This window comes from Lactuca sativa, chromosome 8 (assembly GCF_002870075.4).
Source record: "Lactuca sativa cultivar Salinas chromosome 8, Lsat_Salinas_v11, whole genome shotgun sequence".
Taxonomy (NCBI): domain Eukaryota; kingdom Viridiplantae; phylum Streptophyta; class Magnoliopsida; order Asterales; family Asteraceae; genus Lactuca; species Lactuca sativa.
The window spans coordinates 235,594,836-235,666,924 of NC_056630.2; positions in this window are offsets into that span (position 1 = coordinate 235,594,836).

Sequence of the window (72,089 nt, forward strand, 5' to 3'; positions counted from 1 at the left end):
CTAGTTTGTGAAATGCAGGACCGATTCTGGTAAGAATCTCGGAGGTCCTAACTATTATTGGATTTTAGCTTTCCATGCTTTACGAAGCGTATTAAGCCGTTCCTAGAGTGAGGTTTCCTAAAGAATTTGGTCTCTCACTTGGAATTCCAAATGTTCTTCCTCTCTCTTACTTCCCAGTCAAGGGCCATCCCTTGTTGGGTCAAAGTCGAAAGGGTTCCTGAAGTTTACGGGGAGTTCTGAATGGACTATGATTGTAGGTCTGTAAGACCTAGAATTTGCCGAATTTTCTGTCGGTGACTATGGTGCCGACAAATTCCCAACGGTTTTGGATAATTTGCCAGAGCACTCAAGAATTCCCACAACACTAACATTGTGCATCAGGAATTTTGACTCTAAATTCCAAAACTCTTGTTCAGAGAACTTTGCGGAAAGTATCTCCGAGGGTAACGTTTCTATGGGTTCCTTCCTACTACGAGGGTGGGTAAGTAGTCATTATATGGAGAAATGACGAACTTATCCCAGTAAGAAAGGCGTACTCTACTTATTCAGCTCATGAATACTATGGGCGTATTGGTCCTATCTGAGGGGTATCACTACGGACTTGAAGTGTCCGCATCGAGTTTGGAGGGTATTCTTTTGGACATCCTTCCCTAACACTCGAACTGGTGATATTCGGATCTCAGGTCCATTTCTGAAGTAATTCTTTCCCTGTGCTTGCTCATTCAATTCGTCTATGCGAGGCAGAGACAACAATTTCTAAAGGAAATCTAAATGAAGTCTTCGGTCGTCGAGGTACATAAAATGCACTCCGTCGACTTCTGGTAAGAATAAGACCGGGGCTCTCAAGGGTGAGAAGCCTGGTCTTCTAATTCTATTGTTGAGTAGTTCGCAGTGTTGTCCGGGTTGTTCTTGTATCTTCCGTAGGTGTTGAGACTATAAGGCAATCTGATTATAAGAGTCATATTGGGTTATATGTTTGTTCATATGCCACATGCAATTACTCGTACTCCTGGACAGTCTCCGTCCTGAAGTTCATATTAGAATTCATATGTGAATTCAGGGATCACAATTTCGTGACCTGGTTCCATAATCATTAAGATGATCATAAAATATGATACTAAATTACTCTCCTTTATTTGAGATTGGAGAATTCTTTATCTCTTTGCTTAATGGATTCTTCATCTTCATTCTATTACACTTTGAAAACTTTTGAAAGTGTTAGAATTCGACTTAATCTTATAAACACATTCATGTTCACTGAAATATCGGCAAACCATGACGAATAAAGTTATTGTTCTTTGTGGTGGATCTAAATAATCCACATAAATGTGTACTAGATCCTTTAGCCCTTCACTTGACTCACATAAATATGTGATCAATGAATTAGTGATGATATTCCAATGTTGAAGATTCTCACACATTACACAATACGAATTGTATGACTCCAAGTTTCTATCCAATTGAAACTTGGGTGATGAGAATTCCTTTTCACTTGGTCGATGATGACAATTCCATAAATGACATACTTAAGAATCAAATCCATATTTAACATTGCTAATAGTAGATATATAACCACCAATTCTCATAAATGCCATTGCAAGGAAATAAAAAGTAAATAAATGAAAAATTCACTTTATTGATAATATGTGGAAAAATTTGTACTTACAATGCAAAAATATGAAAACTATGTTTCTAGATATTTCTAAGCAATATATTAATCTATCATAACTCCTATGCAGTAGCTTCCAAAATCTGATCATCAAACCATACGATTGAAATCCATCTCCCACGATCAGATTCAACTTACTCTTCTCAAGCTTCCTTCTTTCTCTTAGATCTTGCAAAAACATCAAAATACGATTATCACATCATGTATTAAGAGTCTATGAATAGGAAATTAATAAAGTAGAGTTAGATAGTGGATGTACCTTAGGTAGAGTCATACGACTTCACTTTACAATCTCTGAGATCTTTCAGCTATTATGGGAAGCTTCGTATCTAATGCCCCTTCAATTGGTAGTAAAAACATATGGACCTTTTATGATTACACATGTGACTATCTCTGGATTAGCCTTTCTCTTTACCATATCGTCAAATGGTTTAACCTAGGCCGATCCCTTTCCATTTTGGTAGAGAAACCTTTTCTGGACTAACAATGTTGCCATTTTCAATGTCCATGGAAACATGGGAGACAGATCCTTCAAACACATTCGCTTGAATTGTGCTCTTAAGCATTTCTACTTTAGCAACAATCAACATATATGGCAGATTGATTAGGGTCGCATCATGGTCCCTCTTATAGAAGTTTTTAATGAATTGACTATATGAGTCAGGAAGAAAAAGTAGAACCAAGTCAATGGCTAGCTCCCTTGGGAAAACGACACCCAACATTCCTAATCTGTGAATTAGTGATTTCATTTTCAGAACATGCGCACACAGATACTTTCCATTTTGATGTTTACAACCCAATAGCGCTTGAGTGACTTTGTATTTTTCAGCTTTAAGAAAATGTGGCTCAGGGAGAATTATTGGAGGAGGTGGATGAAGAATTGGAGAAGCATGATTTCCAGTTCCACCAATGATTGAAGAAGGGAACATTCTTTCACCTTGATCAACGTGTGGAAGATCATCTTCAGATAAGGAAAAAGATTTCCAGAAGAATTAGGAGAACTGTTGTTGTCTTGACTCGACATCTATAAAGGGAGAAAAAGAGAATTCATGTTAGTTTATTTTAATCCTAAATTAGTAACCCAAAAATTTTAATTAAGGATAGGATCCATATTTTCGATTCGAATTCTGAAGAGGGACGTTGTAATCAAATTCGAATCTATTTTAGGTAGGTAAGGAATTTACCAATTTCAATCTAATGAAACTCCTCGATCTTTTGAGATTAATTGAACTATTCAATGACATGTTTAATCTCGATTATGCTCTCACTTTTTGAATGGGATGCCGAGGATCACAAATGAGATGTGAATAACCATGCAAATTATCTTAGTAATCTCGATGTCATTTATAATTTGAAATTAACATGTCAGTTAACCACACATGCTCCATTAATTCAATGCTAATTTACGAGATACCCATCGCCAACAATGTTACTCCCATATTAGTGTGCCGGCTAAACACACACGCTCCATTAACAACCAATAAGGTGCAATGTGCAATTTCATGGGTTAGAATCAAATTCACATTTTTCCTGAAGTGACTAAGAGTGGGATTTTTAGAAAATTGATTTAGTTACTTTATAATTCATTATACTTATTAGTGATAATTATTTTTTCCTATCAAATATGTTCGGCTAACGACCCTCCACTAGTCAAGGAAGCGGTGGGTCAGAGTGGACACCCACACTACTAGAAAAACAGCCTTTTACGACGCTCATTGCGCGTCGTAAATGGCTCAGACGACGCGCAAATGCGCGTCAAGGAAGGCCCTGTCATAAAGAGAGACGACGCGCATTTACGACGCTCATTTACGACGTGCAGTTACGACGCGCCTTTACGACACGCAATGCATATCAAGGAAGGCCCTGTCATAAAGGAAGACAACACGCATTCGCGTGTCGTAACCTTACGACGCGCGTGTTAATGACACGCAATGTGTATCAAGAAAGCCCCTGTCAAGAAAGGCCATGTCATAAATGAAGATGACACACAATTTTGCGTATCATAATTTTAAATGTTTAAAAAAATATATTTTTTTATAGATTTACTAATTTTCAAATTAAATTTGCATTTAATGCATCATAATAGAAAATAAAATATAATATACAAAATATATAATCCATTTCATAAAATTTAATGTCATACAAAAATAGAATCCATTGCATAATATTTTATTACAAATTTAACATTTTTTTGTTTCCGTACTTTGACAATTTGTGCTGCTGCTGATTCCGGAGCCAATCCACGACTGCATTCCAGAGCTGATTCAGTGGAAAGAGCATCTCAGACTCCATCGCTTGAAATTACAAGCCGCCCACAAGCAGAAGATAGCTGAAGATCATGAATAAATAAAAGTTGTTAATAAAAAGAGGAATAAATTGAGTTTAATTACTAAACACCAACATTCAAACCAATTAATGAAAGTTAAAGCATCTAAATAATATAGCATGGGATGCAAATATATCATGCATCTAAATAATATAGCATGGGATGCAAAGTTGTTTATTTATTCTTTTATAAATAAACATAAACAAAAAATATTTACCGAAATTCTTCTATCATCCATTCTACTATCAAGATTTTCCCAAATTTCATCTGTGATTTGGAGATTTATATTCTCTTCTGAATTTTTTAGATACCTACACTCTTCTTTCACAAACCTACAAAAACATTATATGCATATGTAAAGTGATAAATATGTAATTTTGATAGAGGAGATTGTGTAGTTTACCTTGAAGGGTAGTAGACTATAACATCTTGCGTACTGAAAACAAAAAAATTACATCAAATGTTTCAGATTATAAAATATATAAAAAAAAATAAATGGAAAAATTTACCAGTCATCTAATATTTTTGTAACAGACTCTTCATAAGTTGAATGCTAATAAAGGTGAAATGAGAAGAATATATAAATATATAATGTTAGTTTTATATAAAAGGATTAATAAGTTATAAGTGGTTTAATAATTCAGCATGTTGGCTATCTATCAACTGTGTGTGCATAAACAGGGGTAGAAAGTTCATTTAATCATGAAAAGAGAATGGGAATGACTTACATCATTAGGTCTTGATTTTCTTGAAGGTGGGCTGTGAGTGTGAGGAGCACGTGACCAATCAAAGAAAGATAAATCTTATACCACCACCATTTATAAGCTTAACATTATCAACTTCTCTCATTTCTTAAAGAAAGCTTAACATTATGGCAAAAGGATGATTACTAGTTCGAGACCAACATATGTTACATAAAAGACTTCACTTGCATTCAATAAAGTTATTTCAAGCCTTCAAACATCAAGTGGACAAATCAAATATATAGATGATTGTTCACCATATCCCACTATTATCACAATATATATCTTCTCCCAACAGATGGAAAACTTACCTACAAAATGCTTGCCCATAGCTTGCAACTCTCGGTAGTGTCTGCTGTAGTGAAGGATCAAACTCATGTCTTGCAGCATCTACACAGACTTCAACAACCTCAGGCTTACTTTTTTCTATTTAAGATAATTGTACTTTAACAAACAAATCAATAAAATAACCTTATACTTTTTTCCTCTCATTTCACCAAATTTTTCATGATCTTCTCAAATACCTTTTTAAACATCATTTAACATAAACACCACAAAATTATTTACCTGATGAACTGGAAAATGTGAAATGACAGTATGAGGTGAAGAACTTTTTAGGGTTTCTGACAAATTAATACATGCAGCTAAGCACTGAAAATGGTCCTCAGCTGTTAACCGCCATCTATTTCCACCAAGTGGATTATCTGCTGAATCAATAATATCATTCAGATGATTTTCCACAAATTGTAATCTACAATCATATGAACGCTTTTCAACTCCAGCTCCATAAAGAATTGCTAAATGTATCCTCAACCATCTTAACCCTGATTTCCCTAATGCTCTCCCTTCAGCAAACTCAAGAATTACTAGTTTTAGAAGGAAAGAAAGAAATGTAATAAATTGATATTGGAAGTTAGAAGGAAAGAAAGAAATGTAAAATCTAATTCAAAGATCAAAGTGACGCCCTACCTTTGCATTCCTCCTGTCAAAATGATCCAAAGCATCATACAATAAAGTTGTTGGTTCTATGCTCCCAATCTTGAAGATAGATTCAGTAGAAGTTGGGACCCTTTGAAGAAACTCAATGTTTGAGTTAGACAATATTCTAGCTCCATCACATTCTGGGATAAGGATAACGGGTTCATCATAAAGATAGCAAACTAGATCTCCACAAGGGCCCACCATCAGAAGCATATAATCCCAATACAGCAATACATTGTCCATTCCACACCAAACAAGTTGCTTTGGAGCTAGGGTAGACTGTACATAAAAAGATGTTAATGGCATCACATACATAATACAAGAAAAATATGTTTTTTTGTATCAATAAGAGTGTCATAAAACCAATCTCACAACTGTACAGTTCCATTCCTCCCTCAATTTCATTATACAAAAAATACAAAGTTTAAACATTATACAAGCTCACTAAATTCAAATAAGATTTATGATAAAAAAAAGTCTTGTTACTTTTAGATAAAAATATATAACTTTATTAAAATTATGAAAAAATTGGAAGGAATCACATTTCTTAAGAATGGTCTATTCCATTCCATCGGCAATGGAACAAACCATTCCATCCCTTCACACAAACACAACCGAAAAAAAATTATTTCAAGAAAAGAATAGGAAGTAAGAAGAAGCATATACGATTTCAACTATCTTTGTTAGTCTGAAAACTTGTGGAGTAGAAGTAGACTGTAGCTCCCCCATATAAACCTTACAAAGTGCTTTGACAAAGTCACCAATCTTCTCATTGCTGCAGCTGCTGCCTGATGGAGGATTCTTCCAGCCCCTATTTTTGTAAGAATTAGAAGGACGTTTGACTTTTTTTGTTTTGACTTTGTTCCTGATTCGTGTGAAAAGAAAGCGGAATCTAGTGGGGCCCCTTCTCTTAGTAGATGTAAGTGTCTTGAGGGCGAGGTTATCTTTATTTGGATAATTAGTATTCTTGCAACTTACCACTCATCTGCAAATGCTCTTAGTGTTGTCATATATGCTTCAACATGTTGTCACATAAACCATTGGACAAAACATCAGAGATCAGACTTTATAATAAGGTTAATAAATAAGTTACTAATTGATATTTTGTAATTGTTTCATTAAACTATTAAAATAAGTATGATTTAAAATACTCACAAGTACAAGAAAAATATTCACATTATTGTTTTATTGGAATTTGGAAAGCATACAAAAAATTACCTTCCCTTCCAAAGCTTCAACAACTACATTAGCCTTCACAGATAGAGGTCCCTCAAATTTCTTTGCCTATGATCACACAAGCCAAAAAAATTCTATTAATGTAATAAAAAATAAAATAACAAGATTAAAAAAACACACACAATATAAAAATATCTAACACCTGAGCAATTAGATCCCCAGAGCTAAGTGAAACAGATTCTGTGTTGTCAAAATCTTGAACATCAATTCCATTTTTCAATTTATTAAGCAGATCCTAATGTGAGAGCCATAATCATAAGATATTTAATTCCTTCCACAGTTGGATTTGCAACACCACAGTTGGATTTGCAACACCATAAACTGTGAAGTTCTTGCTTTTTGAAACCCCACATGATTTCAACAAAGGTTCCTCATCATACTTATTGAGTGATAGTGCCTGAAAAATACACAAAGCAAAAATATAAATAATCCCAATTCTATAATCAATGAAAAAAATCACTTGGATGTTTAAGAATTGTACATCGGTTAAAACCCTCATTCTTTCTTGAGGTTTTTGTTGGGATTTCTCCACCAAAGACGATCTTTGCATCGTGTTAAGTGCTTTTGTATAGCGTTGCAGAGAGACCAATGAGCACAGCTACAACAAATCACCACACAATAAGAAGTAAGAACGACATGTGTATAGAAAAACCATTACAAAATGACAAGTGTGGGCCCACATAGAGATAGGGAAAAACTGAAACATAATAACAATGACAGAGGACTGGAATGAAGCATTACATTCCAAGATCATGATGGAATCGAATGCATTTTCATATGATTCTCTTTATTGTAAAACTTAAAACATAATAATAGCTCACTAAAAGTTAAATAAGTTGTAGTAAAAACAACTTTTTCTTCTTTTTTAGAAAACAACATTTTTTTTAAAAACAATGTCAATAAAACTACATAAATAAAAAGAGTTGTATTGCAAATTTTCATACCAACCCCTTATGGAATGAATAGAAAATGGAAAGAATCACATCCGTTCAGGAATGGTCCATTCCGTTCCATTCCTTCTATGATTCCATAACATAAAAAGAAGACATACAGCTGCTCGTTGCAGGGCTTCTCACTCAAACCCATGATCTTGTACTCAGTATTGGTAGGCCTGGTTTTCACCCTCGGATTCTTCAGTGTGCGCTTTGCCTGGTTTTCACCACACAAACTTTTAGTAACAATTTACAAATTATACCCTCGGGAAATGACAACATGACGGTTTGTTACCTTTTCCCAATCAACAGAATAGGGATCTTTCATGTTTTGGTTTGCAATCAGAAAATCAACCACCGACCCAGGCTGGATGATCATGGTTGTAGACACATCTGATAATCATAAACCATGGTTACTCTAATTTCATAACCTTCACTTCAGGGGTAAAAGTGGAAATGAGTAATGAGATATTTACTGATGTTGAGGGATAGACCACCCTGAGGTGTGCGGAAACTGGAATGGAATCCCTTGCATCCGAGAATGCCTCCTCAACTTGCTTCCCACTAAGAAGCTGCACTGGTAGCTCTTGATTCCACTAGACCTCCCAATGAATAAACCCTAGCATCAAACAGTTCTAATCAGGAATATATTATATATACATATCAATGAAATTAGAATTTGGGGACTAGGGTTAGGGTTAGGGCTAGCAGCCATGAAATATAGCACACTGATTGTTGCTCAGAACATGGTCATAGTTCTGAACTCTGTAATGGAACTATAAATGGTGAAATGAGATCGAGAGGTGCTTGTTCGGCTCAAGGATATCAGTTGCATCTCTAGGAAGTTCGTCGAGAGCCACTCGTAGCTCCTCCTGCAAGTTTTGTACCGGAATATACACACAGGCCATTGACTCGAAATTATGTTTTGCTCCCGTCGACGGTCACAGAGCGCCAGAATACGATTGTCGCCGGAATGTTATATAATGATTTTTCAAGGTTTAAGAGTGAGGATGGGGTGAGAAAGCTACAAACGATGATGGTGGATGAAGTGTTGGTCGATAAGGCCTATATATCATTGTCGTGCAAGGCTAAAGATTTGGTGTGAGTTGGAGGTAGTGGAGGTGGGTATCAGGCGGGGTTTTAGGGATTCGTTTTGCTCGAAGAGAATTTTAAGAGCTTTAAAAATATGAAAATATTGATTAAAGTCAAAAATATACTTCACAACTAAAAGCACATATGAGGAACCCACACAATGCTTTTAGGGTTTCTTTTGATTGAAGAAGATTTCACAACATACGAAGAAGAAGGAGAAGAGGATCAGGGGGGTTTTCAATTTTTTTGGTATGTCATTCCCCCCTTGGCAATTAAAAAATTGAAGAACGCGCGTTGATGAAAAAAATTATAAAACAACAGTTCTAAACGACGCACTTTTTTATAAAGGTGCCCTCCGTGTTTTTAATTTTTTTTTGTTCGACATTAATTTTAGGGCGCGCATAAATGTGTGTCTTCTATGCTTCATATTTTGGAAAACTAACATCAATTTTTAGGTCATGCACAAATACGTGTCGTCTATCAGCGCGTGTCATTGATTGCGCGTCGTAAAAGGCTATTTTTCTAGTAGTGCCATTCAATCGTCATTTTCTATGCAATTTCCTTATACCCCCCCTCATAGACCTGCTTCGTAAATGAGGCCTACTAACAGTAAGACTGGCTTTTCTTATACATATATAATATTGGACTTTTAATTTTAATATATATATATATATATATATATATATATATATATATATATTAAAATTAAAAGTCCAATATTATATATGTATAAGGTGCATTTTAAAACATTTTAAAATAGCAAGGGCTTAATCCTGTAATAAATTAAACTTTTTAATTTAATTAAATTTAAACCAATTATGGATTTATTAATTATCCTTTAAATAATCAATTAATTAAATTAATAATAAGATCCATAAGGATGTAATTTAGGGTTTACATTTTAAATTAAACTCTTAATTAAAATGTCAAATAACACTAAAATTAACATTAATTATTAAGTCCAATAAATAATAAAATTAATTATTTAGTAACCATTTATGGATATATTAGTTATTATTTAATTAAAAAATTAATTAACTTATGAATCATATCCATAAGGATAATTATAATTAAATAAAATCAACATTATCATATTCATAATTATCTCCTAACATTTAGGTCTTATTTAATTATCTAATATTACAAAAAATCGAATTATGGTAGATTTAATAAAAGCTAATTACCAAATATTAACCAAATAAATCAAGATCGGCATGAAAATCTGAAATCAGGAGCTGACAGGCAAACACGCTGAGTTGGAGGACCAACACGCCATGTTGCAGTCCAACACGCCGAGTTCAAAGAACAACTCGACGAGTTCGAAGTATAGAATGAAGATTGTGTTTTCTGCTCCTTGTTCAAGTACATATTAGTATCAATTCAGTAGAAAACTAAACATAGGCTCTACTACCACTGATGGGTTTTCAGCTTAATGGACAATCCTATGTGTGCATGCAACCCTAATTGAAGATCTACGATTTCTCTAACTGAACATAAAATAATGAACAACAAATTATAAACCCTATATCTATAGATAACAATCAAAAATCACATAAGAAGGGCTATGGTACATTCCTTTTAGATTTTTTATTGTAAACAATCTTGATCCTTGCTTGAAAGACCTTTGGTGGCAAACGCCACAAGTATCGCGCCTCTACTGGTTCACAAATAAACTTAAGCAACCAAGGAAAACTATATATACAGAGAGTAATGGAAGATAAATTTCAGCCCTTAGGCTCTTAGAGGAGTCATAACCGAGATTTAACCTAGGGAGGGTTTATATAGTTGTTAGGAAGGTATTGGATAAGGCATGTGTATCTAAGATAACCCTAATCCATTAACTTCCTCCATAAGGCATCCATGGTACCCTTAGAGCTCAAGAAAACCTTAGAGATGCTCTAGATTTCGTTCCCCCCTCATTTGGGAGGTTCTATAATTGCCCAATGCTCAACTATTCAACATTGTCTCCTTTAGTCCCTACAATTTTAATTGTATCCTTTAACCCCAAAATTAATTCAAAATTAATTTCTGATTAAATATTAATTAAAAAATATGATTTCCAATTAATATGTTTTTCAATAATATATTAATAAATCATTTGTTTTGATTTCTAATTTATTTATTAACCAAGTAATAAATTAATAGATCACTCTTCTCTCTCTAACAATCATCCTATTCAAATGACCCAAAAAGACTATGCTACTATCAATTCAAATATATACCAATTTTAGTTATGGGCTTAGACACCTAATCCAACAAATGGCTAGTCATTTATTGGTGTTCTTTTGTATCCTTAGTAAGTAAGGCGGATCTCTGTTAAAGTGTATGTTGGATTAGAAGTCTAAGTCGATAACTATAATATGTAATTACTTAACCTGATAGTAGCATGGTCCTTTTGGGTCTCCTTCGCTAGAACAATCTGATAGGATGGATATTTGAGAAAGAGGTAAGTTATGATTTATTACTATATTATAATTATAATATATTAATTGAGGAATCATATTATTTAATTAGTATTGATCAAGAATTAATTTGGAATTGTTTTAGTGATCAAAAGAGACTAATTAAATTAACGGGGACTAATTGTGAAAATTAGTGATACATATGGTTTGGGCTATTGATCCATGATGGGCTAGGTTTACGTGAGATTCCATGAAGAGTTAGTCCACATGAGTTATGCATCATAAGCCTAAGTGTAAGAATTAGGGTTTCATATGACTCTTGGAATTCTAACACAATATATGTAAACCATTAGGCCCCAAAATCAGATACATGTGTGACATAGCAAGGGTATAGCCGATTTTAGGGTGCTCTTATGCTCTCTTTCAAGTCCTCCATTTGTTGGTGGTCTTTGTGACTTATTAGAGGAATCACACTTGAAGTAATCTTCTAACTAGTTTCTTTGATTCATCTATCAAATTGAATGCTAGCTAGGCTTCATGCTTTTGAAAATTTTTTATTGCATGCATAACTAGAGAAAACTTAGATCCAAAGCATAAGGGTTGTATGTGCACCATAGGAGTGTTATTGTGCTCAAAACCCATCAGTGGTATCAGAGCATATGATTGTTTTCTGTTATATTGATTCTTGGTTGTTTTTCAAAGCTGAAAAAATCCCATTTCTAGCCTCTGACTGATGAACTCGATGAGTCCAATGATCTGACTCGACGAATTCACTCACAAACTGGCTACTCGACGAGTCCAGTTCATGCACTCGTCGTGTAGATACTTCTACTTGCAGATTTTCAAGCCTTTTGGCCATAATTTGATTAGGATCATTACCACAAAATATTTTGTATCATAGAATTCGTTTTATTTGATATGGTAACGATTAGCCTCATCCAGTTAAAGGACGATTATGAAATTTTAAGATAATAAGTTGATTATTTGTATTATTTGATTTGAATTGTCTTGCTATATGAGTTAGATTAGATCGACTTTATGAATAACAAACTATATGAAAATTGAGTAAGTTAGAATTGATCTAAATTGTTCTTGAAGAGAGTTTCATAACTTGTCCTCAAGTTATGAAATATCAAAAGTCTCATTCATGAGCATTAAAACTCATAAGTTATGCAAACCAAATGTTTTGAAGAGTTACAAAACTTGCCCTCAAATTTTAGAATTTGTAAAGTCTCACTTATGAAACATTTAATTCCAAACCTTAGAATTTTAAAAGTTTAAAATTCAACCCTTATACTATTATAATATTAAAAGTTAATATATATACTTATATATATATATATATATATATATATATATATATATATATATATATACATATATATACATACACACACACACACATATATATATATATATATATATATATATATATATATATATATGTGTGTGTATGTGTGTGTCTATGTGTGTGTATGTGTGTATAAGACAAGTTAGTCTTACCGTTAGTAGGCCACATTCACGAAGCCGGTCTATAAGGGGGGTATAAAGAAATTGCCTAATAAAAGGCGATTGAATGGGTGTCCACTCTCACCCAACGCTTCCATGACTGCTGGAGGGTCGTTAGCCGAACGAGTAAGATAGGACACTAATTCTCGTTAAAAGTATATTGATAATTATAAAGTAAATAAATGTTTTTAATAAAATTCCCAATCATAGTTACTTTAGGAAAAAATGTGAAAATGATGTTATTCTATGAAATTGCACTTTGAGCCTTGTCAATTCGTTAGTGGGGCGTATGTGGTTAACCGGTACACTAACTTTGATTAACAAGGGTGGCAAAGGGTAGCTTGATGTCTGTCATAGATCAATGGAATGTGTGTGGTTAACCGACACATTGATTATATGATAAATGACATCGAGAGTACCAAGTATATTTGCATGGTTATTCACACCTAGTTTGTGATCCTCGGTATCCCAGTTACAAACTTGAAGGGCGTGATCGAGAATTTAACATGCCATTGAAAAGTTCAATGAATCTCAAAAGAATCTAGGAATTTCAGTTCATTTAAAACTTAATAAACAATTTCATTTTTCATGGTGGAAATTGGTAAATCATCATTTACCTACTTTGAAATATTTTCCAATTGGATTGCGGCATTCCTCTTCCGAATTGTAAAATATTGTTTTGAGTCCTAGCCTTAATATTTCATTTGGGTGTTATATTAAGGATTATTATCTAATCTAAACTTTTTCTTTCTTTTTTAGATGTCTTCCAACACCGCTTCTGGCTCAAACCCTTCTGGCTCTTTCTCCCTCATGAACTTGTGTGGGAGGGTCATCATTGATGGTTCGAATATTAATGATTGGATTTAGAACATTAGGATGGTCACTCGCTACGAGGAAAATGAATATGTCCTCGATAAAGAGCTTAAGGAAATTGATGAAGCAACTGCTACTCCTGAAGAAGTTATTGAATTTAGGATTCATGAGAAGGACGCCACAAAGGTGTCTTGTATCATGTTGGCCACAATGATAGCTGAACTTCAAAAGTCCTATGAGTACTACTACCCTTATGAGATGCACCAAGACTTGATGGAAAGATACCTTGAAAGTGCTCGTTAGGAAAGGTATGAAATCATTGCCTCTATGAGCACAACAAAAATAAAGGATGGAGTGTCCATCACGACCCACTTGCAGAAGATGCAAAGGTTTGTGGACTGCTTGCTAAAGTTGAATGTTACCTTTGATGAAGAGTTGGCTATTGATATTTCCTTCACTCATTGCCTCCTTGTTATGATCAATTTCATATGACTTATCATATGAACAAGGAGGAGGTCACTCTAAGCAAGTTTCAAGGCCAACTGAGAACTCCTGAAAGTAGTTTGAAAGGAAAATTTGTTGTTTCTACTCCTACTCCTACTATTGTCGCCCCTGTTCTGGCAATTGGACATCAGGAGGGAAAGAAGAGGAAGGCTCCTTCTAAGAGCCGCAAAGGAAAGACCCACAATCGATCCTTTTCTAGTGGAACCAAACACGGTTCTACCACTCCCTCTACCAACCAAAAGGATGCAGAGTGCTTCTAGTGTCATGACAAAGGGAACTGGAAGCAAAGCTGCCCCAAATACTTGCAAGAAATCAAGGATTATTAGATAAAGCCCAACCATGCATGTATTTACACTATTCTATCTAATAACCCATCACATGCTAATTCTTGGGTTCTTGATACAGGTTCTGGTTATCAAATTTGTCCTGATTTGTAGGGACTAAAAAAAAGTAGGGATATGGATCACAAGAAGATAAACATAATAATGGGAAATACGAAAGTGTTGCCCGTCACCAAGATTGGAGTTTTTTCTTTATTGCTTAGTAGTGGGTTAGAATTAGATTTGAATAATTATTGCTACTCGGAGGATATGGCGAGAAATATTATTTCCTTTCATTGTTGGTATAAATAAGGTTTTAGATTTTCATTTGATAATGAAATTGACTATATTAATTCTTTTTATAATGGTATATTTTATGTTAAAGCATTGTCTTCTAATAGGTATATATGAAACTTTTATGGTTGTAGACAACTTTGGAAATAATGTATTGCACATCGATTCATCCAAAGGTTTGGAAAAGGCATGCTTGTGGCATTTTCGTCTTGGAGATGTCAACAATAAGCGCATAGCCCAACTCCAAAAGGATGGAGTCTTGGACTCATTCGACTTAAAGTCGTGTTGAAGCAAGAAAGTGACCCTTTTAAACTTAGCCAATCTGAAGCCGTCTACTGATTCACATTCAGCTTCTCAACCGCAATTACCTACCTCATCCGCATTTGTCTTCATCAAACAAAGACATAGTTTTATATGTTATTTGTTCTCTTTACATTGCTTTATAAGATAGATTTAGACTTTGTTTATATTCTTGTAATCCTAGAGACTATATATATAGAGCTCTCATGTTCTGATTGAATTCAGATCTTACATCTCACTTTTACTCGTCTCTTATCTTTCATATCTCATATTCTCTCTAAAAGATTTATTTGAACTTATATTCACCTATTAAGATTTAAAATCTCGAACTCTTCTTCGGATCAAGTCCTTGAGACTTCTTCACTTTAGCTGATCACTCTTAGTAGCTTGTATTTGATTGTAAACCTTGTCACAAATCAGTTTAGTGTTTACTTGATATACAACTTGTTGTCATTTACATTTCCTTACTTTTCAGCAATTATATTTCCGCACCTAACAATCTAACACCTCTAACTTCTAATTATTGTTGAGCTTTATGATCCTTTTAGATTAACTTATTCTGCAATATACAATTTGTTTTAATGTTTGTTCAAGTGTGTCTCAAACGTTTTTCTCTCAACAATTGTTATCAGAGCCAAAGTGGTTGCTTTTGAACAAAACTCTTATTTTGAAAAGCCTTCTATACCACTAAAGCTGATTTTTATTAAAAAAAATATAAAACAAGGAAATATGGCACAAAGCCTTATCACTCAATGTTTCCAACAATGTTAGACGTTCGAATAGAGCTCCAATACTAGTGGAAAATGAGCATCATCACTGTCATAAAGGATGGAAAGATATCTTAGAAGAATTGGACGAGATGTATGGAGATCTGTAGAAGAAGGACTTCATGTCCCTATTCTTACTCCAGTTCAAGCTGACGACGCTCAAGCCAAACTGGGAGGAGGTCAACCAGCCATGAATCGTCTTACTAAAGATGATCTTGATAAGATGGAAAATGATGTTGTTACTTTTTATAAGATATCTTGCGGAGTTGTCCCTGACAAATTCAACATCATCATCAATTGCAAGTCAGCCAAAGAAATCTCGAATGTTCTCTAGAACTTGTAAGAAGGAACAAAACAAGCTCAAGATAGGAAGCTCAAACAACACTCAACGAGTTCAACAACTTCAAAGCACATGCAAGTGAAAGTGTGGAAGACTCCTGCAAAAGGTTCAGTCTGATTGTCACAAAGTTATCAAATATTGGCACAGTCTGAAGTAACCACGAGACAAGCCTTCAGTTTCTCAATGGTTTGGGAAGACATTAGACTACGGCTAAGATGATATTTGAAGGAGATAGAAAGATTCATTCTTTATCTCTCTACAAGTTGTATGGTGAACTTCAATCACAAGAATCAACCGTGATCAAAGACTATGCAGAATTCGGAGGCCCACTCGCTCTTATAGCTCAAGCTCCTCACGTCCATACCTCACTTTACTCTCCCTCGTATGACAACCCACCACAATCATACGAAGCTGATTCAGAATACGATGATGAAGAAGAATTCCAAAACGTTATTGCTCTAGTTAGCCAATAGTTCAACAGGCTATCACCCTTATCCTTTCGCAAAAATCATTAGTTTACTAAACCTCCCTTCAACCGCAACTTCAATCCTCAGAATAATCACTCTCGATATCCCAAAAACCCTCACCAATCTCCGCAACCTAAAACCCTCATCAAGCCAAGGAAATACCACAACCTGCTAAACCAATTGACTCCAGTCCCTCAACCGAAGTTAAAGAAGATGTTGTTATTTGTTATAAGTGCAACAAAGAGAATCATTTTGCTAAGGACTGTAAACAAATGTTGTGAAGGACAAAGCCTTTTATCTCCGAATGACATATGAGATGGATGGAAAAGAAAAGGGAAGGGCATATGTGGCCCAAGTGAAAAGAGATTATCCAGTGTAGTCTTCTGGTGATGAGGATGAAGATTTCAACATGAAGGTCAAGGTTAAGATTTGAATGCTGGAAACTGCAGACGATGAAGGATCGACCAAGCTTGAGAAGAACTACTGCTACATGGCAAAGGATGGAACTCTGAGCATAGTCGAATAGGTAAAACTTATGATTCAAACTCTCAATTATAGCATGCATGATTGTTAATCATTCCATTACAACCTTAATGACACATGTGTTGCTGTCCTTTTAGAATATAACAAAGCCTAGATGAGAAGAACATAGCGTCCCACGAAATGTTCCATGTAATAGGACGTCAAGAAGACAAAAGACTCAAAGTGGCCACACTAGAAAGAGACTTAGGATTAGAGAAGGATGCAAAAATGTTATATGAAACCCAATTAGGAATAGCATTAGACAGAATGGATTTAGCACAAAAAGAAATTGTGTGTTTGAACTAGTTAATTGAAAATTTGTTTAATGAAACCGAGGCCATTGAAAATCTTGTAAATAATGGAACCGTTGACAATACGTACAATTGGGGTTGGTCCAATGGGTACTCCACCGCAAAGGACTCATCACCCCAGTTTAACAATGATCGTCTCTATGTCCCTCTTGAATTAAAAGTTTAACTTCCCAATAAATGAAAAAACCTTACCTCAAGACATTAGAGTCGACTTCGGTAGACTTCACAATCTGAGTAATAACTGTGTCATCGACGAAAGTCTTCCAGAAACCTCAGATCATCCATGTGATCAAATTCCAACTATTGGCACAATTTATCCCAACTCTCATGCCTTATCAGTTGACGATGAGGAAATCCTTGTGGAAGGACCCAGAGTTCTTGAAAATTATCCAACCTTTTCTTAAAGCGCAGTCGTTCTAACTATAGTTTCGAACCAAAATTACCATCCATAAGGTGTCCCACTAAAGAACCATCTCCGACTTACTCTACGATAGTTCAATCTTCTTTACGACAGACCGAAGTCAAGATTACTGTGACCATTCAACCGATTCTTCATGAATTGCCCGTATATAATTTTGAATATGGTCAATCCTCTCAAAGTCCTGTTTCTTCGAGCTCAAATGACTCATTTCCTCATTTTCAAAAACAATCAAAGGTTTCCAGGAAGCCGCAGTTGAACACCAACGACTGCGGTTCTCCAAAAACTCAGGCAAAATTGGCCTTCAAGGAAGAATTTAAATCTCGTAATAAAAAGCAGGAAATCTTTTCAAAAAACAAAAGACAAGTCAGAATTTCAAAACATAAGTGTCCAGGAAAGCTTGTTTTCTAAAATTAGTTTTCGAAAACCACTAGAATCAAGAAATCGATCTAAAAGGAATGTATAGTTCAGAAAACAATTTCAAACTCTTCTGACAAAACCCAAAAGCGAGTAAAGTCTTTTCAAAGTAATGGTTTTCAGATCTATTCCTTAGACGACCCAAAATGGAAGGGGATTTTACCAACACCAACACTTTTCAAGTCACCTCAAGTTTTCATAAAAACACAACCTAGGAGATTTATACATACTCAGACTCTTTCAAACCGTACTTTTTCAAAATCCCAAGGGCACCATTGTCAGATCTCATTCTTGGACAAGTCATAAGACTCACCTTTCACCCTACGGACCACTGACCAAGCATATTGTCTGGATAAATGAGAAAAATCTATCATTTGGCTTTTATCTTCAAAAAGGATCATCTCAATTCCAACCTCGCACCTTTCAAAAACCTGGTAACTTTACAAAATCCCACAACACTCCAAAGATTCACAAACACCCAAGTTTAGGTCTCAAGATTGACACGAAACCAGTCCCTACAGTCTCCTCTCATGCATCTAGAAAGAATTCATTTGTAACCCCGAGCTCCAAACTTGTTTGGGTGCCCAAACTAAACATGTAATTTTCGGGCAATGTGCAAGGAGGAACAAGAAGAGGAGTGGTTAATAAACAGTGCCTACTCCTTGCACATGACCGAAAGGTTATAATACCTTTGGGATTTCAGGTCTATATGCAACGACGGAAATGTCACATCTGGCAACAATGCGAATGGAATAATCTGAGGTTAAGGTGTGCTTACTACAAGGAACTTCTCTATTCAAAAGGTTGCTTACGTGGAAGGCCTCAAACACAATATCATTAATGTAAGCCAACTATGCAAAGCAGGCCATCAGGTTGAATTTGATAATGAATACCGCTACATCATGACAAGCGATAGAAGCACCTGCTTGATCAAATCTAAATTCGAGGGAACTACGTATCCTTTGGATGTCTGATTAATCATTGGAAAACCACATCTATGTTTTCTGTCCAAAGCCTTATCCGAAGTTAGCTGGTTATGGCATTGTAAGCTAGCTCATCTGAACTTTCGTTACATTAACAATCTTGTCACAGAAGAACATGACCGAGGCCTCCCAATTCTCAAGTACATCAATGAAACACTCTGCCCTGCTTGTGAGTGTGGAAAATAATCAAAGGGATGTCACCCACTGGTCATTGATTCATCAATTTCTGAACCTCTAGAGTTGCTGCATATTGATCTATGTTGTCCATATACTGTAGCCAGTCTCCATCACAAGAAGTATATACTGGTTATAGTCGATGATTCACTCGTTTCACAAGGGTCTTTTTCTTGAGACTGATGTCCGAAATACCATAGGTTCTAATAAACTTCATAAAATTAATTGAACTCCAAATCAACCTACCAGTTTGCATAATCCGAAGTGACAATGGAACTGAGTTCTCTAATCATCTCTTGGATAGTTTCTTGGTTTCAAAAGGTATCAGTCACAACTTCTCAGCTCCCTACACCCCGCAACAGAATGGAGTAGTAGAGCGAAGAAACCGTACTCTGGTGGAAGTAGTCAGATCTATACTCAACTTCACAAACATTCCTCTCTACTTTTGGGCCGAACCAGTGGAAACAACATGCTTTGTCCAAAACCGAAGCTTTGTCTGCAAGAGTCTCAATAAAACACCTTATAACGGCCTCAACAATCGAAAACCAAATGTCTGATTCTTTCACATATTCAGACGTAGATGTTTTCTGATCAACAACAAGGATCACCTTAAGAAATTTCCATCGAAGTCAGATGAAGGAATTTTTCTTGGCTACTCAACAAACAAAGTGGCCTATAGGGTTCTCATCAGACGCACGCGACTAATAATTGAAAGTTTCGATGTCAAATTCGATGGCTATTACGTCCGCAACACTGCTCCTTCGAGTGAAACGAAAGAAATCCTGGAAAGTGATATCCTAGCCTCTTCGGGTCCTCTCAACATAGTTGAAGTTAACTATGATGACCTCTTCGACCCCGTAGAGACTGCTCAACTGTCAGAAATTCTTGTGTCTCCGGAAGCTCAACAACAACACGCAGAATTTTCTGGACCCTCTATATCTGAAGACTTGTCTCATGCAACTTCCACCTTGCTGGTTGAGGGGGAAAGCACAGCTTCAGTTCTTACGGCAACCATCGAGGTTCCAGTTCTTGAAAACGCAGCTCCCGTTTCCATCCGTAGAGACTCTAATCCCTCAAATGCTTTCTCTGATTCGGATGAAGAAGGAAATATTGACACAAGAACTGATTCAAGGGTTATCATGCATTCTTTATCACAAGGGGAACCATCTTCCGTTCAAGAGGGAATCCCATCCACAATCCAAGGAGAACCTCATTCTGATCCTACCCCTTCAGTCCAAGTCCAAGACACTTCTGCAGGCTACTCACTAGTCGAGGGGGAACTGCCTTCTCTACCCGCATAATCCTCTGATATTGGCGACATTCCTTCCACCGACGCTACTGAACATCAACAATCTCATTTAGATGTCTGGACAAAAGAAGACCCTTCGGGTCAAATCATCGGAAACTTATATGCATGCGTACAAACTCGATCTTCTCATGATCTTACGGACCACTGCCACTATGCAGCCTTTATGTCCGCAATCGAGCCCCGTTCTATCAAGGAAGCTCTACTGGAGCCTGACTAGATCTCTACCATGCAAGAAGAGTTAGCAGAATTTGAAGCAAACAAAGTCTGTAAACTCGTTACGAAGCCCAAAGGCCACACCGTTGTTGGAACAAGACGGGTGTACAAAAAAAAACTCGATGAATCTGGTGTGGTCATTAGAAACAAAGCAAGGTTAGTTGCCAAGGGGTATAGTCAATTAGAAGGTGTTGACTACGATGAAACATATGTCCCCATAGCCAGTATGGAAGCTATACGCATCTTCCTAAAGTATGCAGCACACAAAAATATCGAAGTACATCAAATGAATGTAAAAAGTGTGTGCCTGAATGGTGAATTAAAAGAAGAAGTCTACTTGTAACATCCTCCAGGCTTTAAAAGTCTAGATTTCCCAGATTATTGTTTCAAGCTTGAAAAAGCAGTTTATGGTCTTAAACAAGCACCAAGGGCATGGTATGAGACTCTAAGTTCCTTGTCATATCTGGATATAAAAGAGGTGTGATTAATCCCACATTGTTTCGAAAGGAAAATGGTAATCACCTTATGCGTGTCCAATATGTGGATGATATCATATTCAGCTCAACAGATCAAGGTATGGTGAATGAATTTACATTGCTCATGACCAAGAAGTTCCAACTAGGCATGAATAGAGAGATTAAATTCTTTCTACGACTCGAAGTGAAACAAGTTCCTCAAGGGATATTCATTCATCTGGAAAAGTATACCTCTAAACTACTGAAGAATTACTCAATGGATAATTGTTCCTCAACCAAGTTTCCTATGGACTTCGGATATAAGATTTCTGTTGATCCTTTTGGAGAATCAATGGACCACAAAACTTATAGAGGATTGATTGGTTCATTGATGTACCTCACTGCAAGCAGACCCGATGTTGTCTTCGCAACATAAATATGTGCTAGGTACCAAGCCGACCCCAAAGTATCACACTTAACCGCAGTCAAACAAATCTTCAGATATGTAAAAGGAAGCAAAGCTGTCGGCCTACGGTATATTGCAACGAATGACTTCAGCCTTGAAGCCTTTACAGATGCAGATCATGCCAGAAGCAGATAGAATGGGAAAATCACTTCCGGTGGTTGTCAATTTCTTGGAGGAAGACTAGTTAGCTGGTCTTCACGGAAACAAAATTGTGTTTCTTTGTCTACCGTATAAGCCGAGTACGTGGCCACAACGAGCTGCTGTTCTCAAGTCCTATGGATGAAAACCCAACTGATGGACTACAGATACAGAATGTTGCGGATACCAATTTATTCTGATTGAGAGAGTGCTATAGCACTTTCTCATAATCCTATTCACCATTTGAAGACGAAACACATTGTTTCTTTTGAGTATATGGTCCTTGATGAGTTGATACCGAAGTTCAATGATACCTTTGATTATATGGTCCTTGATGAATTGATACCGAAGTTTAACTAGGTTAAATTCAATAACTATTTAGAATCCGGAACTATAAAAACCCTTTTTCCCTCTCAAGAAAGTTTTATGCTTTCTAAACTCTCAATACGATCTTTCTCTTCTTCACCTTCTTGCTTACAGTTTTCTGCAAGTTTCTAACTTTTTCAAAACAAAAAAGGTAAAATCCGGGGTCTCAAAGAAACCATCCAAGGCATCAGCATCAATACAACCAACTGGTTCTGACTCCACTGTGAAGAACCAGTCTCCAACAATTTCCTCAAGCAACTTTAGAGTTGTGTTCGAAAATCATCAGTCCTACAAAGACTCAATATGACTTTTGATCAAGTTTTGTCAACCCACCCTCTATTTGGAGCATATGATTCATTCATTGATGTTGTTCCTCTATTAACCCACTTTAAATGTGCATTCTCTACATTCTGCCCAATCAACAACTTACAAGAGGTTCATCTAAACCTAATAAACGATTCTTTGGTCGTCTTGACCAAGGAAAAGTTCCTGAATGCCATCAACCTTACGGTTCCTCCCACTACAAGAGTCTATTTCCCAAGCATGAACGACATCACATCAACCCGGTACTAGACGGGTGACCAAAAAAGAATCAAAGGGATTAGAGAATTTAAGAAGAATCAATTGCCTATGGTTTGGTAATTTGTCTGTCACTTTATCATCCAGAGTCTCTCTGGCAGCACCGGAGGCACAAACAACATGGGATTTAAGCTATTAGAACTGGTGTGGAGCATCTTCACTGGGAATGTTGTTAACTTTGGATAGATTATATGGGATGACCTTATTCAATACATTCCTAAGTAGAATCCGAAAGAAGACCCAACCAAACTTACATGTGCACGCTTCTAGTCACTCTACATTTCAGACAATCACAAGGATGCATAACTAATCATGGGAGATGACATTAATTTCTTTGTAACCCGTGATCTCAAAAGGTACACACTCTCAAAAGATCAATCTACTTTTGGACCTTTAAGGAGACTGCATGCACACATTCTCAATACCATTGGACTTGAAACCCAAGAGGTCACTGATCACCTCGAGGCTACGGATGGTATTGACCCATACCATTCTTCCCCGCCTCACCCCAGTCAACCTATATTAGCCACTACCACAACCCAAGGCCCCTCTCGATCCACACCCACTAGCATAACAACAATTCCTCATTCAGAACCGCAGTCGACACAAAAAAAATCAACACGTCTCAAACAGATAGTGTCATCTAAGAAAGCTCCATGCTTTAAACACAAGAAACGAGGATGCTCATCCATGAAACGTAAGTCAAGAACAATTGAATCTTCGGATGACTCTCCATTCCTCCCTCCAACTATCATGAAGATGTTGTGGTCAACATCCAAGAAGATGCAGATAATGATGAATCTGCTCTCATTCTCCATCTTAAAAGAAGGAAGACCAACCCAAGCCAAAGCCAAATACATGAACGGACCAATACGATGTCTCTCAAAAGACCCCGGTAATCCATGGAGCCCCCGCAGGCTTATTCGTTACAACCCCTTCCAGCTACTCAAACAAAGAAAGTGTGTTTGTTGAATCTGCAGGTGGAGACACAACCCCAACTAAATTCTAAGGGGATTTAATTGGTTTTGAACGCCCTAAGGTCTCCAAGGCATCCCGAATTCATCACTATGAATGAGAGCAGTTGCGTTGCATCCTGGATTCTGTCATCGAAACACTTCATAGACCTGACCAACTGTAGGGAAATTCTTCAACCCTTGTAGGAACCAAACCGAGGCCAGACTTGACTACGAGTCAAGGACACCGAGGAAGCCTGGGAAATCCTACTTCACTTACATTACAATCAAGTGGTTTAGGAATGTTGAGCACTAATGTGCAATGATCCACAAACCCGAGGGACACCCCGGTGCAAAATGAAGGACTTGACGGTTACAATTCTGACGATAATTATACTCAAGAACTTCCCTAACGAGTCCGGTATCAGAAAATATTACGCTTTTTGCAGTCCTTTCCAGGCACGCAAGGATCAACAAACAAAGCAACTACAACAGAAGGAAAAGGAAATTCAAACTATTGCTAAGTATTGGGCAGATGCAATAAACAATGGCAACACCGTTTCTACCATCTTGAAGGTTCAAGACTGGATGACTGCTATGGCTAAAACCATCGACAATGCTCAAAACATTCCTGGTGGTGCAGGTCCGTCCAAGCCCCCCACAACTATTGATGTCCTTGAATCTAATGATGACGAAAACAAAATTGAAATCAGCTCCGAACTAACTTTTGGTTTTGTTGGCTTCGATATAAATGAAGTAAACCAACCGGATAAATCAGATGATTTGATGATGATTTTCGACGAACAAATAGAATCAAGCGGATCCCAACATTCAACTTCCAAGAACAAGGAGAAAAAGAAGAAAAAAAAATCGGTTGTACCAAGAACAGAATTCCTCATCCTCCAAGACAATGTTGATCAGATATTGGCTACAGTGATGTCCAGCGAACCATAGTCTGAAGATCTGCCCGCACCGCAATCACTAGTGGAAAGTGTAGAACGTTTAGAAGCACGAGAAAGACTGGCGGCTGAGAGAATTTCTCTCAAGGTGGAAATGGGTATCCGAGACCTGGATACTAACAGAATCTGGTCATCAAGGGTTCATGGCCACTTCTGAACGTCTCATCAATGAAGTATCCAATCAAAGCTGAACTTCAATCAACAATTATGGGTCAAGCTGTTCATTCCAAGAAGCTTGTTGAGGAAACTCACAATGTTAATGAGTCCACAATTGCGGTCCTGCAATGTACAATCAACAGCTTAAGGCATTTGTTATCCACTAATTTTCATGGCCAGGAGATTCTAAAACTCACCAAGGAGATCCATAACCTTCTCTTCGACACCGCAATCCCCAAAAATCAGCAGCTAAGGGACGTTCTCAAGTCACAGTTTAACGACGAATTTTTGAAAATTGACGGTCTTAAACAATGGTTTGAGGAGCAACAATATGTTCCTTCCTCAAAAGGGGAAGTGAAGACCGTGACTAGGGTCACATATCTCATCAACACTTTCATCCGCATCAACATTTCACTCTCTAATCTGAGTTGGCTCAAGTCACTAGCAACCAATCATCTAGCAACCAATCATTCAACAACCCATCATCCAACAGAAAGTTTTCACTCCGCAACCTTCACCGCAATCATCACCTTAAAAGAAGACTCTTGTGTGTTCTCATCTAACTCCAGTTCATTCTATCCATCAGTATCCGCCGCAACAAGTACGAAGTTCAACATCAATCTTTCTCGCGACCAAAGACTCCCCCGCACTTCAAAAACTTAGCTCCAACCATGTCATCCACAAACTCCAATGACTCCCATGCAACCAAGTAAAGAAAAGGTGACTAGAAATCATCAAAGTTGATAGATTTGATTTGGAGGGAACACAGTTTCAACATCACTATGGATGAGACCCTCATGAACTCTTGGATCAATCGTACCAGGATATTACTAGATGAAGACTACAAACCTTTTCTCACTTTTGCGGAACCTCCCTCTGACGGCTATTAGGACATTCCTATCTCCCCTAATGCAAAGTTCTTCAGTGTCTTTGAACCATTTGACCACAGCCTCCCTGATGATCAGAGGTTGCCCCTTGAATTTGAAACACTTAACAGATCTCATGCCAAGCATGGATCTAAAATTGAAAGCATCTGGTCAAAATGAAAAACCTACTGCAGTCAAGAGCTATAAGCCCAAAAGTTTATGAAATTAGGCTTCATTCAATATACTCTCACAAGAAGAAATCAAAACTATATTCGAACCCGAGTAGACTTTCCTTGCATGAATCCGAAGGAAGTCTTCCTGATTGCTAGGGTTTTTCAGATTAAGTCTGAGAAGAATTCGAAGATGAAGATTGCTTATGAAAGGGATTGTACGTTTCTGAAAGACATAAAATGTGATTTTTCTAGAATTGATGTGGATATCCACCTAGCTCTTGCTCAGAAGTTTAACCTTCGTCCTCTTGATCCAGCTCTGGTGCTTACTGAAGAATATCAAGAAAGATCCCTTGGAGCAACTAACTTCCCATATATTGGAGTCATTTTCAAGCGTAAAGATAATGAAATAAAATATTTCATTCCAATGATTGCCATGCATTGCATGTCCCGGAAGCAGGAAGTTCTGGTGGCTTCTCATCAGATTCCTAAAGCTTGATAAATGAAAGAAAAGTTGAAGAGGTCACTTAAGGGGAAATTGTTGAAGCAAGAAAGCGACCCTCTTAAAGTTATCCAATCTGAAACCATCTACTAATCCGCATTCAACTTCTCAACCTTAATCACCGACCGCATCCGCAGTTGTCTTCATCAAACAAAGAGTTAGCTTTATTTGCTATCTTTTCTCTTTACATTGCTTTATCCAGTGTGCCTTGCATGGCCACTTATGAAAGATTTAGGCTTTGTTTGCTTTCTTCTAATCCTAGAGACTCTATATATAGAGCTCTCATATTCTATCTAAAGGATTTATCTGAACTTATATTCACCTATTAAGATCTAAACTCTCGAACTCTCCTTCGGATCAAGTCCTTGAGACTTCTTCACTTTAGTTGATCACTCTTATTGACTTGTGTTTGATTACAAACCATGTCACGAATCAGCTTAGTGTTTACTTGATATACAACTTGTTGTCATTCACATTTCCTTACTTTCCAGCAATTACATTTTCACGTCTAACAATCTAACAACTCTAACTTCTACTTATTGTTGAGCTTTATGATCCTTTGAGATTAACTTATTCTGCAATATACAATTTGTTATAACGTTTGTTCAAATGTGTCTCAAAAGTTTTTCTCTCAATAAGTTGGATAACACTTCCGAATCTTGTTTTCTTGTAAAGATGACCAAGTCACCCTTCACTGGTATTTGTAAAAAGGGTGAGCATCTATTGGATATCATACACACCGATGTGTGTGGAGCCTTCAGATCCGCCACAAGGGATTCTAACCGCTTCTATGTGACTTTTACTAGTGATTACAGCATATATGGCTTTATCTACTTAATCTAGCATAAATCAGAAACCTTTGAAAAGTTCAAAGAGTTTAAACAAGAAGTGGAGAATTAGTTGGGCACGAAGATTTAGATGCTCCGATCTGATTGAGATGGTGAGTATCTTAGTATCGAGTTCCATGACTATCTTAAGGAATGTGGAATTGTTTCACAATTAAAGCCACCTAGGGCACCACAACTTAATGGTGTGGCTGAGAGGCACAATCGAACCTTGTTGGACATGGTTCATTCCATTATGAGTCGAGCTTCATTACCTATCTCATTCTGGGGGTATACCTTAGAGATTTCCGCCCATATCCTTACTCTAGTCCCAACTAAGAAGGTTGTCAAAACAACTCAAAAAATGTGGACAGGGAAGGTTCCTTCGTTAGCACATATCAAGGTTTGGGGTTGTGAGAATTTTGTAAGACGAGAGACTCACTAAAAGCTCGAACCTTGTAGTGAGCGATGTATTTCCATTGGCTACCCACATAAGTCCTTTGGATATCTCTTCTATAGACCAAGTGACATTGTTTTCTTCGTTGCACGGAGAGGGGTTTTTCACGAAAGAGAACACATATGCCAAGAATATAGTGGATGGAAAATTAACCTTAAAGAGCTTCAAGAGTTAAGTGATGAAGGGACCTCAAACACTAGCGCTCAAATCAAGGAGGAAACTCCTATTGAACCTATTTACGAGTCATTACCTCTTCGACTTTCCTCTCGAGTTAGGATGGCACCGCAATTTTATGGTTTCCATATTACTAAAGAAGGTGATATGTTTATCAGTGATACCACACTAGTAAATTGGGATGAGCCATCTATCAATACGGAAGCCATGGCAGGCCCGGAGTCTACAAAATGTCAAGAGGCAATGGACAACGAGATTCATTCCATGTATGACAATCAAGTTTGGAACTTGGTTGATAATGTACTAGGTCGTAAGATGGTTGGGTGCAAATGGATCTTCAAGAATAAGACCGACATGAATGCAAAAAGTACACACATATAAGGCATGATTGGTTGTAAAGGGCTTTAATCAAACTCATGGAGTTGACTATGATGAGACCTTCTCACCGGTAAGGGTTATGCTAGCCATAGCTGGATTTCATGATTATGAAATATGGAAAATGGATGTCAAAACCACTTTCCTTAATGGAAAGTTGGCTGAAGATGTTTACATGAGTCAGCAGAGGGTTTTGTTAATGCAAAGTACCTTAATAGAGTGTGTAAGCTTGAGAAATCCATTTATGGATGAAAACAAGCATCTAGCCGATGGAATCATTGTTTCGATGAGAAAGTCAAAGAGTTTGGATTTTCGAGAAGCGAAGATGACTCATGTGTATATGTCAAAGCTAGTGGGAGTATAGTTAGGTTTCTAGTGTTGTATGTAGATGACATACTTCGCATAGAAAATGACATCCGAACATTGTAGGAGGTTAAGTCCTGGCTTGGGAAATGTTTTGCTATAAAGGACCTTGGGGAAGCTGCCTATATTCTAGGGATAAGGATATTGAGAAACATGAGTAAAAGACTAATAGGACTTAGTCAAACTACCTACTTCGACAAGGAGTTGAAGCGTTTCAACATGGAGAATTCCAAGAAAGGTGACTTACCTATCCAAAGCAATACCAAACTGAGTAAGACTTAGAGTCCGAGTACAGAGGCCGAGATAGCAGAGATGATTCGAGTACCATATGCTTCTGAAGTTGGCTCGATCATGTACGCTATGACTTGTACTTGCCCTAATGTCGCCTTTGCTTTGAGCATGGTCAGCAGATATCAAGGGAATCTTGGTAAAGCTCATTGGACTGTAGTAAAGAACATTCTTAAGTACCTGTAGAGGACTTAGGACTGGGTCCTCACCCTTGGCGGGAGTGATGACTTGAGAGTCACAGAGTATAGTGATGCCAGCTTTCAGACCGACAGAGATAATTTCTGCTCCCAGTTGGGTTGGGTATTTTCCCTGAATGGAGGAGTAATAACTTGGAAAGGTTCCAAACGTGTGACTGTAGTTGATTACAAGTGTGAATAAGAGTACATAGCAGTGAGCGAAGCCTCAAAGGAGGCGATATGGCTTAAGAACTTCATCGGAGACCTTGGAGTTGTACCAGCTATAAAGGAGCCTATGGAGATTTTCAATGACAATGAGGGTGCGGTCGCCTTAACCAATAAACCAAGGGATCATGGAAGATCCATGCACATAGAATGAAAATATCACTTCATAAGACATGGGGAAGAAGAAGGACTCCTCGTAGTAAAGAGGGTATCGTCAGATGAGAAACCAACAGATCCCCTTACAAATGGACTGAGTAGGGTTAAGCACTTGCAGTATGCAAGGAACATTGGGCATGTTTTGACTTCCAGAATAATAAGATTATTCAAACTATCTTGTGTCAATCATTTACTATTGTTTCATTTTGCATGTATTGACTTCCAGAATAACAAGATTATTCAAACTATCCATAGTCGATCATATTTGGGAAGTAGGTATTGAGGCAAGACTATCATGAATCTGGCATGTAGATGTCTAAAGTGTTCCGACATAGCAAAAGTTGCTACAACATTCATGAATACTCATGAAATAAGATTTTTGTATTAGATTAAACCCACGCTTACCTGAATCAATTCATGGAATTGATCACAAGTGATTGTGAGACGTTTATATCCTATAAGTCTTTAAACCAAGAGATATGAGTTGTTGACTACAAGTTGAATGTGCATTGATAGTATGAAAATGCATCAGTAACTTGATGTTATAAAACATACTGTTGTGTATGTTTTAATGAGTAGTTAGTACAATCATATAAGCCGAGGTTTATCTATTCCTTTTGATCCTCGGAGGATTCAAAGCGATATCTTGGGCCCCTCAATGATTTTGTCTTGACTTATGTGCCGGCCAGGTCTGGATTCAATTGATGTGTTCAATTAAGTTCTATGTCAAACAAATTGGAAATCGGGAAACAAACTGTTGGACAATAAGTGTGACTGTGTTCCATGTATGTTTCTGCATGATATCTTGAAGAACAAAGGATTATACGATCCCTTATCTAAATGATGAGTCAGAGTTCGACAGCGGCTTTTGAGAGCTACGATTGCTAATCAATTTTACTTACAGTTATAGTTATTAGACTTATCCAAGTGGGAGACTGTTGGATTAGATGTCTAAGCCCATAACTATAATAGGTATGTACTTAACCTGATAGTATCATGGTCCTTTTGGGTTGCCTTCACCTATACAATCTGAAATGATGGATATTTGAGAAAGAGGTAAGTTATTATTTATTAATATATTATAAATATAATATATTAATTGAGGAATCATGTTATTTAATTTGTATTGATCAAGCATTAATGTGGAATTGATTTAGTGATCAAAAGAGACAAATCAAAATTAATGGGGACTACTTGTTCAAATTAGTGATACATATGGTTTGGGCTATTAATCTATGATGAGTTAGGTTTATGTGAGAGTCTATGAAGAGTTAGTCCACATGAGTTATGGATGATAAGCCTAAGTGTAAGAATTAGGGTTTCATATGACTCTTGGAATTCAACACTATATATGTAACCCCTTAGGCCCCAAAATTGGATGCATGTGTGACATAACAAGGGTATAGTCAATTTCATGGTGCTCCTAATCTCCATATCAAGTCCTCCAATTTTTGGTGGTGTTTGTGACGTATTAGAGGCATCACACTTGAGGTGCTAAGCACTTGAGAGGTCTAAATCAACAAGCTACAACAATAGGTAATCTTTTAACTAGTTTTTATAATTCACATATTAAATTGCATGCTAGTTAGGCTTCATGCTTTGGAAAATTGTTTATGGCTTGTATAACTAAAGAAAACTTAGATGCAAATCATTAGGGTTATATGTGCAGCATAATAGTGTTATAGTGCTCAACACCCATCAATTTACTTTTGACCTCGTTTTGAAAATTCATAACTAAATACTACTCCCCTCCTTTCTATGGACGTAGGTCACCTTAACCGAATCACGTATATACAATGTCTTTGTGTGCTTTGGTTTTGTTTGTTATCTACATTGCTTAATAATTAGGGTTATGAGAATTAGGCAAGTGGCATCAGATATGTTCTCATTCTTGACAAGTTTCATCTGGTTTTCCAAACAAGTGGTATCAGAGGTGCAGTTGGTTTTCTAATTATTGAAGATGACATCTCACACATTCAATTTAGAGAAGTTCAATGGTTTAAATGATTTCACTTTGATGAAGTTGCAAATGAAGGATCTTCTATTTCAACAAGGATGTGTAGCGGCATAGGAAGGGAATTGAAATTACCTAAGAACATCGTGGCTGAAAGGAAGGTGGATACTCTGGCAAGAGGACATAAGCTATTATGTTGAGTTTGATAGACGAAGTACTGAGAGAGGTCGTGGATCAAATAATTTCTAATGGGCTTTGGGAGAAATTGTATGAAAAACGACAAGTATAAAAACAAATCTTTGACAAATAGGCCCTACCAAAAGCAACGTTTATATACTCTTTGGATGTTAGAAATCACCAAAGTGAAGGATCATCTGGATAACTTCGAGAGGATCATCTTGTATTTACAAGGTTATAAACGTAAAGATTGAAAATGAAGATAAAGAACATATTCTCATCTATTTACTGCAAAATTCTTTTGAGAATTTTGTTAATACTATATGTGACATCTTTCAAAACTCAAGATAGTACTCAACTTGAACCTCACCATCTTTATGTGTGAACATAACTTGGTTCAAGATGCCACAAGATGAACTTGGTCATGACTTCATAGATCCCTCAGAATAATTAGTGTACCTTGACTTGTGAAAAGTTGTCACATTAATATGTGAATACAACAACAAGACTATAAAGTCCAAAAGCTCAATGTTAAAACTAAACACAAAACCATGTTCAGAAGATCAAAGCTCTCAGTTAAGTAAAGTACCCTAACTTCTTAATCAAAACTTATGAAGTGCTTAACTTGTTTAATTACTTCTTAAATCAAATTGATTAAATCATAATATGATTTAATTACAATTGTGAATTAGTATCCACATATCATAATTTGATCTATGAATCAAAATTAAAATCCAAGGATTGTTTAATCCTACATTCATATGTGAACCCTTGTTTCATTAATTTGAGATATAAAATTTGATTTAATAATAATAAAACCATAAGTTTTCATTTTTATAATTTAATTCAAGAGAATACAAGTTTATGAACTTATTTCTAAAAAAAATACTTGAAAAAAAAACCCAAGAAATAAACTCTTGGAAATTTATAAAAATACATAGAATATTTATAAAAACTAAAGATGATTTTTATAAAAATGATTAAGAGACCATATTTATTCAAAATGAGACTTTCAAAGCCTCTTTAATCCCTTCTCTTATCCTAAAATTCGTTCATACGTTCCCTCTCTCTTTTTCTCTATCACTCTTTATTCCTTGCTCCCATGATGCAAAATCCCGAGGTCAGATTTTGCATGTCCCTTTTAGAGAGTAAATCCGTTCTTATAAGCAACTTCTTTAGGAGAGATTTTTCCTTTTCATTTTTCACACGTTAGCTCACATATATGGTGTTTTGTGGCCGATTTTGGTGGAGTATAGCCCCAAAGAGAAGAAGAGAGAGAGAGGGAGAGAGAGAGAGAGATGATCTATCCAGAAAGACAGAAATTCACTTTATCTCTTTCTTTTCTACAAAATCACTATCTACTTCTCTCAACTCTTTCCACCAAAAAGCAGGATTCTACACACAAAAATAATGATATATTTGGGTGTTTTTGATGCCTCAAAATCGATGACAAGGTAAGAAACTTCACTATCTCCATTAATATCTTCATTTTGATGCAAGTTGTAGCATGTTTTCTCATATTTTTGGATTCTATTCCCCTCCCATGACTAGAATCTTTTATTCCCACTTATTGTTTGTATATCTTCACCAAAATACATTGCATGTGTTAAGTATGGTGAATATTCGGGATCAAACCAAAGCTAAGATCAAAGGGAAGCGTGCATGTTCTCAAAACTTCAAAAAGAAAATCGGATTCTACTCCTTCATCTTCTTTTGGCTTGAGTTTTTCTTATTTCAAAACCATTTCTAGTACCTTTTGTATGTGTTTTCACTCCATTCTTGTGATTGAAATTGGAATTGTAATGCAAATCCTAATGCAAGATTCAGTTCCAAGGAGTTATTTATAACAAGAACGAAACACCATTTTTCAGGTCTTGGATAAACATAAATCAAGGGATTGGATTCTAGAACATAAAAGTCATTTTTCTTCTGTAAACTCTAGTTTCTGGTTATTCATTTTCAACCATGAAGGGGTATGCATGTTGTCCTTGAGAAAATATGACCCTAAGGCACACTCAAATCAAATCAAAGGTAGCATGCACTCTGCCAGAATTATTTATTCGACTTTGAACAGTCGTATCTCACTCATTACTCATCCAAATCAATATATTCTTTTTCTAATACGTTGTTCTCTAATTTAAATTTCGAACCCAATTCGTCTATAAAACATTAAGAACTCGATTTTTGATGATTTTTACAAAACGGTAGCTTAAAATCACTTTTCTTTGACCATCAGTTTTGCATTACATGATGTACCTTTAGAAACCTTTGAACTCACCAACTATTTTATAATTGACCCTTGCTTTTGCATGCTTTTCAGAAAATGGTCAGTGAGCCAGTTTAAGACGCCCCAATGATTTATGTTTATTCCTCTTGTTATGTACTAGACTATGTAGTACGTAACTAAATGTAATATTGTTTCGAATATGATTTAGACTTAAAAATGCTAAATGATTATGGTTGGTAATCATATTTACCTTGTGTTATGAGACCTTGGTCTGTCACTCTTCGTGTTTCCTCTTTAAAGGGGTGTGATAGATTTGGTATCAGAGCCGAAGGTTAAAGCAAATAATGGTTTTCCCTTTTCCCTTGGGATAGCCTAAACTATAACCAACGAGTTTGTAATCATGGCGTCTAGTATAAGTAAATCGGGTAGTGCAATATTGGACCCTAAATAGACACAACCTGATCACTTATGTACAGTTAAGGAAGACCAAGTGCATGACCGAAATTGGTTACAGTGAGAGGTATGAACAACCTAGGATATGCTTAGACACTAACCAAAAATAGAGACCCTTGGGTGTACATGGCTTCCAAGTTACATTAGGCTGCTAAAATGCTTCTAGACGCTAGACATCCTTATGTACAATTTAGGTGGGTTGAACTCTATGTCTCGTGCTCCTAAATCGGGCGACACATGAGGATACATTATCTGATGTGTATTAATTAAATAATCCAGTACTGAGCTAGAAAAGGACCCCTATATCGGATCAGAGCCAGGAGAGGAGGTTATTAGTCTGGAACCTACCTAGGAGACCTACGTGATAGTCTGTTGTGTCAGAGTCTCCTTAGGTCGACATCTTCATTTTCATATTGCACATACCAGATTGCAAACTAGGTTATATCTCTAGTCCTTGTACGATCCTATAGGCTTCACTCTCATTACCTTGTAGTGTACTAGTAACATATGTATAACTATCTTGTAATATTAGATACTCCCTGAGATTTTACCTCAATCCCTAAGTTTCAATCCCTTTCATTTTTATCCCGAGTTACAAAAGTTAAATATGGAGAGCACCTAACCTATTACAACATCATTCGAGACATGGAGAGGATACTACGTCTCGAACATCGTTATAGAGAATTACTTCACGATGGAAGGTACCACCATCGCATACTCTTCTTATACAATTTCGGGGACGTATCTAAAACTTGCTTGATATCTATACTACCACATTTGGAGTATGTGTGTCCACTACGATCTGTTACTCTATGAAACCTTAGAAATACCCTTCATGTACCATGGAAGATAATCAACACCATCCTAATGTTAACTTCATGGATTATAAAGTGACTCGCTACTCCCAATGTATAGCGTACATTTGGTTTACATCGTATTGTCGTATACGTTATGCTGCCGACTAATAATATGAAAAAGGCCTTGGCCACTCCCTCTAGGTCGTTCTCTCTCTTTAGAGATTGATTCTTTGAAAGTCTTAAGTGACTTCTCAAATGCGTATGTCTGGGCTTTCTCCTATCCATAAGAACTTCTTAGGAACATTTGGACATACTTCTTTCGAGCAAGTTTTAGAATATCGTCAACTAGATTTATCTCTATGCCCATTCCTAATATTTTCATAGCAACCCTTAGGTCCTTCTCCTCAACCAATCTAGAGAACTGTGACAACTGTCAAATTCTGGTCAAATTCAAAGTCAAATAAAGTCAACAAGTTAAACCGGTCAACTCAACTAACCCTTGTGTACTAGGGCTTACGTTATGTAATTACTAAACAACTCATTATTCTAACGAGAGATCATAAATCGAAAAGTGCGTACATCTAGATCTCCTTAACCTAAAACTGTGGTACGTGGCAATCCAAACCGATAAAACAATGTTGCATACTCATCGGGAGTGTGTAAGATCCTTAAACAAGGCTTAACGGGGTTTACGGACCTTGCTTTGCGAAGCCGAACACTCAAAAAGGTCACAAATGAAACCTCTCTCAATCGTATTCACTCTATCTCTCTTTATCGAGAATCTCTCCCAAATCTCCCCACGTATGTCAAATCTCTCCCAAATCTCTCTAAGTATGTGAAATCTCTCCCAAAACTCTCTTTGTATGAGAAATCTCTCCAAGAATGTGAAGTCTCTCCCAAATCTCTCTAAGTATGTGAAATCTCTCCCAAAACTCTCTTTGTATGAGAAATCTCTCCAAGAATGTAAAATCTCTCCCAAATCTCTCTAAAATGTGAAATCTCTCCCAAACCTCTCTTTGTATGAGAAATCTCTCCAAGAATGTGAAATCTCTCCCAAATTTCTCTTAAAAGTTCCCGTAACTTTTTGAAGTCATTCGTGTCATTCTGACCCTTAACCGGGTAAAAAACGGCTTGAAACGGGGTAAAAGCGAGTAAAATAGGCTTAAGGACCCGAAACTCCTCTTAAGGAGCCGGAACCCCTCTTAGGGTTGAAAGTCCTCTTAGGGACCGAACCCTCCTGAGCCGAACCCGAAGGCTGCTGAACCGAACCCGAAGGGTCCTCTCGGGCCCGAACCTCGCACAAGACCCAAACCCGAGCCTTGGTCTATTTCGCTCCTGCTGACTTCGGACCGAACCTACCATTCGCTCCCTACTGCCTCGCCTCGCTTCGAACCCATCATCAGAAGGGACCGAAACTTCGGCCCCCTTCCGAGAAGCCTCAATGGAAGTTCATTTCTTTCCGGTTTTCGACTACGATTTCATTTTAGCTTCGTTTTTAATTGTCTTAACGTGGGATTTTCACCCAAAACATTATTTTAACATACAAGGACCCTTAATTAATGATTAATCACGTTTTTGGGGATAAAACCTTATCCAAGAAGAGTGGGTGAAGTACAAAGGTTGAGTGTTGATTTTTCTTTGTATTATGACACAGGCAACCACCATATCCACTCCAGGACTAACCCACACTCCTCCCCACCATACCTTGTCAATTCCTTGTCCTTCTTACCTCACTCACAAGTCATTCCCACGTCTTTGAGAGCTGGACATTCATCCTCTCTCCTCATTTTCTTTCACTTTCTCTCATTTCACCAAAAATACAACACAACTTTTCTCTCAAACTTTTTCTCTCTATTTCAAGACTCCAAGGCTGATTTTCAAGCTTTATTCTTCTCTTGGTAAGTAGAATTCATCCTCCTTGTGATTATTTCACTTCCTTCAACTCAAATCATAGATTGCTTACACAAATATCGTTATATTTGTTGTTAGCTCCTCCAATCTTCAAGAATCTCCAAAGTGTTCTTGAGTTGAACACTTCTTTTCTCCATCATCCATCTACTGAGATCACTCAAGGTGAGTTGATATCCCTACATTTTTACGTTAACTCAATTTTTTTTTTCGGGGGGGGGGGGGGGGGGGGGGTGGGGAATACAAGTTAAAACATCAAGAACATAACTAAACTTTTCTAACAGCTTTCATCAGAAAAGTTGGACTCCATTCACGGACTCTTTTGGACAACTTAAGCATTTTGTTTTCAAAACTGTTTTAGGTGTAAGTAGTTCCAGTTCTTAGCTTTAAAATGACTACTTGCACATCTCCATACGATTTTTCTACAATTTATGGTGATTTTTACAAAACAGCCTATCTTTTCAAACACAAATCCGTACTAGTCTGTGAATATGAGCATTTTAATACAAGTTAAAAGCTTCCAAAAATCATGATAAAAATTATGAGTAAACTAGACTGCTTTTCGGAACTCTCATAATTTATGGATTTAGTTTTCGACTTCGTATGATTTTTCTATGATCTTTCTAATACAGTGCATAAAGGTTAAGAGTTAGTTAACAGCTTATAACTTTCAAAACACTTTGTAACATGTTGAGCAAAGTGTTAAATCTTTGATGACTTCATATTTTACATGTATTTCTTGTAGTGGTATAATTATATAATAGGAAAATACTTACTGAATTTATAAGAATTCTCCATCTTAACCATTAGTACAAAACAAAGCAAGATAAACATAGTTATATTGTACTATACATTTGACTTACATAGAAAGGTTTCTTATACACCACAAATAACCATACCAAACTATAATAAGTGTAGTTAGGTTGCATATACATTTCAAACATTTTGATAAACTATAATAGGTATAGTTTATGATCATTTACATTAGAAAATGTTTTCACACGAAATGGGGTACATTCCAAAGTACCGGGTTTTTATATAAATGGGGTACATTCCAAAGTACCGGGTTTTCATATAAGTGGGGTACATTCCAAGTATCGGGTTTTCATTTAAATGGGGTACATTCCAAAGTACCGGGTTTTCATAGAAATGGGGTACATTCCAAAGTACCGGGTATTCATATAAATGGGGTACATTCCAAAGTACCGTGTTTTCATACGAATGGGGTACATTCCAAAGTACCGGGTTTCCATATAAATGGGGTATATTCCAAAGTACCGGGTTTTCATATGAATGGGGTACATTCCAAAGTATCGGGTTCTCACAAAACAGTTATTATGATATTAAAACTATATTTCATCTAGAGTTGTTAGACTTCTACTATAATCGTTGAGCGTATATGCTTGAGTCATATAAGAATTTATTCTCGATTGGCTTAGAATTGGTGGGCCCGCCTTATCTCCTGTTTGTCGTTGGGTTGTGGACCTAGGGCAGACCCACTATATTCAACATTTTATCTAACTTAAATCTTATATATAACTTATATACGCTGGACGATTATAGAGGAAATCTACGGGTCATTTTAGGGTTCATTAACACATCATATAGGAATATTCTGTTCACACTTAACTAAGAAAATATTGGATTTTCTGGAAATCAAACTCTATCGATTTTACATGGAAAACGGTTTCTACTTCAAACAAAACTCTTATGAACTTACCAACTTAAGTGTTGACACTTTTTCAAAACTACATGTATTCTCAGGAAATCAGTGAAACAGGAAAACTTCAGCGCTTTGAGGATGGGACGTTAAACCGTCAACAATTTATTTTTGTCATCATAATGTAATTGATTTTGAAACATGTAAACATATACTTTGGTGTAACTTTTTCAATTATATTTATGATGGTTGTATTTAGTTTGAGCACTATTATACACGTTGTTGTGATACTGTACATGAAGTCCTCCACCCCCGGACTGTTGGGCTGAAGTTCTGTTTTGTATTGCGTCTTTTGGGCTCGTAGATTAGCCTTGTATTCTCCGGTTTGGGCCTGTCCAACCGAGAGCCTTTTATGTATTGTATATAAGTTATCGCTTGCATGCATATTAGGTTAAGATTCAAGATTTCTGTTTTAGCGCTCCAGAGTTTACAATATTGCTCTCTTGTAATCTTCCAATCCTTTACAGTTGATGTTCTTAATCGAGCTCTTCTAAGGATTATATTTAATCATTCGACTCGTTTGATTCAAGCTGTTTGTTCTTATTATTGCGTTTTGCCTTGTTATTTATATTGTGTTCTTGCCGTTTCATATTCATATACTTGTTCACGATCTAATCGATCTTTATAGATTAAAGTTATTGTGTTTTAATCTCATCAATTGGTATCAGAGCAGGAGGCTGTGTAATCGATACACTTCTTTTTTGTGAAAAAGATTTCCATTAGGGTTTTCCGCAATCATCGATATTTATTGAGCCGTCATCTTAATTGACGTATCTTAGTATTTATTGTCTTGCCCTAATCTGCTTTATTACAAGTCTGATCTTTGAACAGGTTATTACGATCATTATGGACGCAACGCAATCAAACCCCATTAATATTTCCAACAGCATTGGTTCGACGACAAAGATTCCAATCTTATACACCCATGACTATGAAGTATGGGCACATCATTTTGAAGATTACGTGATTGGATCGGAGGACAATGGTTTTATCATATGGGAAGCCATTATCAATGGACCATTCTCTCATTCCGCGACATCCAGAGTTATTAAGACGCAAAAAGAATACAACGATTTGCTCAAGGACGTGACGAATCTTGCACAGGATGAGAAAGATAAATTCCAGTGCAACATTAAGGCACTAAGGTTGATTAGATTCGCCCTTCAGTCCGACACATTCAGACTAGTCAGCTCATGCACTACGGCGAAGGAAGTGTGGGATAGACTTCGCGAACTGTATTCAACAGACGAAGATCTTGAACACTCCATCCAAACCTTGCTTCTATCTGAGTTTGGAGAATTCAGGAAAGGGGCCGAAGAAACCGTGACCCAGACGTTTGATCGCTTCAATCATCTTCTCAGCAAGATGATCAAACACGACATTGAAAGGAAGCTCATCGAACAAAAGGTTACTTTCTTGAACGGACTGAGATCGGAATGGAGAGCAGTAGTTTCCACAGTCAAAGCCCATGAACAGTTTAAATCATACTCTTTGGCGAAACTGGTGGGTATTCTAAAGTCCCAAGAGAAGATTGTTGTTCAAGAGAAGAACGTTGTGTCTAGTCTTGGTTCGTTGGCCCTCCTATCTAAAAGTAAAGCCGTGATGGAGGATGAAGAGCTCAACTTGGAAGAATATGACCTCACAACTGAGGATTATGCCATGATGGTATCCAATCCTAAGAGGTTCATAAAGAAAAGATTCCCCAGCAACAAAAACCGAAACTGGCAGGGGAGTTATAGCTCTGAAAAGGCAAACAATGAACCGAAGGCTGAGGAGTCCAAGAAGGAACCGAAGGCGGATGGCGATTCTGGAGTAAGCTGTTTTTATTGTGGTGGCAAGAACCACTATGCTAAGGACTGTGTTCTTAAAAAGATGGCTGAAAAGGATGACGGAAAGGATGAGGAAGCCGTACTGCAGAAGAGGTTGGATGAGTTGAGGAAGAAAAAGTCTACCGCTAACCCTTCTATTAATGCTCTTATTGTGCAGGGTTCGGTTAATAACGATGAGTTCGGTAGCACCGAAGTTTGGTCTACTGACTCAGAAGACGAAGAAGTGAGGAAGCCTACTCATGGAAAGGCTTATATGGCTAAGGAGGAAAGCAGTGGTGGAAAATGCTTCATGGTGTCAAGCGCATCTCAAATGAGGGGATACAATACCGATGGAGGAAGCAATGGACCGAAAGTGCAGGAAGATTTGTGCTTCACAGCCAAACCACTCAGCCAACAGTTCAATGAGCTTGATGAACTGATAAAGAAGGTACAATCTGTTTTTATTTCATCTAAAGTACCATCATCCTCATATGAGAAAGAACTAAAAAACGTTAACACAAGAATTTCTCATTTAGATAGTAGCTTAACTCAAACTAGAGTCACCAATTCTAACCTGACTGATCAATTAAGCAGGGTGGCGTCGAAGAGTGAGGAGCGGCGTATGTGGATTGAGTTAAAAGAGTCGGAATTAATTAAAGTCAAAGACGAAAACATTTATTTGCAGAGAGACAATTTGAAATTGTTAAAACAACGAAATGTTTTTTGATTAATAGCTAAACGTTTATATTCCAATATTACTCAGCTGCACTTAGACTGTGAGATAGGCAAAAAGATCCACCGTATGATTTTACCATTCCTAGAATTTAAGGAGGATGAAATCGATGCCGAAGCTTACAATTGTGAGAGTGTGATTTCGTCTGATGATGTCAACCCAACTTATAAAATTGGACTGGACAAAATTGAGTCCTTCATTAAATCCAAAGACCATAAGGACATGCTCAAAAATCTGTTGGACGAAAATGATAGACTTAAACTGAGAACCGAAACCATACAAAAGTTTGACTCTCTAAATGCCAAAGTAAGCTCAGAAAATAAAATTGATGTTGAAAATGCATCTGAGCTTAACGAGGACGAAAACATGAGTGAAATTTCTGTAGAGGATACGGTTGACTGCTCAGAATTTGTGAAAAGCGAAACTGAAAACCACAAAAATCTTATTTCTGAAAATTCAGTGGAATTCGCTAGATTGTCCCAACAAAAGTCCCCGAAATTAGTAGAAAAGGCTGTTGTTTATCAAAAGGTCAGAACCACTCCGAATCAGGTATACAAAGTGACTGGAGTAACCGAACATCAAACAGCTGAACTCACGGCTATTGTTAACGAAGACAATGCTGATGGCTGTGATGAGTTCTTCTGGGAAGCTCCTATTGACAATGGAAACGAAACCGTTGGCCTATCTGAAAGAACCTCTTGGATGAAGAAAGGGAGATACATACCTGAACCCTTGAACAAGCCTGATAATTTCAGTGAACCAAGCACAAGTGGTACAAAAGACACTCCTCAAAAGGTTGATCATTCAGTAAAAGAAGACATTCCTTCAACGCCAACAGCTCGAAGTGAAACTTCATCTGATACTCCTTCCACTTCCTCAGGGCAAACTGAATCTTCTTCAGATATTCCCTCTGCTCCCTCGATTCGAAGTGAAACTCCTAAAGTTCAAAAGGAATCAGCAAAGGTTACATCAAAAGCGAAAGCGAACGTTCATCATCAACCTAAACAGATGAGGGATAAAAAAATAGAAAGGAACCTAAGATACAGGAAAAACCTTTCTGAAAGGAAACAATTCTGGCACTCCCAGAATGCATACTATTCACACAAGGACAAGAATCTGAAGTATGAAAATAATCTCGTAAGAAAGCACGATAATTCCAACAACCGAAAGCCAAGGTTCGGTTCGCAGGAAGATACCAACCGAAAGCCAAGGTTCGGTTCGCAGGAAGATACCAACCGAAAGCCAAGGTTCGGTTCGCAGGAAGATACCAACCGAAAGCCAAGGTTCGGTTCGCAAGAAAATTCCAACCGAAAGCAAAGGTTCGGTTCTGAAAAGGATTTCAACCGAAACCAAAGGTTCGATTCCAAGAACAACTCCAACCGAACTCAGAGGTTCAGTTCTGAAGTCAGAAGAGAACAAGACTCAAAAGTTAAACCCACCAACGATCAAAAGCAAAAGGGTCACCTAGAGTCATCAGCAAGGAAGACACCTCCATCCAAATCCAAATCCTCTCTTCCTAATTCTTCTTGTTCATCTCCATCTTGCTCTAACACTAACTCCATGGGTTCTCAAAAACCACGTCCATCTGCTGAACAGAAGGGAAAGCAGAAAGTCGGTGAATTCAAACCTGAGTCTAAAGCAAACACAACCAATCCTAACAAAATAAAAGTTTTCACCATTAAAAAGAAAGATGAAACAACTTTAATTAAAAGAACATATCTTGTTGATATCTCTATAACTATTCTTGTTCCCATGAAAACCTCACATGGACCCAAGAAACTTTGGGTTCCTAAATCTGCTTAATTTTTGCAGGTTATAAGTGACGAGCAGTTTGACGAAGAATGGTACATCGACAGTGGCTGCTCGCGTCACATGACAGGAAGGAAGGAGGAACTCAGGGAATACAGATCTCTTGCAAATGGTGGCAACGTTAAGTTTGGAAATAACTCTTACGGTACCATAAAGGGATATGGAATGATAACGAATGGTGATTTCACCATAAGAAAGGTGGCTTATGTGGAAGAACTTCAACACAACCTCATCAGTGTATCTCAGCTTGTTGGAGGTACAGGTCTCAAAGTTTCATTCGATGATGAAGGTTCTGAAATCATAGAGAAAACAACAAAGAAAGTGATTCTGAAGTCAGAGCGAAAGGGTGAAATGTTTCCGCTGAACATGAAACCCATCAAAGGAAACCCAGCAATTTGTCTGCTATCAAAAGCTCAATACGACGAAAGCTGGTTGTGGCACAGAAGACTCTCTCATCTCAATTTCAAAGATATCAACCGACTTGTCACTGGAGGTCATGTTAGGGGTCTTCCATTGCTCAAGTTTGACAGAGAGCATTTATGTGCTGCATGTGAAATGGGAAAGCAGAGTCGTCAAAGTCACCCATCCATTGTTAACACAAAAGTTGTTGAACCACTCGAATTGCTTCATATCGACTTATGCGGTCCTTCATCTATTGAAAGCATCGGTGGTAGCAAGTACATTCTTGTTGTCGTTGATGACTTCTCTAGATTTACATGGGTGTTCTTTCTAAAGCTCAAATCTGAAGCGACTCAAAAGCTGAAAGTGTTTATCAAGCAAATTGAAGTCCAGCTCAAGAAGGTCGTTCGCAACATCAGGAGCGACAATGGTCTCGAATTCAAGAACAGGGAGTTTGAAGCGTTTCTTGCAGAAAAGGGAATTAGCCATAATTTCTCAGCTCCCTACACACCACAGCAGAATGGAATAGTCGAAAGACGAAACCGATCTCTGTGTGAAGCTGCCCGAACTATGTTAAGTTTTGCTTCCTTACCTCTATATTTTTGGGCTGATGCTATTTCTGCTGCTTGTTATACACAAAACAGGTCCTATCTCAACAAGCGATTCACGCTCACACCATATGAGATACTAAACAACAGGAAGCCCAATGTGAAATTTTTCCACGTTTTTGGCTCAAGGTGTTTCATCTTTAACTCTAAAGAACACCGCAACAAGTTTGATGTCAAAGCCGACGAGGGAATCTTTCTGGGTTACTCACTCACTTCAAAGGCGTACAGGGTCCTAAACAAACGATCAAGAAGGATTGAAGAAACATACTATGTGACCTTCGACGATAGCTATGTCAAGAAGCTGCAGGCCATAGATGACACTGCCAGGGAAATCTTCCCTCAAACTGGTCAAGTCACAATCTCAATCGCCAATATGTACGAGAATTTTCTGGATCTCTTTGATGAACCGGAAAAAGCTTCTCTCTCAGAAGCAGGGGCAGCCGACAACAAAATAGATCATATGAAGAAGATTGTCGAAGATGCTGCAAGAAGAATGCATGAAGGAGAATCGCCCACTGATGAATCTCCAACCAACAATGCTTCAGTCGAGGGGGAGCCAAATTCTCTTGTCGAGGGGGAGCCTAGCTCACAAGTCCAGGGGGAGCCAAGCTCTACTACTTCAACCGAAGGTCCTTCATCAACCGAAGGTACTTCTCCAACCGAAGGTGCCCCTCCAAACGAAGGTGCTTCAATACCTGAAACTCCAGCACCACAAGACACCCCTGAAACTCATGTTTCTCAAGACTCATCAATTGAGGGGGAGCATGATAATATGACGCCTGATTTTGATAGTAAATCCGAGCCTGAAGAGATGATCAATGCTGAACTAGATCCATCCTTTGATCCGAATTACCCTCCTATTACAAAATGGACCAGAGATCATCCTATCTCTCAAGTAGTTGGTGATGTGTCTGAAAAGGTTCTGACCCGATCTCAACTGAAGGCAAAACAGACATCCTTATTCTCAAAAGTTGAGTTTTGTATGTTTAACTCATTTGTATCAAAAGTCGAACCGAAGACAGTGAACACTGCCCTCGATCACTCTGATTGGGTTCAAGCTATGCAAGACGAACTAAACGAGTTTGAGAGGAACAATGTCTGGCGCCTCATTCCAACTCCTCCGGATGCTTCAGTTGTTGGTCTCAAATGGGTTTTTAGAAACAAAATGGACAAGGAAGGTAATGTCATAAGAAACAAGGCTCGCCTGGTTGTCAAAGGATACTGTCAGGAGGAAGGGATAGATTACGAAGAGACGTTCGCTCTAGTAGCAAGGCTACAATCGGTTAGAATATTTCTGGCCTATGCTGCTCACAAAAACTTTGAGGTTTTCCAAATGGACGTCAAGTGTGCATTTCTCAATGGAGAACTTGAAGAAACTGTGTATGTGGAGCAACCTCCTGGGTTCGTGAACGAAAAGTATCCACATCATTGCTACATTCTGGATAAAGTTGTGTACGGCCTCAAACAAGCTCCAAGAGCCTGGTATGAAACGCTTACAAAATTTTTAAAGATGTCCAAATTCAAACAAGGTTCGGTTGACCCCACCTTCTTTCGCAAAAAGGAAGGTAACCACCTTATGATAGTTCAAATTTATGTCGATGACATCATCTTTGGCTCTACGAATCCCAGCTTAACAGCTGAATTCAGAAAGTTGATGGAGACTAAGTTTGAAATGAGCTCAATGGGTCCTATTAATTTTTTCCTTGGTTTAAATATAAGACAGGGACCCGAAGGCATCTTTATCAATCAGGAAGCTTACACGAAGACTCTCCTAGCAAAGTTTGGCATGATGGGAGACTCAAAAGTCAAAGTCCCTATGGCATTCAGCACCAAACTTACCCCTTCACTAGATAAACCGGCCGTCGACATCACGCTCTATCGTTAAATGATAGGCTCACTGATGTATCTAACTGCTAGCAGGCCTGATATCATGTTTTCTGTATGTTATTGTGCTCGATTTCAGGCTAACCCACGCGAACCTCACATGCTGGCAGTGAAGAACATCCTACGCTATCTCAAGCGAACCGCCTCCTTGGGTCTATGGTATCCATCCAACTCTGGCTTCTTCGTTCAAGCCTATTCTGATGCAGACCTTGGAGGATGTGGACTCGACCGCAAAAGCACAACTGGTGGCTGTCAATTTCTTGATGGGAAGTTGGTCAGCTGGCAATCCAAGAAACAAACATGTGTGTCGCTGTCTACTGCTGAAGCGGAATACATTGCCGCTGCATCCTGCACATCACAAGTGATTTGGATCCAAAGTCAACTTCGAGACTATGGACTCAATATGAAGAAGATCCCTCTATATTGTGACTCTGAAAGTGCAATTAGGATCTGTCATAACCCGGTGCAACACTCCAAAACCAAACACATCGCACTGAGGTATCACTTCATCAAAGATCATGTGGAAGATGGAAATGTCGAAGTTCACTTCGTAAGAACCACTGATCAACTGGCTGATGTCTTTACCAAAGCTCTTCCTGAAGCATCATTCAATAAAATATTGCAAGGGCTCGGTATGATGGAATCAGAATCAGTTCCTCACACTACCACTCAATCTCAACCGTAAGAAGCGAAACCAACCGAACGTTCGGGTTCGGTTCAACTATCTGACTCGCTCATTACTTCAAAGGTAGTTTTTCTGTGTTGTATATTTCTTGTGCAAAATTTATTTTTCTTTATGTAAAAAGTTTTTTTTATTGCATATCTAAACTCCTTGGTTTCTTAAAATTTTCAAGAACCGAAACCAACCGAAGGTTCGGGTTCGGTTTTTCAAAATTTTCAAGAACCGAAACCAACCGAAGGTTCGGGTTCGGTTTTTCAAAATTTTCAAGAACCGAAACCAACCGAAGGTTCGGGTTCGGTTTTTCAAAATTTTCCTGAACCGAAACCAACCGAACGCTCGGGTTCGGTTTTTCAACTTTTTCCAACCGAAACCAACCGAACGCTCGGGTTCGGTTTTTCAATCTTTTTCCAAGTTTTTTTTTTAAATGTTTTTTTTTTACTCTTCTATAATTTTTTTATTATTTATATATATATAAATTTCAAAAACTACATAAATATTTTCTTTTATTTTTTCTTTGTGTGCTCATTTGTTTATGGGAATATATTCCAAGCCTTACTTAAGTGTCCCTAGAAGCATGCTGCTGTATGTGACCCAAGCCTCATAAGATTTTGAATAAAGGCCTTCATGACCTGGTAAACACAAACCTTGTCTTCCCAATAAGGCTAACTTATTTATTCTAATCGTGAGCTACCTCACTCTATTCTCACACGAGTTCAGAGTCTCCTGCTTGGTCCTTATGTTCGCAGCAGAGGTACTATGTCTTCTTTCACCATCTCCATTACAAATTCTCCATAACATTCGTTTCATCACTGTAACCCTTGAGACTCTCAGCAATTTCCACTGGGGTTTATGGTTACACAACCTCTGTGTTTATGATCATAGTTTCGTGCCACTACGAACTGAGTGAAACCCAAAATTCAACACCAAAGAATTGACGGTGACCAATTAACTTGATCAAGTTTTCACCAATGAATTGACGAATGTACCTTCATGAAATCTCAACTTCTTTTCTTTTTGCGTGGTTCCAATGAAATTGTTACACACCATGACATTTCTTCCAATGGGATCCAGTTTTAAATTTTTATCTGAGATTTCATATTAATCCAAGCCACTAAAGAATCAACTCAAACCTACTTGTTCAACAGACTACACTGGTCTCACAAGTACTTTGTTCACGTTCGTTCTTATATCAAGAATTGAACTGTTGAATCAAAGCGAAACCACCTTTAATTAGCCTTATTAAAAGAAGCCTTTCAACATTTATTAATGAATGTTTGATCGTAATTCAACGGGATTCCACACTAACACTTTGAGGTCTTTCTTGACCTTGAAGGAAGAGATTCGTGCCCGAGATCATCAGTTTCGTGTCCTTATGGACATCACAGATTATCCTAAAAAGAGTTGCTTTATTTCTTTTTCTTTTACACTCTTTGCACGAAAATCCAAGATTTTCAAAAATTCCGTTACTAATTATTTTACAGGCTGGATATTTACTGGATGGTTGCAAATGAAGTTGTGGTCAAAAATTAGCCACGTGGATCATTAATTCCAAACACCCGTTTAAAAGGGGAAAAGACAAAAGATGCTGACGCGGCGGAAGTTCAAAGGATAGGAATTCAAACGACGGTAAAAAGCAGGCGCGTGAATTTGAAGAGGCCGCGCTTTTTCTGACACTATTGGACGCGTGTGCAAGTATTGAAGCGTCATCCATCAGGCATTAATGGCGCGTGTGGAAATAGAAACGGTTCCTCTCTCTGAACCGGCGCTTATTGGGCGGCGTGATCCTAGGAATCTGACACTCTCTCTCCTACGTGATCATCGCACGTCCCAACTGTCACCAATCAGTCACTCAAAAACCCTTCCATATTTCCATAAGAGATTTGAATCGATCTTTCTCTCTCCTATCACCTACTATAAAAACCCATCCAGACCACCTTTTACCTCTTTACTGCCCCATAATTTCCAAAGCAAAAATACTTCCAAACTCTCTCCCGGTTATCTTCTTCTCCAACCTGCAACAATGGCTGAATCCTCTTCCGTCCATGCTACTTCTCAGATTCTTCCAATCCGTCCTCAGCAATGCCTCGTGATTGATCTGAACCCACTGGCCTATGATCCCTACATGTCGCCGGTCATCGAGTGTCTCAAATACTCCCAGCTTGCTCCGGCACTGTCAAGAATTGAAACGGTGCCAATGGTGGCACTCTCTCAGGTCTATGTGACGGCCTACTACGACAAGGGCGTCGACAGGATCTTTTTCGAAGTGGCGGAACACAAGACGTCGATTTCTCGTTCCCGCTTCTGCTCTATGCTTGGGTTTGCCGCTGACCCATCGCGTGTTCACCCGGAGACAATTCCGGTTGGTATGCTCTACAGCATGTTCTACAACATTGGCTACACGGAAGTTCTCACCTCCGTCGCCAGATTCAAGAAGTCATGTCTACCGCCCCAATGGAATGGGTTATTTACAGTTCTCTTCAAGGGACTGTCAGAACGAAGCTCAGGATCGGACGGAGCCAGTCGTCTTTTCCTGTCGATTATGTATGCGGTGTACAACGGGATCAATCTGGACTACGGATTTGTCCTTTGGCAACAATTGATTCAGAGCCTCTCTTCCGTTTCCCGATACTCCGAGGTGTCACTAGCCCGGTTCTGGATCTTGATCACAAGATGGGCTATGGACAAGTTCGATGTCCAAACTGCTGACGGTGCACCGATGTCTTCAATTGGTACATTCCACACCACGAAGATCATCGTATCCGCTGCATCGAAATTCTCCTTCATTGGCTCTATCCCGGAGTCGATGTATGGCAGTGTGCCATCAGAAAGCAGCTTCATCAAGGCGATCAAGGAGTTAGGGCCATCTGGTCCGAGGGAACTGACACCGGACATGTTGAGATCGATCCATGATGCCGACAAACCGGTGGCCAGGGGTAAGAAGACAGACAAGGGAAAGAAACCATCAAAAGCCCCAAAACCTACTCCCAAGAAACGCAAACAACCAAAGGCTGCTTCCTCTCCAAAACCGAAACGGAGGAAGACCCAACCGAAACGGACGCTCGTCCTTTCATCAACCTCCAGTGAATCCGAAGGTGGGAGTTCGGGCTCTGAGGGGTCACAAGGAGACGAATCTCCACAAAGAGGCAACACACCCCCTCGTTCCCCAACCCCGGAGATGGAACTTCACCAATCCCCAGTTCCTTCCCCTCAACCCACAATACCTATTTCCATTCCCACCATAACCCCTACTATACCACCAACCTCATTCCCTATACCTCCACCCATATTCACCACATCAACCGAAACCCCACCTGTAACCGAACCTCCACAAACCGAAACCCATACACAACCACCACCCGAAACTAACCCACCACCTACTCAACCTGCACCAACCAAACCCATAACACCCCCAGCTTCCCCACCACCTCCATCTCCAGAAGACGCCTCCGATGGCGATGATCAATACCTCGGTGGTGACCATCTGAACTTTGATTCGGTCTACTATAGTCCGTTTCAAGTTCAAAGTGATGAGGAGGATGATGCTCCTGTAACCAAGAAGCATCTCCGCGAGCTGAACGAGAAGGTTGATCAACTTCTCGCCTCCTCTTCCAATCAACAGTCATCCTTATCTGAAGCTGCCCTTCAGAGGATAGTTGATGCCTTCTCTAGGGCTCAACATGACTCAGTGGCCTCTGCTACTGCTGCAATAGACGCCTCCACCCGAGCTTGTGAGGCAGCGACCGAAAAAGTCGATAAACTATTCCATGACGCTACAATCCTGCTGCAGTCTATGCAGGAAAGCGCCGAAGCCACCAAAACAACACTGGAACCACTTGTTAATCAATTGGCCCAGTTTGTGAAGACGGAGTTATCCTCGTTCGCTACCCTCAGACAAAACCTTAGCGACGACAACTCGGCACTCCGTGCCTCCATTGAAGCCCGCTTGGCAAAGCTACAAGAGGATCTTGCGGCTGAAAATACACTGATGGACGTCCTGGCAAGTAAGACTACTGCCCTCAAGGTCAAGAGCACCCAACTTTCCAACTCCGAACAACAATTGGAGGCTCTTCGATCCGAAAGGGAAATCATCAAGACGTGTGTTTCGGATGTCCACGCCGCTCTATCCAACATCCTGGAAGCACACGACCCCATCCTGAATCACTCGGTGAGGCGTACCCTCGCTGAGAAACTCTCTCCGGCCATGGCTCTCTTGAGTAAAATTGAAGGCCTACCCAGTTTCGTGTCCATTCCGAAACAAGGGGGAGATGAGAAGAAAGGATCGAAACCACCTCCTTCCTCAAAAGCAACTCACACAACCGAACCACCCCCAACTAGTCATGCCTCAGGTTCGGGTGTGAAAGACAAGGGCAAAAACATTGCAGAGGGAGGAGATGAAGATGAAGATGAAGATGAAGACAAGGAGACTATTGCGGACATGTTGAAGAGAAAGAACAGTCGCAATACTGATGACGATGTCAGTCGTGTGGCACGTGAAGCTGAAGAAGCCGAACGTAAACAAAAAGAAGCCAACGATCTCCTTGAGAGCCGAAAGCTGCTCTTCCCTGCCTGGACCAGGGATCGACTGATAAAAGAGGCCATAGAGACTCCAAGCATACTATGGCTCGAGCCGGTGATATCATTCGACTGCATCAACTCGGTCGATTCGCAATTTGATATGCCGCTGACTCGAAAGGCGTTCATCTTCCACGCCTTCTCCAACATTTTCGAAGTCCCGCATCCGAACGATGAGCTTGACAGGGAGCTCATTGACTTTTATTTGGAGGTCGCTCGCCCTCAATACCTTACATGGAGCGCCCAGAAGATTGTCAGTGTTCGGGTGATGAAGCCGTTTGCCGTGGGGAGATTCACAAACGTCAAGTTCAAGCTTATCCGAGGATCTGCAAGAACTGCTCACATGATCTCTCTGGCGGATCTGCCCAATCTGAACCCTCATGATTGGATAGTCTTGTACAACATCTTGCTGACAAACGAAACCGAATATAGTCCCATCTTGGACCATGTCAAAAGGATGCTGGCATGCTATATCATGGAGGTGGCCCTTATGGATCAGAAGGTTGCCACAGTGTTTAAGAAGAAACCGAAAGTCAAGCCTGTGGGATCGGCCAGTGATCTAAACACGATGAAAATGGGCAAGATAGATTCGAGGCGAAACTCTGTGATGTTCACCAGAGCCGAAGGACAGAAATGTCTGTTCGCGTTAGCTGACAAGCACCTCTACACCACTCCCTGCTTGGAACACGTCCTATCTATCGTCAAGCGGTGTAAGGACAATTCGGCTGATGACATCAAATATTTTGAAGACATGATCAATTGGTACATCCGGTTTAGACAGACCATCCTTTCAATAACCAAGTGTCTGTTTAGTACCGTGAAGAAGAAGGTACCAGCTTCAGCTGCCGGCCCAAGTAAGAAGTGATGGTCTCGCTCCAAATTGACGCAAAGGGGGAGATTGTTGGGCTGAAGTTCTGTTTTGTATTGCGTCTTTTGGGCTCGTAGATTAGCCTTGTATTCTCCGGTTTGGGCCTGTCCAACCGAGAGCCTTTTATGTATTGTATATAAGTTATCGCTTGCATGCATATTAGGTTAAGATTCAAGATTTCTGTTTTAGCGCTCCAGAGTTTACAATATTGCTCTCTTGTAATCTTCCAATCCTTTACAGTTGATGTTCTTAATCGAGCTCTTCTAAGGATTATATTTAATCATTCGACTCGTTTGATTCAAGCTGTTTGTTCTTATTATTGCGTTTTGCCTTGTTATTTATATTGTGTTCTTGCCGTTTCATATTCATATACTTGTTCACGATCTAATCGATCTTTATAGATTAAAGTTATTGTGTTTTAATCTCATCACGGACGTTTCCGCCATCCTTGGTTTGGGGGTGTGACAGATTGGTATCATAGCATTGTTTATAGTGAACTTAGTATATCGAACCACATAAGATATACAAACTATAAATGCATTGGGACTAAAGTCTCTGATTTACAGTTTTCAAAACAACTATACTTTAGAAATAAATAGTTTCTTATTAAAAGTATACATGCATGCATACATACTAAGGTCAACATCATTGTAGAACAAAACTAAAGTAATGATTGTTGGATTTCACAGGTGAGCTCGGGGATGTATGGTCAGTCTTAGGAGTGGCATAGCCTGATCAACTATGTTGGTCCGAGGAGTGATTAGCATATGCCCAAGAATGGTTGTGATGTGGCAACAAGTCTAAAAACATACCAACACTACCACAATGAAATACCATAGGGGTATTTGTTGTTACTATAATTACTTATCTGAGAACTAAATAGATTTTTATCAATAGGTCAATAATTGCTTAGTGGATACATTAAAATTATATGTATCCAGGACGTCATAGACTTAGAATCTGTGAATCTTTGCTTTACTTCCTGTTCTCGTTGGATTGGGGATTTAGAGTTAGAGTCGCTTATTCGAAGGTCTATCATGTCCCAAATACATATGCCTAGCATGCACTAAACAATGTATTGAAGTACCTGCTAAAGATCATCTTATAATTATCTAATTAGTACGCTTACTTAGTTATTTCTTATATTCCCTTTTTCTTGCGAAGATATCGTGGCTGGATTCCATCCCCACGATGACCCGTACTACCCTAACCATGGCAATACTGAATGGCTCCGAGAGGAGCCAGAGAATGAGTACCCAATCCCTAAGGATGGTCACCAAGTTGAATGTTGTGCTGATGGCTCTTCTTCCGAATCCTAACCCTCGTCCGGTTTTTCAAGGACCGACACCTCCTTGGGTAGAAGGCTTGGAAACCTGGAGCGAAGAGCAAGACTAACCTATGTTGTTTAGTGGAGACCGAAATTACTACGACATAAGTGAAGGAAGCTCAGCAAATAGAATTCTTCCAATCCTGGTCCGTAGAGTTACTCAAGACAAGATTCAGGGCAGAACAACTCTCCATCATATCGCATAGGTCGATACAAATGCAAGAATACAATCCGCACCAATCGCCTTGAGCACACTCGTGAAAAATCTGAGAGAGACCATGAAACCCTGCTGCAAGCACTGGCTGGAACACGAACCGAAGTCATAGAACTCCGAGTACGCCAGAGGGTGTACGAAAGGCACATGCTTGATATGGAGCGGCAACTAGCTGAACTGAGGGTTCACCTGTGGGATGACCGTCGACAGTAGTAGATGCCTTACTTTCTTTCCGTGTTAAAAAAAAGGAATCATTTTTCCTATCTGTGTCGTATGTGGCATTATCTATGAAACTATCTTGTACTATAGGTACTTTTCGTTAGACCTTTAGGCGGCCAAAACTCTCTTACTCCGAATCTGATGTAAGACCCTCTACAAGGTCAATTTTCCCAAGCCTGTTACATCTTAAACATCAATGACATTGTCAGTCAGCTAAATTATGTGTCACCCCTTGTCCAAATACTTCCATCATGCTACCATAGAAGTCTATCTGAAACCCACTCTTGTTAAGTTGTTGGACTAGAGTAATTTAGCTCCGGAATCGTTTCCAATTCTCTTTCAAAGGTTGGATCAAATTTCAAGGTTTCACTTGGATACAAAACCTACTAAACTCATGAACTTAATTCATGTGGACTTCCTTTATGAATTACATATAAGGCATTCTTAAATCGGAGCATAATGCAGAAAAATCTAATTTAATAACAACCGACTTGTCTTTGCTAGTAGAAACTTACCATCTGATCATTCTTTTGCAAACTTATGACAGAACTATGCCACCAAGGAAAAGACCTAGACCTTCCGGCAGCACAGCACCACCATCTCGAACGCCACCTCCTCAGTTGGATCTCGTAATGCTCCAAGCGGCAGTAACAGCAGCCGTGCCAGCTGCAACGTCACTAATTGGTACAAATGGTGCTGGCGGTGGTGGATCTGGAGCCACAAACTCTAACCATGGGGACAGTACAGGACGCACAAAGGAATGCACTTACAAGGACTTTAAAAATGGAAAACCGGATTCTCTCGATGGAAGTGGGGGCGTCATCGCACTAATTCAATGGTTCGAGAGAACCGAACAATCTTTGAAATCTGTGCTTGCCCCGAAGCGGGCAAAGTCAAGTACGCGGCATTCACCTTCATCAGAAGAGCTCTCACTTGGTGGAACGGCAGAGTTAAGTCGCTTACGCTTGCAGTGGCTAACTCCTTAAGTTGGGAGGACTTAAAGATGATGATGCTGAAAGAATATTGCTCAAGAGGCGAAGTGCAAAAGATGGAGTAAGAACTGTGGAATCTCAGAATGGCAGGCTCCGACCTTACAACTTACACAAACCGATTCTGTGATCTAGCACTCCATTGTCCCGCTATGGTCACCCCGGAAGACAAAAAGTTGGAGCGATACCTCTGGGGATTGTCCCCCGAAATTCAAGATAGCGTGCTGGCCTCAAGAGCAACTACCTTCGACAGCGCCAAGGAGTTGGCACAACAACTCATCGACCATCGTGCCAGCCATGACACTACGACAACCAAGCCAATTTTTTCTGTTCATGCTACCACAACCCTCACCATGCCAACCCCCATGAAACAATATGCTGGAACCCTTCCGAAATGCGACACCATCACACTGGGGCTTGCCGGAAGATGCATTGCAAAAACTGCGACAGAGAGGGGCACACTGTCCGTTTCTATAAGGCACCAGCACGACCCATCAATCAGGTCCCTGGCTTTGGAGTAAGCCCAGCCTGTTACAAGTGTGGAGAAACGGGACACTTTAAAAGGGATTGCCCAAAAACAAGAGATGCCAGTGGTGGTGGAAGGGTGCTTGCGATCACCGAAGGAGAGACCACCCCAGAACTGCCTGCAATTATCAGTACGTGTTTCTAACATCGACGTTTAAATTCTAAATTTCTTTATATGTTAAATCTAGCATCGATTAAAGCCTGCATAGTAGTAATGCCAAGGATTAAACTGAGAGCATAAACAATAAGAAATTCCAAGGCCGTCATGTGACATCAGGCGGGTTATTCCTCACCATAATCAATTTCTTGTATTGCCAAAAGTTTCCCCCATATTTCCTCCGAATTCTTGGATCCCCATTCAAGGTGCAAATTTCGGGACAAAATTCTCTCTAACGGGGGGATGATGTGACAACCGTCAAATTCTGGTCAATTCAAAGTCAAATAAAGTCAACAAGTCAAACCGGTCAACTCAACTAACCCTTGTGTACTAGGGCTTACGTTATGTAATTACTAAACAACTCGCTATTCTAATGAGAGATCATAAATTGAAAAGTGCATACATCTAGATCTCGTTAACCTAAAACTGTGCTACGTGGCGAGCCAAAGCGATAAAACAATGTTGCATACTCATCGGGAGTGTGTAACATCCTTAAACAAGGCTTAACGAGGTTTACGGACCTTGCTTTGCGAAGACGAACACTCAAAAAGGTCACAAATGAAACCTCTCTCAATCGTTTTCACTATATCTCTCTTTATCGAGAATCTCTCCTAAATCTCCCCACGTATGTCAAATTTCTCCCAAATCTCTCTATGTATGTGAAATCTCTCCCAAAACTCTCTTTGTATGAGAAATCCCTCCAAGAATGTGAAATCTGTCCCAAATCTCTCTAAGTATGTGAAATCTCTCCCAAAACTCTCTTTGTATGAGAAATCTCTCCAAGAATGTGAAATCTCTCCCAAATCTCTCTAAATATGTGAAATCTCTCCCAAAACTCTCTTTGTATGAGAAATCTCTCCAAGAATGTGAAATCTCTCCCAAATCTCTCTTAAAAGTTCCCGTAACTTTTTGAAGTCATTCGGGTCATTCCGACCCTTAACCGGGTCAAAAACGGCTTGAAACGGGGTAAAAACGAGTAAAATAGGCTTAAGGACCCGAAACCCCTCTTTAGGAGCCGAAACCCCACTTAGGGTCGAAATTCCTCTTAAGGACCGAACCCTCCTGAGCCGAACCCGAAGGCTGCTAAACCGAACCCGAAGGGTCCTCTCGGGCCCGAACCTCGCACAAGACCCGAACCCGAGCCTCGGTCTATTTCGCTCCTGCTGACTTCGGACCGAACCTACCTTCGCTCCCTACTGCCTCGCCTCGCTTGGGACCCAGCATCAGAAGGGACCGAACCTTCGGCCCCCTTCCGAGAAGCCTCGCTGGAAGTTCATTTCTTTTCGGTTTTCGAGTACGATTTCATTTTAGCTTCGTTTTTAATTGTTTTAACGTGGGATTTTCACCCAAAACTTTATTTTAACATATAAGGACCCTTAATTAATGATTAATCACGTTTTTGGGGATAAAACATTATACAAGAAGAGTGGGTGAAGTACAAAGGTTGAGTGTTGACTTTTCTTTGTATTATGACACAGGCAACCACCATATCCACTCCATAACTAACCCATGCTCCTCCCCATGATACCTTGTCACTTCTTTGTCCATTTTACCTCACTCACAAGTCATTCCCATGTTTTTGAGAGCTGGACATTCATCCTCTCTCCTCATTTTCTTTCACTTTCTCTCATTTCACCAAAAATACAATACAACTTTTCTCTCAAACTTTTTCTCTCTATTTCAAGACTCCAAGGCTGATTTTCAAGCTTTATTCTTCTCTTGGTAAGTATAATTCATCATCCTTGTGATTATTTCACTTCCTTCTACTCAAATCATAGATTGCTTACACAAATATCGTCATATTTGTTGTTAGCTCCTCAAATCTTCAAGCATCTCACAAGTGTTCTTGAGTTGAACACTTCTTTTCTCCATCATCCATCTACTGAAATCACTCAAGGTGATTTCATACCCCTACATTTTCATGTTTTATCAAGTTTTTAGGGGGGGGGGATACAAGTTAAAACATCAAGAACATAACTAAACTTTTGTTACAGCTTTCATTAGAATAGTTGGACTCCATTCATGGACTGTTTTGGACAACTTAAGCATTTTGTTTTCAAAACTGTTTTAGGTGTAAGTAGTCCCAGTTCTTAGCTTTAAAATGACTGCTTGCACATCTCCATACGATTTTTCTACAATTTATGATGATTTTTACAAAACAGCCTATCTTTTCAAACACAAATCCGGACCAGTCTGTGAATATGAGCATTTTAATACAAGTTAAAGGCTTCCGAAAATCATGATAAAAATTATGAGTAAACTAGACTCATTTTAGGAACTCTCAGAATTTACGGATTTAGTTGTCGACTTCGTATAATTTTTCTATGATCTTTCTAAAACAGTGCAGAAAGGTTAAGAGTTAGTTAACAGCTTATAACTTTCAAAACACTTTGTAACATGTTGGGCAAAGTGTTAAATCTTTGATGACTTCATATTTTACATGTATTTCTTGTAGTGGTATAATTATATAATAGGAAAATACTTACTGAATTTACAAGAATCCTTCATCTTAACCATTAGTACAAAACAAAGCAACATAAACATAGCTATATTGTACTATACATTTGACTTACATAGAGAGGGTTCTTATACACCACAAATAAACATACTAAACTATAATAAGTATAGTTAGGTTGAATATACATTTCAAACATTTTGATATACTATAATGGGTATAGTTTATGATCATTTACATTACAAAAGTTTTTCACACGAAATGGGGTACATTCCAAAGTATCGGGTTTTCATATAAATGGGGTACATTCCAAAGTACTGGGTTTTTATATAAGTGGGGTACATTCCAAAGTACCGGGTTTTCATATAAATGGGGTACATTCCAATGTACCGGGTTTTCATATAAATGGGGTACATTCCAAAGTACCGGGTTTTCATATGAATGGGGTACATTCCAAAGTACCGGGTTTTCATATAAATGGCGTACATTCCAAAGTATCGGGTTTTCATATGAATGGGGTACATTCCAAAGTACCGGGTTTTCATATAAATGGAGTACATTCCAAAGTATCGGGTTTTCATATGAATGGGGTACATTCCAAAGTATCGGGTTCTTACAAAATAGTTATTATGATATTAAAACTATATTTCATCTAGAATTGTTAGACTTCAACTATAATCGTTGAGCGTATATGCTTGAGTCATATAAGAATTTAGTCTCGATTGGCTTAGAATTGGTGGGCCCGCCTCATCTCCTGTTCCTCGTTGGGTTGTGGACCTAGGGCAGACCCACTATATTCAACGTTTTACCTAACTTAAATTTTATATAACTTATATACGCTGGACGATTATAGAGGAAATCTACGGGTCATTCTAGGGTTCATTAACACATCATATAGGAATATTTTGGTCACACTTAACTAAGAAAATATTGGATTTTCTGGAAATCAAACTCTATCGATTTTACATGGAAAACGGTTTCTACTTCAAACAAAACTCTTATGAACTCACCAACTTAATTGTTGACACTTTTTCAAAACTACTTGTATTCTTTGGAAATCAGTGAAACAGGAAAACTTCAGCGCTTTGAGGATGGGACGTTAAACCGTCAACAATTTATTTTTGTCATCATAATGTAATGTATTTTGAAACATGTAAACATATACTTTTGTGTAACTTTTTCAATTATATTTATGATGGTTGTATTTACTTTGAGCACTATTATACACGTTGTTGTGATACTCTACATGAAGTCCTCCACCCCCGGACGTTTCCGCCATCCTTGGTTTGGGGGTGTGACAAGAACTATTTTTCCAACATTTTGATATCCAACATGTAGACTGAAAAACCAACATTGTTAGATGTCTCGCCTTCTACCCAAAAGTAATTGCCTAAACATTCTGTACCTAGACAGGTTGAGTTCATAATTGACCTAATTTATGGGGCAACACCTATAACTAATGCTTCGTACCGCTTGGCACCCTTCCAAAATACAAGATCTATCTGCTCAACTCCAGAAACCCCACGAAAAAGGTTCATTCGTCTAAATTCTTCATGATGGGTTGCACTGGCACTATCCGTTAAAGAGAAAGATGGATGGATCGATAATCAAAACAATGATACTCTCTTCCCCGAATCGATGATTTGTTCGACCAATTGCAAGGTGCCTTGTACTTCCTTAACACTGCCCAACTAGTAAATCCATTGACCCAAAAAGATAGGAATTTCATTTGAGGAAAAAACAACATCAAGATACACCCTGATTTCCAAAACACGAGCTGTGTGATGTACCAGTCCTGACTCCACTGGAGGGCATGGAATATTCCATAGTGTATTATAACACATCACGCTAAGGACTGCGTTGCGTATTGATGCAAAAGGACAATGTTATTGCACATGCATCGTGGAAATTGTGAGAACATGAGAAGAATTATACCACACATGACCAAGAGTAGAAGCAGTGTATTTTACCCTTAAAATATGGAGGCACCACTTGTATAGGATCAGAATCACTATCTTCACTAATTGGAAATGTCTTCAACATTATGTGGAGGGAAAGAGTACCTTTCTAAGGCAAAATACCTCATCGAAAACCTGTAGATTTGAATAAATCAGGAGACTCCTCATGTGGATATGATTGAGACCTCAGGAATTACTAGTTCATATTCACTATCTGAAAATGTGTGTTTGCATTCATTCTGTATGTTCCATTCAAATTGGATATCCATTTCAGTATTCGTTTATGCTTCGCAAGACCATAATAATCATCTTGGACATTTTTTTGACAATTTACACCTTTAGGTATCCCACTTTGCCTAAATATCTTTACTCGAGTTCAAACATGTCATTTCAGATCCTTGTGGTCCTAATATGTTTATATTACATTATCAGGACATAGATTTTAAAACATCTCTTATTTTACTCTTTTATGCCGCCTTTTACATTATGAATCATGAAGTCTCCAAAATTCTAAATTTTTAAAAATTATTATATTTTCCATCAAATTACTACCATTACGTTCTTAACTATTTATAATTGAAACGTCAAGTTTATGTTATCTCTTTTTTTGAGTATTTTAAAATTTGAATTTTAAACAAGGAACATGGATTTTTGGGCATTGTACACTTAACTTCTTGACCCATGCCTGTTATTTCCTTCCTTCACTAAATTTTCTTTGTGATAAGAAAAACATAATATCAAATCTTGGGTCATTTTCAAAATACTCATTTTCCACTTGTAACAACAACTTAATTAGTCTCCTTATGAAATTTCAAGCACCAGTCTTGTGAAGCTTGGTGTGTTTAATTCCATTGATGTTCTTGCATCCTTATCAACCTTTTATGATTCATTCTCACTGGATATTAGAGTATTATTAATCTTGGCATTTTGATCAACTTCATCATTAGCACATACTTTAGAATTAGAAATTTCGTCAATATATAGAGCGTACTGTTGGATTAATGTCTAAGTCCATAACTATAATTGGTAAGACTTGACCCGACCCGGCATGGTCCATTTGGGTTGCATACCATCATGCACTTGGATAGACTATAATGAGAGAAATAAGACACTTATGGTTATTAATATATTATAAGTTCTAGTATATTAATAATAAGAATAATAAGATTATTTAATTAGTATTGATCAAGAATTAATCTAGGATTAATTAAGTGATCAAAAGAAGACTAATTAAATATATGGGTTGATTGTGTAAATCATCCATACTTGTATAGTAGGCTAATGCTCCATGGATAATCAAGTTGGGCTAAAACCCATAGGATGGTCCATGGATGCTTCATGGTGTATTTGTACCCATGCATCATGGAAATGAAAGGCCATGTTAATTAGGGTTTACATGGTGTAACCCTAACTATATAAGCATCTTATTCTTGACCAAAATCGGCCACTAGTGTGTGGTGAAAAAGGGCTAGCCGATTTCATGAGTTGTAGAATTCTCTCAAGCTATTCTAAGTGTTTTGGTGATTGTGATTCCACTTGAGGCTTCCACACTATTGGGGCTAAGCTCTTAAAGCTTGAAGACATCAAGCTACATCAGAAGGTATGTATTCTATCTTGTTACATTCATTGATTTGTATGCTAGATTAGGATAATACCTTGGAAGTTCTTATTTGCATGTATAACAGAGAAAACATAGATCCAAGGTATTTAGGGTTGCGTGTACACTTAGGAAGTGTTAGAATGCTCAAAACCCAACAGTGGTATCAGAGCCACGGGTTGTTTTCTGTTATATTGATGCAAATATTTTACTTTCAAAGTTGAAAAAAAAGGAAAAAAAAAACATGAAGTTTGTCAAATATTAAGATAATTACTTGTTCTTGTGAAAAACTAATTATTTGTAAAATTTGAATAATTTGCTTTATGAGTTGAATTAGGTCAAATTTAATAAAAGATAAAATGATATGATTATTTTATTAGTTTTAAAAGTTTGATCTAAAGAGTTTTATTTTTTGAAACCTCCATAAGTTATGGATATGAAAAGGTTTTAAAAAAAAATTTATTCAAAGTTTTTATGGAGTTACAAAATTTGGTGTTAATGTTTTAAAGGATTCCATAACTTAAGAATAAGTTATGGATCACCATTTTAATCTAAGAGTTGAGTATAAAATGTGTTTGTGTAACTTGTCCTCAAGTTACATGAAGAGTCACATTAAAGTCTCATAAAATTCATAAAAGTTGGCAATGGTTACAAAATGAAGAGTCTTGTGTCATTGAATATTTTTTTTTATGACTCCATAACTTGTCCTCAAGTTATGGAAGTTCAAGAGTCACTTCATTAAAGAATAAATATGTAACCATAATTAAATCCATAAGTTATAAAATAAAGAAAAGTTAGTTCTTTTATTAGTTTAAAGTCTTCCATAACTTGTCCTCAAGTTATGGAACTTGAAGAGTTTTTGGATTAAAACTACTTTAAACACATAAGTTATGGAATTAATTAGTTTTGAATAGTTTCAAAACTTGCCCTCAAGTTTTGGAATTTGAAAAGTTTTCCTTATAAATACTTTAATTCCAAGTTAGCCCTTAGAATTTTAAAGAATTAAAATTCAACCCTTGTACTTTGTAATATTATAAGTTAATAATATATATATATATATATATATATATATATATATATATATATATATAAATATATATATATATATATAAATATATATATATATATATATATATATATATATATATATATAAATGTATAAGAGTAAAGTCAGTCTTACCGCTAGTAGGCCTCATTCACGAAGCCGGTCTATAAGGTGGGTATAAGGTTGTTGCCTATAAAATGGCAACTTAATGGGTGTCCACTCTCACCCACCGCTTGCTTGACTGGTGGAGGGTCGTTAGCCGAACGGGTTTGACAGGACTATAATTCTCCTTTCATTAAAAGTATTAATGATAAATACTAAGTAACTAAACTCTTAATAATTCCCAATCTTAGTTACTTAGGAAAATGTGAATAAGGTGCTAATCCATGAAATTACACTTTACACTTTGTCTAAGTCGTTAGTGGAGCGTGTGTGGTTAACCGGCACACTAACTTGGACTTAACAAGGTAGGTAAAGGGTGACTTAATATTTATCATAGTATCGATGGAGCGTGTGTGGTTAACCGGCACATCGATTGAGGGGTAATTTATTATGGGTACCAAGTGATTTGCATGGTTATTCACTCCTTGTTTTGTGATCCTCGGCATCCCAGTCACAAAACCTGAAGGGCACACTCGAGATTGAAACATGCCATTGAACAGTTCAATGAGTCTCAAAGATCTAGGAGTTTCAAAACCAATTAAAACCTAATAATACATTTCGTTTATCTTGGTGGAAATTGGTGAATCGTCATTCACCTACCTTCAAATATTTTATAGCTTGGATTACGGCATACCTCTTCTAAGTTATAAAATAGTTTGTTGGGTCCTAGCCTTAATATTTCATATTGGGAGTCATATTAAGGACTTTAAAATCAACTATCTTGAATATCTCCCAAAAGATGTCTAGTTTAGACACCTATGTGTTGGATAAGGTGTCTAAGTCCATAACTTATTTGGTATATACTTGACCCGACCGGCATGGTCCATTTGGGTTGCATCTCATCCAAACTATTATGGATAATTTTATGAGAGTTATACACATATGTTTATTAATATATTATGAGTTATAATATATTAATATGAAGTTACGTTATTTAATTAGTTTTAGTCTTAAATTAATTATGGATTAATTTAGAGATTAAAAGGAATACTAATTAAATTATGGGCTATTTGTTTTATATAGTGTGGGCTAATACTCATTTGTTAATGGGCTAGGCTTATGTGGAAGTCCATGGATGATCCATGGAGCTTTTAACCCATGGATCCTTGGAATAGGAAAAGACATGGGTTATTAGGGTTTCACCCTAACCATGCATACTATATAAGCATGCTTATGGAGCATGAAAGAGAGCCTAAGATAGCCTAAGAGAAAGCTAGTGTTCTAGTGTGTGTGTGCATGTGTGTGGCCGAAAATACAAGAGTGTGTATACTCTCTCAAAGTTTTCCAAGAGTTTGTGGTGTTTGTGATTCCATTTGAGGCATTCACACTATTGGTGCTTGGCCCTCAAACTCCTAAGAACCCAACACAACAAAGGTATGTAATCTCTTCTAACTCTTTTATGTTGAAATGTTCCCCATGCCATGTTAGATAGGTTATAAACCTTGGAAAATTATTATTTTGCATGTATTTAGACAAACATAGATCCAAGGTTTATTAGGGTTGCATGCACACTTAGGAAGTGTTAGATTGCTCAAAACCCAACAGTGGTATCAGAGCCTAGGCTTGCTTGTTTGATACTTGATGCAAAATAGTGAAAAAAGTCGAAATCGTTGCTGTCTGCATGCTAGACTCGCCGAGTCCATTGGGGGGACTCGCCGAGTCCAAGGCAAACTTCAACCTACTCGACGAGTCCGTTCGTGCACTCGGCGAGTAGGATCGAAAGAATGCAGAATCTCGACTTTTGCTGCTGGAAATGGACTGGAAACATTACCCTAAATTGTTTTGGTGTTGTAAAACTTATTTTAGTTGGTGTAATGGTTGTTCTAATCCATTTACAATAGCATATATCAAAAATCCATGATTTTATGTGTTCATATAATTCTTGAATTTTTGATGATCATGTTCATGTTCTTATGAGTTTAGAAAATGATAGGAATTATTTGCTGAATTGTTTAGAATTAATTCTTAATCATTTATGTGTTTTAATGGAGTCCATAATTTGTCCTCAAGTTATGGATTACCAAAGGTCACTTTCATTTAACACACACTTAAAACACATAAGTTACATGAAAATGAAGAGTCTTCATTTTTATGAACCTTTAATTCATAAGTTATGAAATGAAGAGTTTTGCAAAGTTACAAAACTTGTCCTCAAGTTTTGGAATTTGTAAAGTTTCACACACTTTAATAAACTTTAATTCCAAACCTTAGAGTTTTAATAGTTAAAATTCAACCCTTATACTATTTATAACATTAATGGTTAATTATTATATATATGTATAAGATTAAGTCGTTTTACCGTTAGTAGGCCTCATTCACGAAGCCGGTCTATAAGGTGGGTATAAGGTTGTTGCCTATAAAATGGCGACTTAATGGGTGTATACTCTCACCCACCGCTTGCTTGATCGGTGGAGGGTCGTTAGCCGAACGGGTAGAACAACGACTTTAAATCCTCATTAAAAGTATAATGAATATTATAAAATAACTAAACTCTTTTAATTCCCAATCTTAGTTATTTTAGGAAAATGTGAACATGGTGCTAATCCATGGAATTCACACTTTGTACCTTACCAAGTCGTTAGTGGAGCGTGTGTGGTTAACCGGCACACTAATTAGACTAGTAAGGATCACGAAGGGTAACTTAATGTTGTCATAGATCAATGGAGCGTGTGTGGTTAACCGGCACATTGATTAGGTGATAATATTAGGAGTACCAAGTGAGTTAGCATGGTTATTCACACCTTGTTTTGTGATCCTCGGCATCCCAGTCACAAAACTTGAAGGGCACAATCGAGATTGAAACATGCCATTGAAAAGTTCAATGAATCTCAAAAGAATCTAGGAATTTCAAATCCAATTAAACCTAATTAATCATTTCGTTTTCATGGTGGAAATTGGTGAATCGTCATTCGCCTACCTTTCAAATATATTATTACTTAGATTACGGCATCCCTCTTCTAAGTGTAATATATTGTGATTGGATCCTAGCCTTAATATTACATTTGGGTGTCTTATTAAGGATCCTAAATATCTAATCTAAACTTACTTTCTTCTTTCAGATGTCTTCCAACACTAATGCTTCAGGCTCTAACCCAACTGGTTCTTTCTCTCTCATGAATCTTTATGGGAGGGTCATCTTTGATGGTTCCAACTTCATGGATTGGATTAGGAACATCAGGATGGTTACTCGTTACGAGGACAAGGAATATGTCCTCGATAAGGAGTTAAAAGAACTTGATGAGTCTACTGCTACTCCTGAGGAGATCGCTGAATTCAGGACTCATGAGAGAGATGCTACTAAGGTGGCATGTATCATGATGGCCACGATGACAGCCGAGCTCCAAAAGTCATATGAAGATTTCTACCCTTTTGAGATGCACCAAGACTTGATGGAAAGGTACCATCAGAGTGCTCGTCAGGAGCGGTATGAAATAATCTCCTCCATAATAACTACCCGCATGAAGGACGGTGAATCCGTCACGGGCCACATGCAAAAGATGCAAAGGTATAAGGACCGTTTGCTGAAGCTGAATGTTAACATCCCCGAGGAGTTAGCAATTGACATCATTTTGCACTCCTTGCCTTCTTGTTATGATCATTTTCGAATGACATATCATATGAACAAGGAGGAAGTTACCCTCAGCAAGCTTCAAGGACTCTTGAAGACCGCTGAAACCGGTCTTAAGGGTAAAGCGGTTGTTACCTCTACTACTCCTACTCCAACTTCTACCCCTGTTTTAGCTATTGGGCAAGGCAAAGGGAAAAAGAGGAAGCACCCTTCGAAGGGTACCAAGGGAAAGTCTCTTGAAGGCTCCTCATCCAAGACTAAGAACGGTTCTGTCACTCCTTCTGCCATTCCAAAGGATGCTGAATGCTTTTATTGCCATGAAAAGGCACACTGGAAGCGAAACTGCCCTAAGTACTTGCAGGATCTAAAGGATGGGAAAGTGAAACCCACCTATGCAGGTATTTACACTATATTGTCTAATTACTCAACATATTCTAACTCTTGGGTGCTTGATACAGGATGTGGTATTCACATATGTTCTGATTTGCAGGGCCTAAGAAGAAGTGAGGATATGGAGCACGGGAAGATAAACTTAATCATGTGGAATAGGAAGGCTTCACCTGTTTCCAAGATTGGAGTTTATACTTTGTTGCTTAATAATGGGTTAAAATTAGATTTGAATAAATGTGTATACTCGTCTGAAATGGCGAGGAATATTATTTCTTTTCATGCTTTGTACAAACAAGGTTTTACCTTTTCGTTTGATAATGAATGTGGTGGTATTAATGCTTTCTTTAATAATGTGTTTTATTTTAAAGCATTACCTTGTGATGGCGTGTATGAAACTGTGTCGATTGTAGACAACTTAGGAAATAATGTGTTGTATATTGATTCTTCTACTAGCCTAGATAAAGCATCATTGTGGCATTGTCGTCTTGGACATGTAAACAAGAAACGCATAGACCAACTCCAAAAGAGTGGAGTCTTGGAATCATTTGACCTCAAATCAGATGATAGTTGTGAATCTTGTCTACTTGGAAAAATGACAAAATCACCCTTCACTGGAACTTGTGAGAGGGATGAAGGTTTGTTGGACCTAATACATACTGATGTATGTGGGCCATTCAAAACCGCCACAAGGGACGCTAATCGGTATTATGTGACTTTTATTGATGATTATAGTAGATATGGGTATGTCTACTTGATCAAACACAAGTCCGAAACCTTTGAAAGGTTTAAGGAATTCAAACAGGAAGTAGAAAATCAATTGGGCAGGAACATTAAGATGCTTCGATCCGATCGAGGTGGTGAGTATCTTAGTACCGAGTTCCTTGACTATCTTAAGGAGTGTGGGATTGTCTCACAATTGACTCCTCCCAGGACACCACAGCTGAATGGTGTAGCTGAGAGGCGTAATCGTACCTTGTTGGACATGGTTCGCTCTATGATGAGTCGAGTTTCGTTACCAATCTCTTTTTGGGGGTATGCCTTAGAGACTGCCGCCCATATCCTTAATCTAGTCCCTACAAAGAAGGTTACCAAAACACCTCATGAAATGTGGACTGGGAAGGTTCCCAATTTGGACCACATCAAAATTTGGGGTTGCGAAGCCTTCGTGAGGCGTGAAACTCATGATAAGCTTGAACCCCGAAGTGAAAGGTGTATTTTCATCGGCTACCCACAGAAATCCTTCGGTTACCTTTTCTACAGACCCAGTGAGAATGTGGTCTTTGTAGCACGAAGAGGGATCTTTCGCGAGAAAGAATTTATAAGCCAAGGAGACAGTGGGAGGCAGATTGATCTTGAAGAAATTCAAGAATCAATTGGTGAAGGAACCTCAGACACTAGCAATCAACCTGAGGAAGAAACTCCTGTTGATCCAGCTGACGAGTCTGTACCTCCGAGACGTTCCACACGGGTTAGGAACACACCTTCGTTTTATTATGGTTTTCATATTACTACGGAAGGTGATACGTTTATTAGTGATAGTACACTAGTAAATTTGGATGAACCTAGCAGTGTTAAGGAAGCCATGGCAGGCCCGGAGTCTGCTAAATGGAAGGAGGCTATGGACAGCGAGATACAATCCATGTATGACAATCAAGTTTGGAACTTGGTTGACAATGTACCAGGCCGTAAAACAGTCGGGTGCAAATGGATCTTCAAAAAGAAGACCGACATGGAAGGAAAAGTGCATACTTATAAGGCTCGACTGGTTGCGAAGGGTTTTACTCAAACTCAAGGTATTGATTATGATGAAACCTTCTCGCCGGTGGCCAAGATTAAGTCTATTAGGGTTATGTTAGCCATTGCAGCATTTCATGATTATGAAATATGGCAAATGGATGTCAAAACCGCTTTCCTTAATGGAAAGTTGGCTGAGGATGTGTACATGAATCAGCCAGAGGGTTTTTTCAATGCAGAGCACCCTAATAGAGTATGCAAGCTTAAGAAATCCATTTATGGATTAAAACAAGCATCTCGTAGCTGGAATCTTTGTTTTGATGAGAAGGTAAAAGAGTTTGGCTTCTTGAGAAGCAAAGATGAGTCTTGCGTGTATGTCAGAGCTAGTGGGAGTATAGTTAGCTTCTTGGTACTGTATGTGGATGACATACTACTTATAGGAAATGACATCCCAACCTTGCAGGAGGTTAAGTCCTGGCTTGGGAAGTGCTTTGCTATGAAGGACCTAGGGGAGGCTACCTATATCCTAGGGATAAGGATATTAAGAGAAAGGAGTAGAAGACTAATTGGACTTAGTCAGAGTATCTACTTGGATAAGGTGTTGAAAAGGTTCAACATGGAGAATTCCAAGAAAGGAGATTTACCGATCCAAAGCAATACCAAACTGAGTAAGACTCAGAGTCCGAGTACAGAGGCTGAGATAGCTGAGATGAGCCAATTACCATATGCTTCCGCAGTTGGCTCGATCATGTATGCTATGACTTGTACCCGTCCTGATGTGGCATTTGCTTTGAGCATGGTCAGCAGGTATCAGGGGAACCCTGTCAAGGCTCATTGGACCGCGGTAAAGAACATTCTCAAGTACCTGCGGAGGACTAAGGATTGGGTCCTTACCCTTGGTGGCAGTGATGACTTGAGAATATTAGGGTATAGTGATGCTGGTTTTCAGACTGATAGGGATAATTTCCGCTCTCAGTCGGGCTGGATCTTTACCTTAAATGGAGGGGCAATTTCTTGGAAGAGTTCCAAGCAGGAGACGGTGGCTGATTCGACTTGTGAATCAGAGTATATAGCAGCGAGTGAAGCAACGAAGGAGGCGATATGGCTAAAGAACTTCATCGGAGACCTTGGAGTTGTACCAGCTATTAAGGAACCTATAGAGATTTTCTGTGACAACAATGCTGCGGTTATCTTAGCCAAGGAACCAAGAGATCATGGCAGATCCCGACACATTGACAGAAAATATCACTTCATAAGGCACAAGATTGAAGAAGGACTCCTTGTGACAAGGAGGATATCGTCAGATGAGAATCCTGCAGATCCCCTTACGAAGGGACTGACGAGGGTTAAGCATTTTCAGCATGCGAGACGCATCGGGCTGAGGGACGATATTAGTTTTACAGATTAGATAGTTTTCCTGAAACTTGTAAAATGTAATCGACGTTTGATGATGAATAAAATTTGTGATTTATTTATGAGTAAAGTGTTACTATCATTGTCAATTATTTACTATTGTTTCAGTTTTGCATGTTTTGACTTCCAGAATAATTAATTTGTTCAAACCTCCACAATCGATCATACGTCGGAAGTAGGTATGAATCAAGATTGTCATGAATTGGGTTTGTAGATGCCTTAAAGGTGTTTAGGCATGGCAATGGTTGCTGCAACATTCATGAGTACTCATAAGTTATGAGTATTGGTATAAACCCACGCTCACTTGTATCACTTCATGGAATTTATCTCGAGTGATCGTGAGACGATAACATCATATAAATCTTTAAACCTAGAGATATGAGTTGTTACCTATGAGTTGGTTGTGCATTGATTGCACGTAAACGCATCAGTAACTTGATGTTATAAAACGTGCCTTTGTGTACAATTCAATAAGTAGTAGAACAAGCATATCAGTCGAAGTTTATCTGTTCCTTCTAGAAATAGAAGCGATATCCGGGCCCCTCGATGATTTTGTGTTGACCCATATACCAGGCCTGGTCAGAACTAAACCGATGTGTTCAGTGAAGTTCTTCGTCAAACAAATCGGATAATCGAGAAACAACTGCTAGACAATAAGCAAGACATAGTTCCATGTGTTTGTCCGGCTGATATCTTGAGAACAGAGGATTATGTGATCACTTATCTAAAATGGCGCTTCATAGTTCGACAGAGTCTTCATTGTTCGAGGGAGTTTTCGAGAGCTACGATTGTTGGTTGGTTCCTGAAGTTATAGGCAAATATAGTTATTAGACTTATCCAAGTGGGAGTCTGTTGGATAAGGTGTCTAAGTCCATAACTTATTTGGTATATACTTGACCCGACCGACATGGTCCATTTGGGTTGCATCTCATCCAAACTATTATGGATAATTTTATGAGAGTTATACACATATGTTTATTAATATATTATGAGTTATAATATATTAATATGAAGTTACGTTATTTAATTAGTTTTAGTCTTAAATTAATTATGGATTAATTTAGAGATTAAAAGGAATACTAATTAAATTATGGGCTATTTGTTTTATATAGTGCGGGCTAATACTCATTTGTTAATGGGCTAGGCTTATGTGGAAGTCCATGGATGATCCATGGAGCTTTTAACCCATGGATCCTTGGAATAGGAAAAGACATGGGTTATTAGGGTTTCACCCTAACCATGCATACTATATAAGCATGCTTATGGAGCATGAAAGAGAGCCTAAGATAGCCTAAGAGAAAGCTAGTGTTCTAGTGTGTGTGTGCATGTGTGTGGCCGAAAATACAAGAGTGTGTATACTCTCTCAAAGTTTTCCAAGAGTTTGTGGTGTTTGTGATTCCATTTGAGGCATTCACACTATTGGTGCTTGGCCCTCAAACTCCTAAGAACCCAACACAACAAAGGTATGTAATCTCTTCTAACTCTTTTATGTTGAAATGTTCCCCATGCCATGTTAGATAGGTTATAAACCTTGGAAAATTATTATTTTGCATGTATTTAGACAAACATAGATCCAAGGTTTATTAGGGTTGCATGCACACTTAGGAAGTGTTAGATTGATCAAAACCCAACACTATGATCTTCCCAAATCTCTTGAAACAAGGTTTCCTAATGAAGATGATGTCCCATGGATATCATACTTCTTTCTCCTCCTCCATCCATTCTCCCTAACCCACAAGATCTTGAAAAGTTTAAGGTCACTCAAGCCCTATTAGCAAGGCAAGGTCTAGGTGTGATCACATCTTGGAGATGTAGTCACATATTGACAAGCCGGGAGAGTTGGGTGTCAAAGTCTTGAGAAAGTTGGTGGTTCAATCACTTTCTAAGTCACATAGTGAGTTCCTTTGGGACACCTATGAAACAGACTATGACAAGACCCTTAATGATCTTATCTATTTGCTAAGATCGACTTCCTAAAACTTTATGGACATTGACAATGATGACATTGGATATCTAGTAAAGCTCTCTCTTCCCGATGGAAAGGGAT